At 54.1% G+C, this 67,691-nt stretch overlaps 4 protein-coding genes across 9 annotated transcripts; 1 reads left to right on the plus strand and 3 right to left on the minus strand.

The window, feature by feature from the left end:
• The first annotated feature begins 7,997 nt into the window (after positions 1-7,997).
• Positions 7,998-31,934, plus strand: Cacna1h (calcium voltage-gated channel subunit alpha1 H). Of its 3 annotated transcripts, none has more exons than XM_037201644.1 (34): positions 7,998-8,295; positions 8,376-8,509; positions 8,700-8,797; positions 10,479-10,638; positions 11,911-12,226; positions 12,374-12,466; positions 13,385-14,174; positions 14,482-14,921; positions 16,603-16,754; positions 17,364-17,549; positions 17,975-18,092; positions 18,224-18,379; positions 18,570-18,660; positions 18,983-19,191; positions 20,187-20,609; positions 21,105-21,205; positions 21,366-21,489; positions 21,570-21,638; positions 21,734-21,918; positions 22,129-22,255; positions 22,445-22,570; positions 22,674-22,763; positions 22,977-23,169; positions 23,507-23,524; positions 24,728-24,879; positions 25,358-25,467; positions 25,615-25,748; positions 25,978-26,048; positions 27,234-27,312; positions 28,258-28,379; positions 28,563-28,808; positions 28,886-29,069; positions 29,237-29,385; positions 30,080-31,934. In XM_037201644.1, exons 1-34 carry the CDS (start codon positions 8,203-8,205, stop codon positions 31,127-31,129), a joined length of 6,789 nt encoding a protein of 2,262 aa, XP_037057539.1. In that variant the 5' UTR covers positions 7,998-8,202; the 3' UTR covers positions 31,130-31,934. The 3 variants fall into 3 exon arrangements, with proteins under 3 accessions (XP_037057539.1, XP_028710427.2, XP_037057540.1); XM_028854594.2 differs by having other exon boundaries at positions 28,901-29,069; XM_037201645.1 differs by lacking the exon at positions 23,507-23,524.
• A 103-nt stretch (positions 31,935-32,037) lies between these two features.
• On the minus strand, positions 32,038-37,288 carry Tpsg1 (tryptase gamma 1). Of its 2 annotated transcripts, XM_028854664.2 has the most exons (6): positions 35,847-37,288; positions 35,192-35,218; positions 33,843-34,014; positions 32,992-33,257; positions 32,531-32,676; positions 32,038-32,432 (listed from the first exon to the last, which is right to left on the minus strand). In XM_028854664.2, the coding sequence occupies exons 1-6, from the start codon at positions 35,890-35,892 to the stop codon at positions 32,115-32,117; spliced, it is 975 nt and encodes a 324-aa protein (XP_028710497.1). In that variant the 5' UTR covers positions 35,893-37,288; the 3' UTR covers positions 32,038-32,114. The 2 variants fall into 2 exon arrangements, with proteins under 2 accessions (XP_028710497.1, XP_028710496.2); XM_028854663.2 differs by lacking the exon at positions 33,843-34,014.
• Positions 37,289-39,800: 2,512 nt separating this feature from the next.
• On the minus strand, positions 39,801-57,476 carry LOC114681232 (tryptase beta-2-like). Of its 3 annotated transcripts, XM_028854619.2 has the most exons (7): positions 57,261-57,472; positions 56,608-56,634; positions 41,229-41,289; positions 40,911-41,076; positions 40,534-40,799; positions 40,229-40,392; positions 39,801-40,154 (listed from the first exon to the last, which is right to left on the minus strand). In XM_028854619.2, exons 3-7 carry the CDS (start codon positions 41,287-41,289, stop codon positions 39,990-39,992), a joined length of 822 nt encoding a protein of 273 aa, XP_028710452.1. In that variant the 5' UTR covers positions 56,608-56,634; positions 57,261-57,472; the 3' UTR covers positions 39,801-39,989. The 3 variants fall into 3 exon arrangements, with proteins under 3 accessions (XP_028710452.1, XP_028710449.2, XP_028710451.1); XM_028854616.2 differs by lacking the exon at positions 41,229-41,289 and having other exon boundaries at positions 57,261-57,476; XM_028854618.2 differs by lacking the exons at positions 56,608-56,634; positions 57,261-57,472 and adding an exon at positions 41,510-42,714.
• Positions 57,477-61,325: 3,849 nt separating this feature from the next.
• Positions 61,326-63,113, minus strand: LOC114681248 (tryptase beta-2-like). The gene is made up of 6 exons (XM_028854666.2): positions 63,025-63,113; positions 62,744-62,804; positions 62,428-62,593; positions 62,051-62,316; positions 61,746-61,909; positions 61,326-61,671 (listed from the first exon to the last, which is right to left on the minus strand). Exons 2-6 carry the CDS (start codon positions 62,802-62,804, stop codon positions 61,507-61,509), a joined length of 822 nt encoding a protein of 273 aa, XP_028710499.1. The 5' UTR covers positions 63,025-63,113; the 3' UTR covers positions 61,326-61,506.
• Between the last annotated feature and the right edge of the window lie 4,578 nt (positions 63,114-67,691).

A 67,691-nucleotide genomic window follows, 5' to 3' on the forward strand; every position in this document is an offset into this window, starting at 1 on the left:
TGGAAGCTAGAGCTGAGTATTGAGAGTGTCTTTCCCCTCCCCACCTCCTCTTTAAGGGGCTATAGTGGGGAGAGGCTCCCACACCCTAGCTTCAGGAGGAAGTATTCTTCCACAGACAGCCTGCCCCCCTTCCCCTGGGTGACCCCGAGCGGAGCAGGCAGCTGGAGAACAAACAGCTCCATGTTTGGTCCGCTGCCCTCACTCCCCACCCCCAGCCCCAGCTCAGCCCAGCCTGCGTGAGTCACGCAGGCCTAGGCCCAGGCTCCCAGGCCATGTTCCCTGGGCCAGGCCTTGGGAGGGGGAGGGGATAGAGGTAAAAAGGGTCTCCTAGAGTAGGAGCTGAGAGCAGGAAGCAGGTTGGCGAGGCGTGGGGGTGGGGCTTAGAAAGGCTAGTGATGGGAGAACAGGGCCAACCCCAAGCCCCTGGGCTCTGGACAGAGGTGATACACTGCACCAACTCTATCCCACCCGTCTCCCTCCAACCTGTCTCTGGGGCAAACTCTGAGCCTCGTGGAGCCAGAGTCGTCTTCGGGTGGCTGTCTCCGGTGATGGCTGCTAGCATCACTGAGCCCTGGGCAGCTGGTGCCAGGGCTCAGCCCCTGGTATCCAAGCCCACGTCTCCCAGCTCTGAAGGCCTCCTGGCCTCCTGAGTTGATGGAGGGAGGACCGAGAGATCCAGACCTGGGTAACCTTCAGTAACTGCTGCACACCGCCCCTCCACGGGCAGAGGGAGGGGCCTGCGTGGGGGTAGAGCTGGTCCTGTGGTAGCTGGGACAGATCTGCATACAACATTGAACAGTCCACTTCTGGAAAGCTCTGGGTAAAACTAGCTGGCCCAGGTACAGGGGTCTGATGTGGGGATGGGGGCACACTGTGCCCCTCAAGGAGGGGCAGTTGGGAAAGGAAGCTGCCACCCATGCCAGTGTTCCTTGTTTGGGATCACTCTGATGACCCCGACAGGGCCTCCTTGTCCCTGACCCCCTCCTGCCATCCCCATCTTTCTTCCCAAATCCCAGACGTAAATATGGATCCTCGACACACCACCTCCCCTCGTAAGACCAGCAGGAATGTGACTGAGCTGGGACAGGGCTGATGGAAACCTCTTGGAAATGGAGCTGGGCTGGGGAATCCCCTCTGCTTTTGCCCTAATTGGGTCTCCGGGTTCCTCCTCACCTTGTTATCAGCTGTCGGCATGGCAACAGCCTCAGGGAATAAAGAGAAACCTCCTTCAATCAGCATACCCTGCAGAGTGAGTGTTCCCGCCCCTGAGACCTCACAGGAGACCAGGACAAATGCCCACAGAGAGCTCCCTGGGCATCGGTCTGTGAGAAGTGTTTGGGATTTCCACCACTTCCTCCTGGGGAAGAAAAAGGCAGCCTGCAGACCCAGAGGTCTGGGAGCTCTTTGTTTGCGGTCCTCATACACAGAGGTCATGGCTAGCAATGTAGGCTGGAGGACATGGCCATACTCAGATATCTATCTGCAGACTCCCCCAGGAGTAATAAGGCCCCACCTACTCTGACTTGTGAGGTAGCTAGAACATCTGGGCCAGCTTTGGGGTTCCTCGTGGGGCCACGGTTGACCATGTTTCCTCAGCTACAGCACTCTGTCCTGCCCATCTGTAGGGAGCCAATCCAAGGTGGGGGTCATGGAGGAGCATGGAAGGGTAGCAGAGCTCACTTATCTGGTATAGCTAGCATCCCTTCATGTTCTACTTGGTGGCAGCCTGCCTGCCCTTCAGAGCCTCTTCCTAGAATGTCCAGATTAGGGTGGATGCCAGAGACACCTGTGTTAAGCTTGCCAGGTGTCTAGCAAGAAGGACTCTGTGCATCAGTAGAGGTTCCAGCAGTCACTTGCTCAGGCTCCATCCATAATAACTTCCAGGGATACTGGGAGGGCCACCCTACGGGCTGGAAAGGTCATTATAGGGAGTAGCGGAGGGCTGGATCCCTGGAGCAGCCAGGGCAAGGTGGAATCCAGCGCTGCTTCCCTAGGGCTAGGCCATACAGGGCTCTGGTTTGGAATGTGTCCAGGGCACATAGCAGGATGTTGAACAGATGCCTCTATCAGTGGTTTGCTTTAGAGACAGCTCAGATGGGTTGAGGAGTGGTGTCATGACAGGAAGAAGGACAGATCTGGGACCTCTCGGAGGGAAGTCTCTGGCTCACAATGGACTGTGAGAGATGGCACTGTGGTACCCAGTTATTTGGGGCTGAGTGTGGGACCTAACGTTTTTAAGGAGTGAGCAGGGGTAGATGCTAGTCCCTGGGGATGAGGGACAGCCCAAGAAGGGTAAGGATGAAAGATGTTAGGGTCCCCAGAATTGGAGATCTCACCAGGGTGAAGGTGCATAGCGCAGTACGCATGTACAATTGTCCCGGAGTGTGTCATCATCCAGTGGGTGGCTCCTGTTTCCCTTTGGAGACTCCTAAGATTTTCAGACACCTCGCCACAGCCATGCCCACTGCCACAGAGTGATCACTAGCTAATTAACCTATTCAGTCAGCTGGCCAAGGGACCTATAGGATCACATCCATCCCGTGTGAGCTAACCACTGGGCTCTTGGGCCCTGCTGACCCCAAAGAGGATACTGGCGGGGACAGGTGGAAAAAACAGCTTCCACGGAGCACAGTCATGTCCATGGGCCTCCCACATCTGCTTCCTCCCCTGATGCATGATCTCGGCCCAAGAGACCCGTCCCAGACCCTGCCAGGCTCCCAGAGCCCCAAGACCAGAAGATCTGCCTGAGGCACAGATAGTGAGGGGCCTGGAGGTCACTCAGCATGCACCTGGAGCCCCTCACACACTCCACCCGGGTGTGGGAAGAGTCAGCTTAACTGGGCTGGCAGCCCAGGGCAGGTGTGCCTCCCCACCCTTTGCTTTGTCATCTGTTTGCACCGAGAGTTCATGGCCTGGCCCCTGGAGAGGTCCAGGTGAGGTCTCCTTGCCATCTGCCAGCCGGAGGGTGCTGTGGTGTGGCCTCCCGTTGGAGGAGCCCAGCATTCCTTGTTGAAGGTGTAACACTTCCACGAGCAGAGGTAGTTAGTACCTGGGTCCTCGGCACAGAAAGTCAGAAGATGTGATGGGGGGTTAGATGAAGGGAGCTAAAACCGAGTGGCCGCTTCTGCCATCCCTCTGGGCTCCCACTTTGTACCTTATGCATGTGCCCATGGATGAGTGAGTGATGGCCCAGCTTGGCTTTCCTTCACATGCATGTAGGGAATGGACATCCTCCAGGGCCAGTTTTGCATTGTGACGTTTTCCCTAGGTGGGGCTGTGTGCCTTCCCTAACTTCTTGTGACCCGCTCCTCTGCCCCCTCATGTCATTGTGTCCTAATTCATACAGCAGCAGCGTTTCTTTGAACAGACTACATACCACGTGCGTGCTGAGCCACGCGCACTTGCCCAGAAGCTCTGCCACATTAACTTCTTTTCAACACAGGGAGCCCACCCCCACCCCCACCCCCACCCCCGGTGCTTGGGCCAGAAGCCCTTGGGCCTCCCCGACCACGATGGCTGTGTATAGACTTCAGGGTGACTTCAGGGTGTGTTCTGATCCCATTGTCATAGAGAGAGAAGGGCCAGGAAGAAAAGAGGCTCAGGAAGGCCATGCTGGGGCAGTTGGACTGTGCTGGGTAGGTACTCACTGCCCACTGTATGCCAGGCCCCGTAGCTACCTGCCCAGGGGGGTTATTTGATGCTGGACCTGAAGCTGTTATTCTGCCGGCAGAGACGGACAGCTCCCATGAAGTGTAGGACTCATTGGCAGACTCACCTCCTCACTGGCCTGGGCTGTCTTTTTTGAGGACAGTCCTCCACTATGAATAAACATGTCCCTCTCTTCTTGAACAAATTGGAAAAGTAAGGTTGAGTGCCCCTGAGAACACGGTTTGCAGGAGGGGCCGCCGTGGTGAGTATGGTGTGTGGGGCTGCATGCTGCAGAGTAACAGAGAGGGAAGGCTCCAGACTCCAGGACAAGGAGGGCTCTACAAAACCAGGGGTCCCTGCAGAGGGAAGCCCCAGACGCCCAAGGCAGGAAGCGTGAGTGTGGTGCTGACCGCCTGTTCTCTTTTCTTATAGTGGGTCCTCCAGCCGTCTCCCCCTCCTGCCCAGCCTCTCACACGCACGCAAGCCAAGCTGTTCTGGATCTGGCCTAATGGAGCTTAGCTGGCTGTTACAGATTGCTCTGGGGGCTGGCGGGCGGGGCTGGAGCGGCTCAGAGCTAATCCTCTGATCTCATGCACCACCTAGCAGGGAGCCCTGGTTGGAATCCTGAGTCCTTGTCTTGCGTGGGGGCCGCTCTGCCAATGGAAGCCAGGCAGCAGCCACACCTGACCCCCCCCCCCCAGACAGCATTGGCCACACTGCCCAGTGGTATGAGATGTGGGACTCCGGGGCCTTACCTACCTCACTGATTTAGGTACTGCAGTCCTCACTGCTGCCACTGCCCCACTTTTCTGTGGCGGCACCCTTCTGTCCCACCTTGTGCGGGATGACACTGTGGTGGTCCTCAGAAACCCAGCCCAGGGGCTGAGCACATGTCAGGAGGACTTGAGGCCCTGCTGTAGCTGTACCAGAAGGGTCTGCATGAATCGAAGTGTTGTGACTGGTGGGGAAACTGAGGCCCAAAGAGGGGCAGTTACAGTAGAATCGGGGCAGATTTCCCACCCTCCGACTCTAGACGTGAGTCACTAGGGTGGGGTGAGGGGAATCCCAGGGACTCTCAGCCCTCAGACCTGGGGGCTGGGCCAAGCTGGGTGTTCATAAAGACTGGGATCTGGGGGTACAGGTTCACATTGGGCCGTACCATCCTGTCACACAGTTCCACTCTGAGGGACTGGCTGTATTCCATCTGGAGATCAGCTGGGCCTGTCACCCATGGGGAGCCAACAGCTCGTTAAGTTAACCAAGCAAGCGGCAAGAGACTTTTAGCTGCCGGGCCTCAGTGGTTTCATAGAAGTGACAGTGGCCACCCCAGTCGGCAGGTTAGGTGTGGCCTCATCTTCTTGCGCACATGGGCAAGGACCCTGTAAGCTTCCTCGCCTCTGCTAGGAAAGGGATCGTGACAAGTCACCACCTTTCTCAGCAGGGCCGTGTGTCGCGTTTTCCTCCTGCTTCCCTTGAGTGAGGAAGGGCAGATCCAAGGTGTGTTTCCAGAAGAACCGCTCTGTTCCAGTGAGGGACACCCCCCTCCATGGTGTGCACCCCTTCCCCAGCCCAGCCCGCCCAGTCTGATGCTCACCCTGGATGGGCCCCAGGTGGGACAGCTGTTTCAGCACCACGGACAGCAACCGCCACCCTGCCTTCCATCCAGTGTCCTCACTCAGGTTCACGTAGGGCTGCATTTGGGGGTGCATTGGAGACCGCCCAGCTGTGGGCCGAGGACCCTTCTGTGGACTCTGTCATGAGCCCGGTGTGGGTTTCCTGTACGGCTGAGGAGAGGGGGACCTTACTGTGGGGGTAGCCTTGTGTTCCACGCTCTCCCAGGGAGGCTATGTCCAAAGCAGACAGTCTGGAGAGCCTAGAGAAGGTTCCTTTGGCTAATGTTCTGAAGTCCCCATGGACGGACCTTCCCTTGGCTGGCTGCTGGCTGGAATCCTGGCCCCATGGTGTGGTACAGAATGGGAAGACATCTGCGCCCTTCCAAAGTGCAGACTCAGAGGTGGCCAGGCAGAAGTTCGGAGTGGCGGCCAACAGGGTAGCTAGGTACTATGTGTTTTATGGTCTCCAACCACAGGACCCTACCATTCGGGGGGGGGGGATCTCCTCAGACCCCTGGTTCGGCTTCTCTCTTGGCCTGTTGCTCAGACCTTTGCTCTTGCTAAGCCTCAGAGTTGAGTGGGTTCTTGCCTTTTGAGTGACATCCCCCAAGGCAGGACCACAGTAGTCCATTTGGCTGGATTCAGACCCAGGACTCTACCAGCACCACCTCCTGTTCTCATATCCATTTGGTTTTCTCTAACCCCCATGGAAATTGATTCTCATTTGTAGAAGTCAATTCAAAGCCTGCAGGAATTTTAATTAAACCCAGAAAATCTATCTGTTGTAATTAAGCCTCTGGAAGTCACCCGGCTCCACGTGATGTGACCAGTTGATGCCGCCTGTGCTTAGCCTGCCCACAGAGCATGGCCAGGGGGCAGTGTGACACGTGAGGTGTGTCCTTGCTGTTGTAGGGAGCTGAAATAGTCTCTGCTTAGGCAGGTCCGAGGTCTGCGCCTGGTCCGAACCAGCCCTGGACTCGGGACCTGATCCACTGCCCCACCAGGTCAGGGGTCTTGGTAGGCCCCATGCAAGTGTCCCCTGTCCCACAGATGCCCGGGCCTGCCTCTTGTCCAGAAGCAGCAGTCACTCAGGGAGGCCATACTCCAGCCTTGGTGTCAGTCTTGGCAGCAGCTGTGTGTGAAGGTAGTAGCTGGGGGCCTGGGGTTACACAGTAGGTGGACTCTAGGCTCTGGAGACAGTCCAGGCAAGCCAGCCTGGAGAAGAGTCCATCTTGGTCTTCCTTGATGAATGTGGACCAAGCCTGGGAGAAACCAAATGATGGGCAGAGAAGTCAAGAAGCAGGCTTCAGTCCTGGATTCTGGAGTTGAGTGGGTGGGGATAGCTAGGGTGAACTGGAAAGCCTGTCGCCCACTGATGCGGCCTCTTCTGGGAGTGGTCGGAATGTGGGGCCTAGTCTTGCCAAGGGAGGGACAGTTACCCCCTCCATTGGTGGCAGGCAGGCTCGGAAAGGCCTGGCACCTGGTAGACTCAGAATCCAGTCAGGCCTGGGAGCCTGTTAGTCTGGTCTGACCATATGTCCTACTGGTGACCTTTGCTGGCCAGTGTAACGGGGTTCCTGTCCCCCACGGCTTTGTGCTGCTTCTGCTAGCCCATTGTCTTCGACCCAGAGCGGTACCCCCTCGCCTTGGAAATTAGCCTACCACTGAGCCACATGAGGATGCCCACTGGAACCACAGGCCAGCCCGCAACGCCCGCCCTTTGTCCCCCTTGTCCGTCCAGCTGGAGAAGAGCATAGCGTGGTGTTGTGAATGAGCTTGGCAGAGCTGGGGATTGCTGGGTGAGGGGTGTGCAGAAGCCACTTGGAGCCACAGGGCAAGAAGCACCGAGGGCGAGAACTCTACAGTCTTGTGGCCTGGGAGCACCGTGTTGCCCGCCGGAGGCAGGCCGGTGCTGCGCTAGCAGGAGGCTGATTTCTGTTTTCCGCAGCCCCATTATGGCAGAGGCACTTGTTACTGCTGAACCCATTAAGTGTAATTATGACGCTCTCAGCAGGAGCGTGTAATTACATTGGTAGCTTGGCACCACAGAGCACACTGCCTGTGTGGGCTGGGGGGCCCAGCTCCGTGAGTGTGAGAGGGGTCAGGGTCAGGGTCAGGACTGCAAGAAGAGCATTCGGAGAATGGCCTAACCCTCCCCGCTCTCAGCTCCCAGGTCGCCCCCGTGGATGGGGGGTAGTACAGCCCTGCCCCTCATAAGGATGTCTCCCAGCTTATTCTGTCCCTGTATCTCTGACAGGTTGTTGCTTTAGCTGGTACTGGTTCTGTGGATTGTGGCCACAGACCACACCAACGCCAGCCTGTGTCCCCATGCTGAGCTGATGGTGCTCCTGTTTGGGGCATAGATACATGCATGCTGGTGGAGCTCCGCGCTGCCCTCTCCGTGGGCACTTCATTGATCAGCAACCCATGCAGACTTAGAGGTGCAAGACCTGCTCAAGGTCACCTTCAGGAGAGTCGGTCTCCTACCACATGTTCATCAGCTCCTGTCCCAGCTGTCATCGTCGGGCCTTTCTGGCATGCCCTGTGTATTTGACCCTCACTAAGGCTGCCAGGCTCCAGTGTGTTTGGTGTCCTCATCTGGGCCTCCTATGTGACACCACTGGCTCACTGCAGCATTTCCAGGGCTGTCTTGGGGTATGAGGCAGGGGCAGGGGGCAGTGACTGCCTTCCTGGGAGAACTTGGGTCTCTCAGAGTCATAGGAGCCAGCATGGTGCAGTGGCGCCACCTGGTGGTCATGTTCTGGCGTTATTGCCTGCACTGTTGACACGAGGCTGAACCCTGTCTCAGGCTGGGGAGAGCTGGGGCCCACTCCGCTGATTGCATGCATGTGGGAGGGAGCGCCTGGGAGGAGGCGGAGTGGGGTTGTCTGCTGCACATGGCCCTTAACGCACAGCCCGCAGGTGGTTCGAGCACGTCAGCATGCTGGTCATCATGCTGAACTGCGTGACGCTCGGCATGTTCCGGCCCTGCGAGGATGTCGAGTGCCGCTCAGAGCGTTGCAGCATCTTGGAGGTAGGCGTCGAGAACTGTGAGGAGGGCCGAGAGGGTACCACGTGTGTCCTGCTCCTTCATCGCGACCCCCTTCCCTCCAGGCCTTTGACGACTTCATCTTTGCCTTCTTTGCTGTGGAGATGGTTATCAAGATGGTGGCTCTGGGGCTCTTTGGGCAGAAGTGCTACCTGGGCGACACCTGGAACAGGCTGGACTTCTTCATTGTCATGGCGGGGTATGCAGCCTCTGCTTGGGAGTCCTAGGACTGACCTCGGGGCTGAGACCTGGGAGGGGCTAGGGTTTGACAGGCGGCCTTGCTGGGTACGATGTGCAGGTACCGTTGGCCCCTGAGGGGCGGTGGGTGACGGGCTTGGAGTCATGGGCTCCTGGGCGCTTCTCCTTCCTGAGTACCCCTGCTCCCCCAGTATGATGGAGTATTCTCTGGACGGACACAACGTGAGCCTCTCTGCCATCCGCACGGTGCGTGTGCTGCGACCCCTCCGCGCCATCAATCGGGTCCCTAGTAAGTGTCTCTCCTGTCTTGAGTAAGAGATCCGCCTGTGTGTCCTGCTGGCCCCACTGCTTGCCTAGACGCCAGCAGACTCGGCCCTTCTAGGGTAGTGCCAGCTGGGAGGTGATGGAGACTCCCAGTCCTTAGCCAGGGGAGCCGCTCTGAGCCTTGGCCTCCTCGTTTGCATAGCATCTGGGGTGAGACTGGCAAGGTAGGGTCACACTGCGTGCTCCCACGACACATGGAGGGAAAACACACAGGAAGTCACGCGACTGTGCTTGGGACGTGGCCCTGTCCAGATGCCGGCCGTCTGCCTGCGTTTAGGGATAGTTGAGGTGTTTTCTTAGTAGCTAAATTCAGGTGTTCAGCTTGAGGGTGGGAGGTGCAACACCCTTGGAGCTGTGGGGGGGGGGTGTATACATGCTTGAACAGGTGTGGTTCCAGGTCTACCTGGGCATGCACACCCCCTTTTCAGCTGCCTAATCTGAACTTTTTTACCTCCACACTGACCCTTCCACCTACCTGCCTAGCTATGACTTCTGGGATCAGATACAACTCAAATGCTGTGTGACATTGGACACATTACCAAACCTCCCTGAGCCCCAGGTTCCCTTTATACCAATGGAGTACAGAGTATATTTCCCAAGGACAGCAGAGTGTGAAGTGAGGGGACATGTGTGGTTCTGAGGGCTCGGCCTGTGTGCTCAGTGTGACTCAGCAGGGCCCACGACTCCTCTACTTGGACGACCTTTGTACCGGAGCTGAGATGAAACCCAGGTCCACTCCCATTCAAAATGCTCAGGTTAAGTGTCCAGGTAACTCTGGAATTCTTTCCTAGACAGGGCTGCCTGTTTCTCACAGCAACCCCAGAACCTTCAGAGCTGTCCGACTACCTACTTTGGCTCGACTCTGACCCCTAGATCACATGATGACCCAGGGTGGTGTGATCATATGACCTAGTTGGTTGCTGCCCCGTGAAACACTTGGTTTCCAGTTGAAATGTTAACCCTGCATCAGCTTGGACTACCCCACCCCCATCCCCATTCCCACCCACCCCCGTGACCCAAGGGCCCCCATTCCATGGCCACCCCTCTCAGGATTCCTCAAAACTGTGTTTCCATCTCTGACCTAGTTGTATGACCCGGAGCTCTGCCCACAGCCTAGGCTGGCCCTGTGCAGATTTTGAGCTGCGTTCTTTGGATGACTGAGAGGGGCAGACCCAGGATGAGGCCACTGTTGACCCACTTCCTAGACTTGTTCAAGTTCATACACCACCCAGGAAAAGGGACTTCAAGATTGCTTTGAGATCCGGCACCTGCCCATGCCTTCCCTATAACAGGGCCCTGCGGGTCTGCTCTTGCGATGGAAATAAGAACGCCCCTTTTCCCAGCACAGTCTCAGAGCCCAGTGTGCTGGGGTCCCCACAGGCACTGCACTGGCTCTCTCACTGGTCCACGAGAGGCCCTGGGGATGCTATGTGATGAGATGGAACAGGGACAGGTTCGCCCTGGCTGTCTGGGGCCGCAACCTGACTCCCCTCTGGGGGTCCATCAGGCCTTTCCTGACCCTGGCCTCGGCACACCGATAGCCTCGATAGGGATTTGTGAGCGGCGGGCAGGGCGTGAGGGGAAGCACCCCTCAGGGCCCTCTGCCAGGGCTTAGCTGTGCTGAGCACGAGCCCTGCCTCCCCCAGGCATGCGGATCCTGGTCACTCTGCTGCTGGACACACTGCCCATGCTTGGGAATGTCCTTCTGCTCTGCTTCTTCGTCTTCTTCATCTTCGGCATCGTCGGGGTCCAGCTCTGGGCTGGCCTGCTGCGGAACCGCTGCTTCCTGGACAGCGCCTTTGTCAGGTGTGGGGGCCCCGCCCACGCTGTATGGCTCCACCCACCTAGGCAGCCGTGACCCCCGAAATGTTATCTCTTGACCCATCCCTTCGGGCCTAACCCTCTTCAGGCCTTCCCCTCTGCAGGCCCCATCCCCAAAGGGATCTTCCTTCCGAGACTGTTCTTCTGCCCCACCCTGGTATGAGGCCACACCACCAAGGCGTTCCGTCCTTGAATACCCATAGAGTGAACCTGGGTCCTAATTTGTGGTGAGGTCCTAGGGCGCTCAGCTTTCCTCAGGACAGGTCATAGTAGGTGCAAGTACTATCCCCGGAGACAGGGTCAAGGCGGAGATGAAGACATAGGCTTGTTAGTTCAGGGGCAGCCTGGGTAGAGGCCACTTCCTCTTTTCTCTGTGAGTGGATGTGAGGGATTGATACCAAGTGTCTTTAGCCCCAGAGGCCTGCCTGAGGTAAGATGCTGCGCTCATCTGTCTGCCAGTTCCTGGCACAGTATCCCCAGTGGCTGCTGCCCTCTGTCCATGTTCCCTTGCATCCACCTGACTCAAGCAAGCGTTTCCTCAGTGTAGGCACCCTTGTGCCAACATGGCATTTGCTTCGTGGGAATGGGGGTGCGTCCATCCCCTTCGTCCCGGGCCCCACGCTGTAGCATTAGAGGACAGGTAACCCAAGGCTGACGACCCGCTAGGGCTTCCCTGGAAAGCGACAGTGGTGCTGGGGGGCTCTCGCTCTTCGCTAGACCCTGCTTATGAACTGTCAGCCTCTTATGAACTGTTAGATACCTGAGCACTGAGCCCCTAGGATGGATACCCCCAGGCCAAGGTCTCAGAGCTTCTGAGATGTCCATGGAGAGGAATATGGAGGCTGGGAGAGAGGAAGAGAGTGGGTCCGTGAGGAGATTCCAGGGAGCCTGCAGTTGTGGAGACACATGGCCTGTCCCATGTTGCCAGGCCCCACTCAGGAGAAGTCACTGTTGGGAAAGATGTCGTAGGCACCCTGGGAAGGGAGTGAGGGTGGGTCCAGAGGCCTTGAGATGCTTCAGGCATAGCCCGTCAGTCACTGAAGCAGCGATAATGCAGTGAGCTAGGTACCACATTGTGTACCCGGGACCTCTTCCCTCGACATCTCAAGTCTAGGGCCCAGTTGAGAGGAAGGGAGGAATTGCTATCTTGATGGGCCTATGGGATCAGCAGCTCTGAGTGAGACTGGATGAGCGGATGGGGGAGTGGTGTTCGGCCTAGGAACCCCTTAGCCCATGCCTTGACCTTCTGCAACCCAGGAACAACAACCTGACCTTCCTGCGTCCATACTACCAAACGGAGGAGGGTGAGGAGAACCCTTTCATCTGCTCCTCGCGCCGCGACAATGGCATGCAGAAATGCTCACACATCCCCAGCCGTCGCGAGCTCCGTGTGCAGTGCACGCTTGGCTGGGAGGCCTACGGGCAGCCACAGGCCGAGGATGGGGGTGCTGGCCGCAATGCCTGCATCAACTGGAACCAGTACTACAACGTGTGCCGCTCGGGGGAATTCAACCCTCACAATGGCGCCATCAACTTCGACAACATCGGCTATGCGTGGATCGCCATCTTTCAGGTACACGCTGGGATAGCCTGCGGATCCCTGGGGGGGGGGTGTGGGATGGTGACCCCTGAGAAAGGCACCCACGCTGGGGTGTGACGTGCACTGCTGCCCTCGGGAGCTGGAGACCGTGGGCCCATGTCCAGCTGCCTGCCTCCTCAGGTCATCACCCTGGAGGGCTGGGTGGACATCATGTACTACGTCATGGATGCCCACTCGTTCTACAACTTCATCTACTTCATCCTCCTCATCATTGTGAGTGTGGGCGTGATCGGCGGGTGGGCATCCTGCACTTGATGGGGGGGGGGAGAAGCCGTACCCTGCCCCTCCCCCTGTCACTCATTCTGGACCCCCTAGAGTCCCCGAGGCAGCTGCTGGGATGAGCTTTGGTAGGTGGGCAGGCAGGGACCTTCTCTGCCCAGCCTGCAGTGGAAGGAAGTAGACAGGATGGGAAAAGGCCCATGCAGCCCCTCGGTCCAAGGTGATGATGCCCGGAAGCTACACAACAGTCAGTCCCAGCCCTCCACCTTGGGTCTGGCCCTCTCACACAGCCTCCCCACAGCAAACACGATCTAGCACAGCCCTCTGTGGTGACCACGAATCTCTGGCAGTCTCTCACAGCACCCATGACCCCACACTTCTTTGGCCCATGAGCCCCCATTAACATTCACACCACACACACACAGCGCGCCCCTGAAGCATCCATGTCTCAGATTTAGTCTCCTCTTGTCCCTCAGTGTCCTGTGCTTCTCAGTTAGGACATTGTTAGTTCCTCAAACAGACATTTCCAGATGCCTGGATGCACAGGAGCTGCCTTCAGGGACCCAGCAGGGAAGGGATGTCACACCGTTGTATTCTCAGACAGCCCATATGGCAGGACATAGAGGGAGCCGATAATGGCCTGTGCTGGAGGGAACGGGCCGTAGGGGCCGGCTGGGAGGTTCCCACAGGACAGTGTGGCCACAGAGGAGAGTATGTTGAGGACAAACCTGAGCGCAGGAAGTCCTGCATGCAGGACCCCAAAGGGGGTCCCTGCCCTATTACCACACAGTTGCAGAATACCTTTTATACCACCTATTAAATACCTGGAATGTCCTTGCTTAGAGCACTGTGCTTAGGCCTCGGGGCCCAGAGCAGTCCTGACAGCTGGTGGTCACACCCCCCCTGCCACAGGTGGGCTCCTTCTTCATGATCAACCTGTGCCTGGTGGTGATCGCCACGCAGTTCTCGGAGACAAAGCAGAGGGAGAACCAGCTGATGCGTGAACAGCGGGCCCGCTATCTGTCCAACGACAGCACCCTGGCCAGCTTCTCCGAGCCCGGCAGCTGCTATGAGGAGCTCCTCAAATATGTGGGCCACATCTTCCGCAAGGTCAAGCGCCGTAGCCTGCGCCTGTATACCCGCTGGCAGAGCCGCTGGCGTAAGAAGGTGGACCCCAGCAGCACCCTGCACGGCCAAGGCCCCGGGCGGCGGCCGCGGCGGCCCGGCAGACGCACCGCGTCCGTGCACCACCTGGTCTACCATCACCACCACCACCACCACCACCACTACCACTTCAGCCACAGCGGCCCACGCAGGCCCAGCCCAGAGCCAGGTGCTGGCGATACCAGGTTGGTCCGGGCCTGTGTGCCCGCCTCGCCGCCATCCTCAGGCCATGGGCCGCCAGACTCTGAGTCTGTGCACAGTATCTACCATGCTGACTGCCATGTGGAGGGGCCACAGGAAAGAGCCCGGGTGGCACACTCCATAGCCACTGCTGCCAGTCTCAAGCTGGCCTCAGGTTTGGGCACCATGAACTATCCCACCATCCTGCCTTCAGGAACAGTCAACAGCAAAGGTGGCACCAGCCAGCGGCCCAAGGGCCTACGGGGCGCTGGAGCCGCGGGGGCTGCTGCACACAGTCCTCTGAGCCTGGGCAGCCCCAGCCCCTACGAGAAGATCCAGCATGTGGTTGGGGAACAAGGTGAGGACCCAGCCCCCCCCCCCCCCCCCCCCGTGCAAAGGAAAGTGGGAGGGACCCAGGCAAGGCAAGTCCTTGGTCCCGAGTCTTCTGGGTCCACATCTCGTTGCTCCTGCCTGGTCCCAAGAGGAACTGTGAGGCCATTTTTGTGGACTCGCCATAGCCTTAGGGTCCACAGGCTCCCCTTTTCTATACAAAGAAACTAAAATGGGGGTTGTGTAGGAGGGGAAGTGGAGATCAGAATCTTGGGGTAGCAGGGCCCTGGGTTCTGCTGCAGTAACCTAACCACACCTGTGTCTTGCCATCACAGGACTAGGCCGAGCCTCTAGCCACCTGTCTGGCCTGAGTGTGCCTTGCCCCCTGCCCAGCCCCCAGGCGGGCACGCTGACCTGTGAGCTGAAGAACTGCCCGTATTGTGCCAGCGCCCTGGAGGACCCCGAGTTTGAGTTCAGTGGCTCGGAGAGCGGAGACTCGGATGCCCACGGAGTCTATGAGTTTACCCAGGATGTGCGACATGGAGATTGCCGGGATCCTGTGCAGCAGCCCAGTGAAGTGGACACGCCAGGGCGTGGCAGTGAGAGGCGGCGGCCGCCACGGCGGACAGCCTCAGAGCCAGGAGGACTAGGCCGCCTCTGGGCTTCCTTCAGTGGCAAGCTGCGTCGCATCGTAGACAGCAAGTACTTCAACAGGGGCATTATGGCGGCCATCCTTGTCAACACTCTGAGCATGGGCGTTGAGTATCATGAGCAGGTGGGCCCCCTCCCCTGGGGCAAAGCAGGGCTGGGGTTGCAGGATGATAAGTGCCAGTTTTAGAAGCAGAAAGCAGGGCCTCTTGTCTTCCTAGAGTTCCCTAGCCTTTTCCTAGGGTTTCTGAGGATTGGCGCCAGAGCTAGGGAGCTCCCTGACCTGGGACTTTTATTCAGTCAGCAATTACGGGTCCTCTGACAGGGCTTCTGATGGGTGGTGAGCATGCCGTTTTGACTCTAGTTCAGCAGCTCCCGGCTGTGGGAGGAATAGGTGGGTTGAGATCAGGGACTGCAAGTCCCCGAGAGTGAGGGGACCCAGAAGCACTACAAGGGCCGCCACCCAGTTGCCTCATCCCAAGGAGCAAGCTCTCGCCAAGACTCCCTGGAGAGGGGCTCCCAAAACTTCCTCAGCTTCCTGGGCCATGTCTTCGGGACCTAAGAGACTAGAAGGGATCAGCAGCATGGGCTGGTCCTTTGAGGAGGATCAGAGGGTACCTGGGACTCCTCCATGCCTAGATGCTGCAAGCCCTCTTCCTTCCTCAGCCTCAGGGACGACCACACTAGGGAAAACAAGGCAAAGGCGTAGCAAGACAGGAACTCTTGGGGGCCAGGAAGCTCTGGGGGCGCAACACAACATTTAGTGAATGGAGTGATTTCCTGGGGCTTTTGCCTCTGGGCTTTTTCAGTTCCTTTTTCTTACCTTGGAGTGAGTAGAGGAAATCTACTTACTGTGGCCTTAGGCAGGCCTGGGCAAGTGGTGATAGGGTGAGGATAAATCAGCTCCATCTTGAAGAACCCCGTGCATACATGCGTATGTGCAAACACTGCAGGTATCAGGTCACTTATGCACATGTACACAAGTGTGCATGAATGCATACTACACACGTATGATTCTGTGTGCATTAAAATTACTCATATGCATGTACATTGTGCCTGCTCAAGGCTCACCTATGTGCACAGAGGCTAGTGTACATGCGTTTGCACTGTACATACAAGATTCACCTGTGAACATGGACATCGGTTCAGCTGTGGTGGGGGCAGGTGCATACCTCACACAAGTATGATATTTGGCCAAGTTTCCACATATCAGGTGTCCAGTACAGTACATTCATGTTTGTGCTCCAGTTGTGCTAGAATACACACACACACAGAGAGACCTATCCAGCATGCAGGGGTACGTGCATATGCACACATGCAGGTCGCAATGGTACAGGTATAGGCAGACATGCATGCACATGCTCTTACACAGGCAGGAGTGTCAGCACACTCATGGTTAGAGACCTGCCAGGCCTTCTGCAGAGGAAGAGGTGGGTGAGACTGTAGATACCAACGCTGCTGTTTGGAGGCTCCATAGCCCATCCTGGGCCCCAGCACCGTGTCTCCGAACTATCCTGTGTTTGCAGGGCCTGCAGAGGAAGGGGTGTCTCGGGAAACTTGGCAGCACTGTGTCTAGCTATCATTAGTGGAGGGTGAGGGTGGGGAGCCTGATAAACTGGCTGTGTATCTAGAGGAGGCATTCTCGGATCTTGGTTTCCTTTCCTGAGAAGGCAGCTCTTCCTAAGAGGCTGGGTCGCTGTTGGTCCCTTGCATTCTTGATACAGTGACTTTGCTTTGACTTCTGGGTTCCGTGCCATCAACAGGGTAGGAACTGTTGATGGGTCCTGACCACCTCTTCTGACCCACAGCCTGATGAGTTGACCAACGCACTGGAGATAAGCAACATTGTGTTTACCAGCATGTTCGCCCTGGAGATGCTGCTGAAGTTGCTGGCCTGTGGGCCGCTGGGCTACATCCGGAACCCCTACAACATCTTTGATGGCATTGTTGTTGTCATCAGGTAGGACCTATCTCCACCCAGGGCAGAGGGCCAGGGAGCCTCAGTAGACACTGCAGAGAACACAGCCTGCCGTGGCTGGAAGGCTGACGATGGAATTCACAGTGGGCAGGGTAACAGACATGAGGACCCTGCTCACTCACATGATAGATCATCAGGTCTAATCCCCACCTTGGAGACTTGTCCATGCTGTACAGTTGGTCAGCCATGTCTGGTGGGGGCTAGCTTATGGGCAGATGAATACTGGTCCTGAGGTGGGAAGCGGCATTTGCAAAAGCAAGATAAGCACAGAATGATGGAACGCTTGAGATTGGGTCCATATCCCTTCAGAGGGTAGGGTCTTGTACCTGGAAGGGATGAATTGAACATACGGATGAGCCAGGCATGAAAGGCCAGGGTAGAAGACCCTGTCAGCAGGTTCCCTGACAGCTGGGAGCCAGAGCTTCCCTGAGGCTCAGGAGCCACAGCAGATGGGGTTACTCTAGTTCCCAGGGTACCATGATGCAGCTGGACCTGCCCCACCCCCACCCCCCCTGCTATGGGGTTAAACAGAGGCTATGGTCGCTCCCAGACTGGCCATCCTGACCCTCATACTATGATCCCGGCCCACAGCGTCTGGGAGATCGTGGGCCAGGCGGACGGTGGTTTGTCCGTGCTCCGCACATTTCGGCTGCTGCGGGTGCTGAAGCTGGTGCGTTTCCTGCCGGCCCTGCGGCGGCAGCTGGTGGTGCTCATGAGGACCATGGACAACGTGGCCACCTTCTGCATGTTACTCATGCTCTTCATCTTCATCTTCAGGTGGGTGGGGCCCAAGCTCCTCCCTCAGGCAACACTGACATGAGTTAGGACACTAGGCATGGTGGGGGGTGGGGCTCTGCTCTGTGGGGTCCCGGGTGGAAGAGCTCAATTGGGCCCTGGGAATGGTGTCAGGCTTCTAGTGGGGTTTGCTTAGTGCCTTCTGTGTGCCAGTCTTGCCACTTGGGGGGGGGGAGTGGGAGAGTGAGCATCCCACAAGCTACTGAGACCGGACGTCCTTGCCACTGTCCAAAGGCATTGTGGTGGCCTTTTGCCCACCCCGTTAATGGTTAAAGCCTTCTCAGCTGTAGAAAAACTGTTGAGCCCCAGGGTTGGCCCTTACTGCGAGAGTGTGGTGTGTCTGGTAGCTAACTCAGGCAGAGGGGGTCCCGGGCCCCTCCCGCTCAGTGCCCACCCCCCACCCCCAGCATCCTGGGAATGCACCTCTTTGGCTGTAAGTTCAGCCTGAAGACAGACTCTGGAGACACCGTCCCCGACAGGAAGAACTTCGACTCCCTGCTGTGGGCCATCGTCACTGTGTTCCAGGTACAGCCAGCCCCGGGTGTCCCTAGGACAGCCAAGGGACTGTGGAGAGCCCTGGCTCTATCCCCAGGGAGGTGCCAGGGTCTCCTTGCGGGACCAGCGCCGCTTCCAGCCCTGCAAACGTGTCCCTCCAGATCCTGACACAGGAAGACTGGAATGTGGTCCTCTACAACGGCATGGCTTCTACCTCCTCCTGGGCTGCCCTTTACTTTGTGGCCCTGATGACCTTCGGGAACTACGTGCTCTTCAACCTGCTGGTAGCCATCCTGGTGGAAGGCTTCCAGGCAGAGGTGAGGGGTTGACAGGATACAGCCTGGGCGTGGAGGCAGTCTCGCCTCGGCAGACCCGCCACATGTTCGCCCTGCAACCTCTAGGCCCATACACACACCCACCTTGTGCTCCCAAGCGGATGGCTTGGGCTGGGTGCAGAGGACCCTGCTGCGGGGACCTCACACTGAACCTTGTGTTGCATGGCTTCAGGGTGACGCCACCAGGTCGGACACGGACGAGGACAAGACATCTGCCCACTTAGAGGAAGATTTCGATAAGCTCAGAGACCTTCAAAGCACAGGTGTGTGCTTAGATGGTGTAAACCGGTGATTCTCAACCTGTGGGTCGTGACCCTTTGTGGGGGGGTCACATACCAGATATCCTGCAATCATATATTTGCATTAAAATTTATAAGAGTAGCAGAATTACTGTTATGAAATAGCAACAAAAATAATTTTATGCTTGGGGGTCACCTCACCACAACATGAGGAATTGCATTAAAGGGTGATCACATCGTTAGGAATGTTGAGACCCACTGGTACAGACTGAGGCCGAGTTCTGGCAGGTAGGTTCCTACTCCTGGAACCTCCAGAGGCTGAGACAGCCCCTTCATTCACCCCTAGAGATGAAGATGTACTCGCTGGCTGTGACCCCTAATGGGCACCTAGAGGGCCGGGGCAGCCTGCCGCCGCCTCTGATCACGCACACAGCGGCCACGCCTATGCCTACTCCCAAGAGCTCCCCACACCTGGACGTGGCCCATGTTCTCCTGGACGCACAGCACAGCAGCAGTGGCTCTGTGGACCCCCAACTGGGGGACCAGAAGTCTCTGGTAGGGACCAACCCCAGCCCCTGAGATAAGGGAGGGCCCTCGTGACACCCCAGCCCTGTCTGAGACTGAGAGTCGGGGCCGTTCTGTTCCTGGAAGCCAGGGTGGTTATTCCCAGGAGACGAGCCCGGAGACCTGAGAGAGGAGTGAATGTGTGTTTTGATCGCTCCCGGTTACGGCTGTGCAGAATTACAGTAGAAGATGAAAGCTGGCCGGGCACAGGGCACACCAGAGAAACAAGGGAACTGACGAAGACATTTAAAAGTAACCTGGGGAACGGACAGGCAGGCCAGGCTGAGGGTCCATGGGTCATGGAGGACATTGGCGGCTCACGTCTGTTCACACCCGGAGTGCCTGGTGATAGGTTCCTGTGGCTTCTGAGACCCTGCGAAGGGTCAGGCCCCCCGGGTGTACAGAGGCAGCGGCTAGACCACGTGGAGGAGCTTAGGAGCAGATCTGGGGGCAGTAATCAGGGGAGAGGAGGGACATGAGACAGTTGTGTCGGGTGGAGAAAGCAGAGTCCCCGGGTTGAGTCACTTAGCACAGCCTGGCACACGTCGGTTGCCAAGGGGCCCTGAGAGACAGAGACAGGCCAGAGGAGAGCAAGGCTCAGCTCCTGTGAGACCCTGGAGGTGAGGATGAGTCTGGAGACTCCTTGAGTGGTGTGGAAAGCTAGAGGGGACCTGGGCTATGGGCCTCTGCAAATCCAGAGCCTGCTCAGAGTCACGCTTTGCCAGCCCTGGCCGATCCCGGGCTTTTGCGCTAACCATGTCCAGCTGAGTCAGGTATTACCCGAAAACAGAACATTGGTAGTGCCCTGGCAGAGTACTTGCTAGGTGGGGTAGCCATGCATGGCCAGGCATACCACAAGTGTTTCGTAGATACCCATGATGGCAGTTGACAGTCATACCTTGGGAAAGTTCCTCCTATCCCAGAAACGGGGGTGTGTGGTGAACCTCAGGCCTGCGCCAGTCTGCTCACTCCCTGCCACCCCCCAGGCCAGCCTCCGCAGCTCCCCTTGTGCCCCATGGGGCCCCAACAGCGCTGGGAGCAGCCGGCGCTCCAGCTGGAACAGCCTGGGCCGCGCACCCAGCCTCAAACGCCGCAGCCAGTGTGGGGAGCGTGAGTCTCTGCTCTCTGGTGAGGGAAAGGGCAGTACAGATGACGAGGCTGAGGACGGCAGACCCGGCACGGGAAGCCACCCGGGAGCCTCGCCTGGGCCCCGCGCCACCCCGCTGCGGCGTGCCGAGTCGTTGGACCACCGCAGCCCTCTGGACCTGTGCCCCCCACGGCCTGCCGCCCTCCTACCCACAAAGTTCCATGACTGCAACGGGCAGATGGTGGCCCTGCCCAGCGAGTTCTTCCTGCGCATCGACAGCCACAAGGAGGATGCCGCTGAGTTTGATGACGACATAGAGGATGTGAGTGGGTGAAGCAAGGTGGGGCATGGACTGCAGACTCAGAGCCATTTCCATTCTTGTCTGGGAGTGACCAAAGGCAGAGTGCTCCCTAGGCCCATCGTTATCTCAGCTCCTGTCTCAGTGTGGTTCTCAGGGGAAGGAAAGGGAGCAGGGCAGGCATCAGTCTGTCTGACCCAGGTTCGGAGCTCCCTGCCGCTGGAGGACAGGCCCCCCTCAGGGTCAGGGACTGCCTGGGGTTGAAGAAGAGAGGTGGTCACTACAAAAAGCAGCTCCTGTTGGCTGAGGATAGTTCTTCAGGAGCCAGTCAACTCTTCCGTTCCCCTGGCCTCCCGGCAGGGCCACCCTCCCTTTGCCCAGGTGGGGAGGGTGAGGCAGAGGGGGCAGAGAGCGGCAAGAAAGGCTGTCCCCGGGGTGGGAGGGTCAGGGTGGCCGGGTGCTAGGAAGCAGCAAGAGGAGACAACCGTGACGTGACGCGGACTATGTCTCTGTCCCCAGAGCTGCTGCTTCCGCCTACACAAAGTGCTAGAACCCTACGCGCCTCAGTGGTGCCGCAGCCGGGAGTCCTGGGCCCTGTACCTCTTCCCACCGCAGAACAGGTGAGCTGGCTTCAACCCAACAGCAGCCACTGAGGCTGCATCCTACCAGGAAGGTAGAGTGAGCCCAGACTAATCCACCCACGGCCAAGCACGTCACCTCGCGCAGCGTGACCAGACACCGAGTCTGTTTGGGGTCTTCTGACCTCGGCTGCCTCCTCAGGCTACGGGTCTCCTGCCAGAAAGTCATCGCACACAAGATGTTTGACCACGTGGTCCTGGTCTTCATCTTCCTCAACTGCATCACCATTGCCTTGGAGAGGCCAGACATCGACCCAGGCAGTACCGTGAGTCCCCGAACGCAGCTGGCCCTCTGGGTGGGACAGGGTCAGGAGGACTTGGACCTCCCACTGGTCTCTCCCCGCAGGAGAGGGCCTTCCTCAGTGTCTCCAACTACATCTTCACAGCCATCTTCGTGGTAGAGATGATGGTGAAGGTACCGCTGTTCCCCTCCCCCTCGGGTCCCCGTCCCACGCTGCCCTGGCCTGGGGGACCCTCTGCCAAGCCTGGACATGACTGTCCCTCCCCAAGGTGGTAGCCCTGGGACTGCTGTGGGGTGAACACGCCTACCTGCAGAGCAGCTGGAATGTGCTGGACGGGCTTCTTGTCCTGGTGTCCCTGGTGGACATCATCGTGGCCATGGCCTCGGCGGGCGGTGCCAAGATCCTCGGCGTCCTGCGTGTGCTGCGCCTGCTTCGGACCCTGCGGCCTCTGAGGTGGGGGTGTAGGGGGCGGGGGGGGAGGAGGGGGCCACCCATATACATCCAGAGAGGACCCAGAAGCCCAGCCCCACCTTGGCCCCAGCGGTATGGCTCTCCAGCCGCACAGTCACGTCCCCTTAGGGCCTTTGCGTGTGCCATTGCCTCTGCCCACTGGTTACCCTCTTAGACGCGCCCAACGGCGTTAATCCCTCTGCCTGGGCGCAGGGTCATCAGCCGAGCCCCGGGCCTCAAGCTGGTTGTAGAGACGCTGATATCATCGCTCAGGCCCATCGGGAACATCGTCCTCATCTGCTGCGCCTTCTTCATCATCTTCGGCATCCTTGGGGTGCAGGTGTGTGGCCCTGGCTTGTCCAGGGTCTGCCCCACCCTGGGCCTCCGCTCCCCACTGGCGGGGGTGGGTCTGTCCTCCCTGGTGGGTGGTCAGCACGTCTAGTATGCAATCCAAGAGGCCTGAGGTAGGCAGGTCCGTGGGCCGGGGATTGGGCCAGACCCCCCAGAGTTGACGGCTCTTTCCGGTCAGCTTTTCAAGGGCAAATTCTACTACTGCGAGGGCGCAGATACCAGGAACATCACCACCAAGGCCGAGTGCCATGCCGCCCACTACCGCTGGGTGAGGCGGAAGTATAATTTTGACAACCTGGGTCAGGTAGGTGTGGGCGGTGTGCAGTGTGGCTCTGGAGGTATCTAGGGGTGTAGGGGGACATGGCTACAGTCCTACCCTGCCGGTGACCCTTAACCCTGCTGCACAGGCGCTGATGTCCCTGTTTGTGCTGTCGTCCAAGGATGGCTGGGTGAACATCATGTACGATGGTCTTGATGCCGTGGGCATTGACCAGCAGGTGCGCAAGTCTGGGACGGCCCTCGTGGGTCACCTTGAGCCAGTCCTGCCTGCCTTTTGAGATTGGGGGCCGGTCATCTCAGAAACCTTCCCCAGAACTTCGGCCTGCCACGGTGCAGGCCGCTCTGTCTGACCCTACAGGCCAGTCCCGGGGAGGGCTTCTGGGCAGGAAGGTGGACGGATGGTCAGGGGACCCCCCTTCTTTGTGCCGCAGCCCGTGCAGAACCACAACCCCTGGATGCTGCTGTACTTCATCTCCTTCCTGCTCATCGTCAGCTTCTTCGTGCTCAACATGTTCGTGGGCGTGGTGGTGGAGAACTTCCACAAATGCCGGCAGCACCAGGAGGCCGAGGAGGCGCGGCGGCGTGAGGAGAAACGGCTGCGGCGCCTGGAGAGGAGGCGCAGGAGTAAGGCGGCCCCCAAGGTGGAGGGTCGGTACCTGGACGCATGCTGCGTGGCGCCCAGCTCTGGGCCTGCAGGCCCCCGCCCAGATGGCTCTGCACGTGGCCACCTTGCATGGGGGGCCAGGCCTTGGAAGAGGGGCCAACTGGAGTGAGCAGCTGGGGTGCCCTGCCATGACAGGATGCAGGATACCCCGTGAGGGCCCAGGAGGCAGAGGGGACGCTCTCAGACCCCTCGTGGTGAATTGGAGAGACAGGACAGTGGGCCCTAGCTTGGGAGCAAGGAGGGCTTCCCACACAGTGTCCCCACCACAACCGCTCAGACATGTCCTTGTTTTTCCAGGCACTTTCCCCAACCCAGGTACCTGCCCTGCTCTGCATGCTCAGCCTGCTGCTACTGCTGCTGTTGCTGCTGCTGCAGTGGGAAAGATGGGTGTCCTAGGCCTCCAGGGGCCACCTCAGGGTGGGCACAAGTGCCAGGGCGCTGCCAGGGGGTGGGAGGAAGGCCAGTGGCTTGCCCGCCGGTGTTCATGTTGCTGCCCCTGCCCTTGCTTGGCCCTCCTCGTGGCTAGCATGTACACACGTCTCTTTGTACCCAGGGGACAAGGTCCATCCTTGTACTCCAGGGCTCCTGGCTGCTCCTTCTGATGTCCCAGCTGGCTGTCGGCCCCCCCTGGCTGCTTGCCCGGAGCTGAGTTTGCTAATGACTGCATGTTGGGCTGAGAAGCATGTGGGTCCAGGGTGGGATGGTTGCCCATCAGACCCTGCTCTCCCAGGCCTTGGCCTTCAGCCCCTGTGTGTGGTTCTAGGCCGCGGTGGGTTCTGGGGTGCAGGGTGGTTCGAACCCTCACCAGTGGGACCCTTTAACTACACTGGGCTCCCACAAGAGGCCTGCTGCAAGCAGGCACAGCGTCTAGTGTAGATAAACCTGTGGGGATGCATGTGGGGAGGGGTACCCCAGGTGGCCTCCTGTCCTGACTTCCGCCTCGGGCTCTCTGGGGTACACATCCCAGGCTACAAGTGGTCACTGGTGGCCCCTTGGAGGCTGGGAGGAGCTAAGCCTGAAGGCCGGGGATGGCTTGTATGTCACCTCTGTCCAAGTGGAGCCTGCAGAGCCCAGACAGGGAGCTGCCTCTACTTTATCAGCAAGATGTCTAGACCCCAGTGTCAGCACGTGGTTGGCGAAGAGGACAGTCCCTCTGCTCCCCAAACTAAGCCACTGAAGAAGGGGGTCTGGGCAGGCACTCAGATAGGGAGGCTGGGGCGGCTCATCCCTCCTGGACACTGTTGGGGGTCCCAGTCCTGCTCCCTGGGTACCGCGGACTCAAAGGTACCTCTTGGCCAGAACAGGCCTTTCTAAAAAGGATCTTCCCTCCTCCAGCCTGGGACTAGTTCAGGGGCCACCCAGCCAGGTGACTGAGCCATGGAGCCTGAGCCATGTCCGTCCACACACTTAGTACTCCCAAATGAAGACAGGGCCTTTGGATGCCAAAGTGGGGTGGGAGGGGATTGCACAGGCAATCCCTTAGCACCCAGGTTGCTCAGTGGTCCCCCTTTTCCACAGAGGCCCAGCGCCGGCCCTACTACGCAGACTATTCACATACGCGCCGCTCCATCCATTCGCTGTGCACCAGCCATTACCTGGACCTCTTCATCACCTTCATCATCTGCCTCAATGTCATCACCATGTCCATGGAGCACTACAACCAGCCCAAGGTGGCCAGAGGCAGGGGGTTGGACTGGGAAGAGCCCCCCTCCCCCAACAGGGGTGGGAGGGGTGCGGAGCTTGTGTTCCTCCAACACAAGACTAGGGGCTGGAACCCACCAGGGCCCTGCCTTGCAGATGTGGCCACCAATGCAACAGGGGCTAGCCGGGGACCTCAGGCCTGAGGGCCATTGTCTTTGCTGAAGGGCTTCCCTCTGGGCACCCCTCGGGGAGCGCGGGTTCTCTACAGCAGAGTCTTTGGGTGGAAATACACTTGGCCTGTGGAACATGCCATCTATCCATCGGGGCAGGGGACAGCGAATCAATAGCCTGGTCCCTCCCTTTCCAAAAGTCCTCAGCCTGCTCACGGGGTTGTTGGGTGATGACCTCGGGCATGCCACCGGCATCACAGAGTTGGCACTCAGGGAGCAAGGAGACGGGGCAGCTAGGAGCCCCAGGGCACCTCAGCCAGCTCTCCTCTGTCCCCAGTCTCTGGACGAGGCTCTCAAGTACTGCAACTACGTCTTTACCATTGTCTTCGTCTTCGAGGCTGCCCTGAAGCTGGTGGCCTTTGGGTTCCGGAGGTTCTTCAAGGACAGGTGTGTGGTCTCGGAGGCAGGGCAGGTCGGGGCCGCAGGTGGCCTGGGACAGGCTGCAGGTGGTAGGGAGAAGGCTCTTTTCCCTGCGGGGTGAGCTGCAGCTGCTCCAAGCCATGGCCACACTAAGCTTCACTCATGGCTGGCCAGGTGGAACCAGCTGGACTTGGCCATAGTCCTCCTGTCCATCATGGGCATTGCGCTGGAGGAAATTGAGATGAATGCCGCCCTGCCCATCAACCCCACCATCATCCGCATCATGCGCGTGCTTCGCATCGCCCGTGGTAGGTGGCCTCTGTGTGCCCTGTTCGGGGTCTCTCTGGGCTGTCAGTAGGAGGCCCCAGACCCAGTAGGATGTGGGCTACAGATAGGCTCCATCTTGAGCTGACGCCTGGGACATCTGCAGCCAGAGAGAACCCTGGACTGTAGATAGGAAGGGAAGGGGACTCGTGTTCAGGGACCCCCGGGCTGTTGGGTCGGCTTGGCCCCGTTGACGTTCGGCTCCTGCCCTAGTGCTGAAGCTACTGAAGATGGCCACAGGCATGCGTGCCCTGCTGGATACTGTGGTTCAAGCTCTGCCGCAGGTAGGTTGGAGTCCAGCACCCCTGAAGGCCACCACAAGCCTTCAGGGGAACAGGCTTCAGGGAGGGCATGGCACGTGTCCCCTTGCTTGCTTGCTCTGTCCTGAGGCCAGGGTCGTGCCCAGATGTTTGGCTTGGCTGGTCTGGAAGAGGTTGGGAGAGGACATCCCACCTTGGCCTCAGGCTTTGGGCGAGAGCATTAGTGACGAGGGCCTGCCTAGCTGGTGCACACGGGAGGTAAGGGGCCGCAGTGAGGCCAGCGGGGTCCAAGGTGAGCTTGTCAATGGGCAGAGGACTCTGGTGGTGGCGTTTGAGCCCATGCAGACCAGAATCCTGAATTCGTACCTTCAGCCCTGCCCCGGTCCTTCCTATCCCGGGATTGTAGCCCAGTCTGTACCAAGCAGGAACACACTGGAAGACTTGTACACATGCTCCACAGCCCAGCCTGTGGCCTAGCGACCCCTGCACCCATGCCCATCCTCCGGTTGACAGACCACCAACTCAGCATGTTCCCATCCCCCCAGCTCCCCACTCACTTACTCAGCCCACCGCCACCTCTGGCTCATAGGATCCCTTACACCCATACACCCACTCTCCAGCCCTCTCTACCGCCCGTCTCCATCCTGCCTGACACATGCTGGCCTCAGCAGCATTTTGAGCTGTGTCTGAGTCATCTTATACCATGTTTACTGTCCACGGGGTCAGTGATGGAGACCTGGGAAATGCCTTGAATAGGGGCTGGAGCAGATGCTGGAGTTAGGGTGCTGCAGGTGTTAGGGTTGGCAGATTCTCACGGGTGGTTGTATGAGATGCCCTGCTGGCGCTCCTGTCCACCGAGCACCAACCCAGTGTTGGGACTCTGAGGTGTCCTTTCCATGTGGGAGGCACGACCCCTGGAGTGGGACCCCTCTAGGCCTTGAGGGCTAGGCGGAGGGTAGAGCAGCTCCCAGGAGGAATTGAGAGAACAAAGCAGGCATTGGGAACCATGGAGGGAACAGAGGCTAGCTTGCAGAGGGATGCTGAGCCGGGACAGAGATCCTCTGAGGATGGAGATGCCCTAGGCCCCCTGGAAGGCCACAAGGCATAGGTGGATCTGTAGCTGGGCCCTCGTCCCCGGGCGGGGAGCGGTGGGGCAGGGCAGAGCAGGCCAGCACGGGGCTGACATTGTTTCACTTCTCTCTTGTGTAGGTAGGGAACCTTGGTCTTCTTTTCATGCTCCTGTTTTTTATCTATGCTGCCCTGGGAGTGGAGCTGTTTGGGAGGCTAGGTGAGTGTGGCCACTCTGTGCCTCTCCCACCAGGTGATGCTGGTCCCCAGAGAGGTGGCTCTTGTGTCTACCCCACTGCACCTCCCCATAGGTTTATAGAGAGTACAGGGTACTGGCCTAGACCAAGTAGTCCACGAGCCTTCTGGTGTGTCCTCAGACTGCCTGGTCACCTCCACCTTGCCAGCCCACTGTTTAAAGCAGGTACACACCTGTGCACACAAGCCCACTTAGAAGCATGCTCCCAGATGTGTGATGCACATGACCACACTCAAGCCAGCCAGGCAGGGCCACATTCTGGGGTGAATGTGTGCACTGGAAGACGTGCACACACTGGCACATCCCCATGCCTCACCCTGAACATTGTCCCCAGGAAAGGTTGCCAGCGATGGGTCTTCTGTGTTATTACAGTAGACAAGTCTGAGACCTCATTCTGTCTAGGCTAGGGCATGTTGGGAACTGCTCGGCCTTTCCACTAGCTGTGGGGATCTTCTAGGGCCTTCATGTGCCCCAGTTGGACAGAGGCCATGCAGGTTGTCACAGAATGTTGTCTGCCCACCCAGAGAGCCAAGTCCAGGCACGGCTCCCACTCAGTCATCACACACGTTCACCTCAAGTGTCTACAAATCATTTCTTCCCTGCCTCCAAGTCTACCAAGACAGGTCTGGGGGCTGGGCTTGGCAGCCAGGCCACCTTGTGCCCCAGAGAACCCTATGGCTTGGTACATACCAGCCACAAGCAGAGAGGCCACGGCTAAGGCTTGGGGGTGCTTAGGAGCTCAGCTAGTGCTGTCTGCAGAGGACAAGCCCATGCAGAACAGGGGCCTGGGCCCCAGGCTCCAAACACACACGCCCCAGCCAGTCCCACATGGGACGTCGTCTGCTGACCTTGCCCCAGTCCCACCGAGGCAGGAGTGCGCTCTGAGTGGGCCGGGACTCTTCCTTGCAGAGTGCAGCGAGGACAACCCCTGTGAGGGCCTGAGCAGGCACGCTACCTTCACCAACTTCGGCATGGCCTTCCTCACGCTGTTCCGAGTGTCCACGGGGGACAACTGGAACGGGATCATGAAGGTAATGGCGGGGCTGCCCCTCCCGCCCCTCTTCCTGGCTCCCACGGGTGGGGGCCGGGGCGGGGGTGACAGGGACGGGGTGACTGGGGCGGGGTGATGGGGCTGGGGGCACTGGGGCGGGGGGGGGGACGGGGTGACGGGGCGGGGGTGACGGAGCCACGACCCTCCCTGCTGCCCGCCCCAGGACACGCTCCGGGAATGCGCCCGTGAGGACAAGCACTGCCTCAGCTACCTGCCCGCCCTCTCGCCCGTCTACTTCGTCACCTTCGTGCTGGTTGCCCAGTTTGTGCTGGTCAACGTGGTGGTGGCCGTGCTCATGAAGCACCTGGAGGAGAGTAACAAGGAGGCCCGCGAGGATGCCGAGATGGATGCCGAGATCGAGCTGGAGATGGCTCAGGGCTCCGCAGCCCAGCCCCCGTCTGGAGCGCAGGTAAGGCTTCCTGGGGGGCCGAGGGTGGTCCCGGGGCTTCGGGGCGGGGCGGGGGCCGCTGAGGGGCTGATGAGCAGCTTTCCTCGCCACAGGAAAGCCCGGGGACCCAGCCGGACACTCCAAACCTCCTGGTCGTGCGTAAAGTGTCTGTGTCCAGGATGCTCTCGCTGCCCAACGACAGCTACATGTTCCGGCCCGTGGCGCCCGCCGCGGCCCCACACCCTCACCCACTGCAGGAGGTGGAGATGGAGACCTACACCGGTAGTGTCCCTTTGGGTATGGGCGCTGGCGGGGGCAGCGGGGCAGCGGGACTGGACTGGGCGGGGAGGTTGGGCGGGTGGGCAACGGGACAGCGCGGCAGGGAGGGATGGAGGAAAGGTGGGGGCCACGTCCTCAGGCCACACAGTTCAGATGCATCCCCGCCCCAGGCCCGGTCACCTCCGCTCACTCGCCGCCCCTGGAGCCCCGTGCCTCCTTCCAGGTCCCGTCGGCTGCATCCTCTCCAGCCAGGGTCAGCGATCCCCTTCATGCCCTCTCACCCCGCTCTCTAAGCCTCTCACGGATACTCTGCAGACAGGTAAGGGGAACTCTCATCCCACACTTTGGGGCTCCCCAGGGTCCCTCTTTCCCATTCGGAGGGGTTAGCAAGGCTGCGGCCCCAGAGGACGTGTCCTGCGTGTTTCCTTGGCGTTTTCCATCTCCGCTGGGTGAGTCCTCAGCCAGGTGGCTCAGCATCACCAGGCCAGCTGTGGTAGCAGAGCCCCTCATGGGACTCCGAGTCCCTTTCTTCGGCAGAAGCCTCAGGCCCCCACGGTGGCTAATGTGCCTGTACCACCCAGCCTGGTCCATAGCCTCTGCCTGCCCTTCCCCTCAGTTCCCACTCCCTGGCACAAGATGATCCTCTTGCAATATGGAAGCTCTTGGGAACTTCCTGTTCTTGGGGTACACATTGGGCTTTGGGTATGTGGGGCTCAAGAGTGAGGAAGTGGCCTGGGCCCTGGAAAACTGTCTTGGAGCTCAGATCCCCCAGGCCTCTTCTCCATGTGCCCACAGTGTAGCAAATTCATCCTCTGAAGTCTCACAGGTCAGTGGGTAAGGCTAAAGTCAGGACAGCTCCCGGTCCCACCTAACCCTGAGTCATCAGCCTGGAGGGTGAGAGCCACCCTGGGTATTGCCAACCTTGACCTTTCCAGGGTCCCCGATGGTAAAGAAAGTGCCTGACTGCTGGGTGCCAGGCAGGGTCTTTAACTTGGCTCTCCGTGTCCTTTCAGGAAGCCATGCATACCGAGTCCCTGGAAGGGCAGGTTGATGACCCTGGAGAAGACAGCGTGCCAGACCACACAAAGCCTGCTGAAAATACCTCCACGAGGCAGGTGTCTCTGGGCTCCCTGCGGTCCCCTCCCTGCTCCCCACGACCTGCCAGTGTCCGTACTCGCAAGCACACTTTCGGGCAGCGCTGCATCTCTAACCGCCCTCCTGCCCCGGGAGGAGAAGAAGCTGAAGCAGCAGACCCGGCAGATGAGGAGGTCAGCCACATCACCAGCTCAGCCCACCCCTGGCCGGCTACAGAGCCCCCCAGCCCAGAGGCCTCCCCAACAGCCTCCCCTGCTGCCAAAGGGGCAGTGGGCAGTGGGCGGGACCCACACAGGTTCTGCAGTGTGGATGCTCAGAGCTTCCTGGACAAACCAGGCCGGGCGGATGCACAGCGGTGGCCCTCTGTGGAACTGGATAGTGGAGACGGCCACCTAGAGTCCGGGGAGGGAAGGGGCCGGGCCTCAGAGCTTGAGCCCGCTCTCGGAGCACGGAGGAAGAAGAAGATGAGCCCCCCCTGCATCTCCATTGACCCTCCCGCTGAGGATGAGGGCTCCTCCCGCCCCCCTGCGGCCGAAGGTGGCAATACTACCCTGAGACGCCGAACCCCGTCCTGCGAGGCTGCCCTCCACAGGGACTGCCCAGAGTCCACAGAGGGCCCAGGCACTGGAGGGGACCCTGTAGCCAAGGGTGAGCGCTGGGGCCAGGCTTCCTGCCGAGCAGAGCACCTGACTGTCCCCAACTTTGCCTTCGAGCCTCTGGACATGGTGGGACCTGGTGGAGACTCTTTCTTGGACAGTGACCAAAGTGTGACCCCAGAACCCAGAGTTTCCTCTTCGGGGGCTGTAGTGCCTCTTGTACACCGTGAAACTGAACCTTCTGTGCCCTCTGGTGACCCCCCAGAGAAAGGGCAAGGACTGTACCTCACTGTGCCCCAGACCCCCTTGAAGAAACCAGGGTCTCTCCCAGCCACCCCTGCCCCAGATAACAGTGGAGATGAGCCTGTGTAGATTGGGCTGCGTATACACAGGGATTTGGCATTCAGGTTGGTGGCTCCCTGCAGGGTGGTAACCCCAGTCAGGGCCATGAGTGGACCCTGGCTCAGGCCCTACTGAGGCAAAGGGACCCGGAGATGTCATCCCGGGAGAGGCAGCAGACATTCAGTCTCTGCACCATGATACAGGAGCAGCCTCGGGCCCCACGAGCCTCCCTCGTGGTGATTCAGGTTTGGGTTTTTCTGAGTTTTAACCACCACCATCTGAAGTCGTACCAGGACCAGGTCAGTTAGTCTCAAGAGGAGAGGCTATGTCCTGGGAAGGACCAGAAACTCCTCATGGGCAGGAGGGCACCACAGATCCATCCATATGACACAGATTTCCATAGGGAGCACGCGCTTGAGCCCCTTGTGCCCTGGTGGGCAGACACTTGGTCCTGTAGCCACCACATATCCCATCTCACCTTCGTTCACAGTCCTGTTCCTGTCCATCACTCGGCATTCTTCCTCTCACACTACCCTATTCCATCCTCCTAGATGGTCTAGAAACCTTTCGGTGACCCTGGGAAGGGCCACATCACCAAGGAGTACTGGCCCGTGCAATAAGACGTCACAGTCCCAACTGAGCGGGGCTTCCCATTCCATCCCAGGCCTCTGGCCCCGACATTCATCTGCCATCCGTTTGCTTTGTCATCTGTTTTACACATTCAGGTTCAACGTCGCAATAATCTGATGCAGAAAACTTGGCTTCCTAAGTCAAAGATAAGGGGAGGGGAGGGGCAAAGCAAAGCTGAATAAACACTAACTTATTTAAGAAATACGCTTGGAGCCGGGCGGTGGTGGCGCACACCTTTAATCCCAGCACTCGGAAGGCAGAGCCAGGCAGATCTCTGTGTGTTCAAGGCCAGCCTGGTGGCCAGAGCCAGAGCCAGGACAGGCACCAAAACTACACAGAGAAACTGTCTTGAAAAACAAACAACACTTGGGTTGTGACACCTGAGTCAGAGGTCTGAAGTTGGGTGGGAGGTGGAGCCTAGCCAGGATCTCCCCAGCCAGCACTTGACCAACAGGACTCCAGAGACCAGCAGCAGGAGGAGGCTGGGCAGGAAGAGGCCAGCCAGAAGGGGAATCCAGGCAGGCCCTCGTATTCCCGAACCCCCCAATTGTGGGATATGGCGGTGGATCCAGTTCACGTAGGCAGTGACTCGAGCATAGACACCGGGCCGGTCAGGGCGGCCGCAGCCCTCACCCCAGCTGACCACGCCAGCTTGCTGCCAGGTCCCAGCCACCTGGCAGACTAGTGGCCCTCCAGAGTCATCCTGCAGGCCGGGTCAGAATGAGGATGGGATACCAAGGACTTGGGGAGCCCCGCCATGCCTCAGGCTGTGCGATCCCGCCGTGCTCCCAGCCAGCTCACCTGGCAGGCGTCCCCAGGGCCCTGGGCGCACAGCATGTCCGGCTGGATGATGGTGCCGTTGGGGCTGCTGTAAGCCTGGCTGCAGACCTCTACATCCACCACAGAGACTTCTGCCTCCTGCAGGTTGTACGGAGGCTTCAGAGGCTCTGAGAGAGAAGGTTCAGGAGGAAGCTGAATAACCAGCCCTACAGTGCTGGGAGTGAGCAAGTGGCCGGCACATCCCTCCTGCAGTGACCAACCCCCGCCCCACTCCACCCCGTGCTGGCCTTGTCAACCCCAGTCTGTCGGTCAGACTTGTGGATCTTGGCAGAGACCAATATGTGATTGGCTTTTAGGAGGAACAGATGTGGCCACTAGGAGCCAGTGGTAGCACCAGTGCCTCCTGCTCCCCACCCCCCACCCCCAGGTGGCCCTTGCCATCCCTTACCCCATGGGAGCGGGTTTCGGAAAGTGCTCCTTACCTCCCTCCCGTATATGGCCCCAGCCTGTCACCCAGCACCGCATCCCTGGGTAGAAGTCGGCTGAGGCCTCTGGGAGGCACACAGGCTGGACCCAGCTGGAGAGGGCCACAGGGGTGCCCAGCTGCACCAGGGCAATGTCTCCACTGGACCCTGGTGGTCCTGGGGGGCTAGAGTACAGGATGATCTGCTTTACAGTGGAGAAGTGGGGAGACAGGGTGATCTTGAGCTCTCCCAAGTGCACCTGGTAATCAGATGAGTTCACAGACCTGGGAAGCAGGGAGAGATGTTAAGTGAACCCCTCAAACGACGACTAACCTCCCCACCACCCACCTCTGCCAATATCCAACGTCCCACTTGTCCTCAGCTCTAGGCACAGAAACAGCTACTGTGTACCCTGGGCCTGAGCCTGGCAGTGCCTCACACCTCAGAGCCCAAGGACAGCAGGCTGGGGTCCTGCCACCTCTGGCTGGAAGGTGGCCAGCAGGCTGGGGGCCAGCAACTGTCCCAAAACAGGGAACAGCAGTTCCAGAATCGTGCAAGATACGTAGAAGCGCTTTGCACTGACTAGGGTCAGGATACCTCCCAAATACACGCTGGCTAGGTGGTCAGGATCCCTCTCAAGCTCCGTGGCGGTTAAGGGCTCCTCGCCATGCACTGGCAGATGTGGGAGAGGGGACCCCCACCCCCGCTGGGGCTGCACATTGCCACTTCAGGTGGGTGGACCTCAGTGTGGTTTTCTTTATTGAAGAGGAAATCTTGGACGCAAGGATGTGAGTCACAGGCTAAGCAAGGACCTGTTGGCTGTCACTGCCCCATAAGGCCAGGCAGTCAGGCCTCCTCAGGTCACTCACCCAGAGAAGCAGTGGGCTGCTGTGAGCACCCATTCTGGGCTGAGCAGGGACCCTCCACACACATGCACCTTCTGCAGACGGAGGCTAGCTTGCCATGGCCATGTGCCAGCTGGGGCAGCATGGCCTCCCACAATTCGACTTCCTGCATGCGAAACCTGGGGCTGGCCACACCCTGATCCAAAGGAGGCATTGTTGGCTAGGGAATCCCAGAGACTGGCATTCTGCCCAATGCCTCCCCTCTAGGATCTCCATGATTCCCACTCCTTAGTATCTTGGGGACTCCCAATGTCTCTCCTCCCCACCTGCTGGTTCCCCTCCCCCCCCCAGAAGCACTGTGGGGTGCAGGAAATGACAATGCCCTAAAACAGTGGTTCTTAACCTTCCTAATGCTGCGAACCTTTACTACAGCTCCTCATGTTGTGGTGACCCCCAACCATAAAATTATTTTCATTGCTACTTCATAGCTGTAATTTTGCTACTGTTAGGAATCGCAATGTAAATATCTTATATGAAGATGGTTTTAGGCGACCCCTGTGAAAAGGTTGTATGACCCCGGAAGGAGTAAGTTAGAAGTTACTGCTCAGAAGCAGTGAGTTCGGGGATCTTGGTGTCTGAACACTGCCCCACAGGGTATAGCAGGCCTCTAGAGAGATGGTTTGGTGGACTGGGGCAAGCAGCTTACTGCCTGGAGTTGAGGCCGTGAGAAAGGCTGAGAGTCCTGGGAGGTATGAAGACCCAGGAGGATGGGGTGGGGAGGGGTGCCTCCCTGGTGAGAATGGGGTTTCTTTTTAGACTAATGTTTGGAACTAGATAGACATAATATCACAAAACACTGGAAATATGTTAAATGCCACCAGATGCTACACTGCATCGTCGCTAAATTTGATGTAAATTTCACCTTCATTTTTTGAATGAAAAGCAGAGGCCACCCCACAGGGATGGGCTTCACTCTTAGTCTGTACGACAGAGTGAAATCGGAAATTGGGTCCACGCTGATAGAAGAAATAGAAGCAGACTACATCCCTTACCCCAGAACACCAGGTAAGTCCTAAAGAAGGCTAACAAGATGCCCCGCGTCTCTCTCCCAAGAGCAACATCAGCAGAAGAAGCGGGCAGACTGCAGGGCCAGCAGGTTGTACAGGAGATGCAGAGTAGCTCTCGAAGATACAGAAGAGGTGCAGAGGTACAGCTTCCCAGGTGAGGCTGGCCTGTGCTCCATCAGCCAGGACACCAGAGCCGAGTACATGGCCTCCCCAGACCAGGCCACCCTTCCCCCACCACAGACTGTCCCTCTGTGGTCTGCCTGCCAGGACCGGTCTCTAATTCTGAAACATCTGTTGGGCACATACCTGACTGCAGAGCCTCCTGAGAGATACCTGAAGGATGGAGACAGAAGGATTAAGGGAGCTTTGCCCATGGGAGTGACTCTGGTCCCGTGGGCCTAAGCATTGTCCCCACAATGTCCCAAGGTGGCCCTAAGGTGAATGTTCCTGCCCTGAGCAGCTAAAGCTAGGATCTAGCCGGATAGGTGGGGCCTAGCCAGGTGGAAGTGGCCTGGCCAGCTGCCATCCTAATCCCAGGGTAGAGTGGGACCAGCCATGGGCCATAAACAACAGCTGGGAGGCACTGAGTACTGCCCCAGCCTTGCCCCTCACAACCTCTAGGTCCTCCTGAGGAGGGTCTCACCAGGGTCTGGGCCTATGGGTGTCCCCCACACCCACACTCCAAGCCATTGTCCCCAGCAATGATGGCCAAGCTACCCAGCTGAGGGGCCCAGGCAGAGCAGAGGCCCATCATGAAGAACTTGGTTTTTGCTCCCCCTAAGCTCAGACTCCAAAGCACCCAGATCCCTCCACGGGGCTCCCAATGCTCTCAGAGCTCCAGCTGATGGAACATAAGGTGGATCCAGGGGAAGGGCCTGGGAGGAAGCAGGCCCACTCCCACCCCAGAGCGGGATACAAATACAAATACACAAATACAAATACCCCAAGCCAGCTCACTCACCAGGAACAGCCAGAAGCAGTAGGAGGCCACGGGGCCCCAGAGCCATGGTGTCTGCCCACAGCAGAGACAGGACCACCCCCTCCCCCTGCCCGCCCAGGACCTGCCAGCATGGGGTGGGGTAGGAATGGCCTCACCCCTGCTGCAGGTCTGGAGGGAGGAGGATACAGGCTCCCCACCTGATCCTGTTGCACACCACAGGGAGGAGCTGTCAACTGCGTTTGTCTCACACAAAGGCTACACCCAGCCTTGGCAGCAAGGGCCCAGTTCAAGGACATGGAAAATAACAGGAACAGAATGGGGCCCAGCTGTCCCCACCACAGCCCGGGCGGGCTTCTCTTCCCCCAGTGTGGAGAGGAGGCCTTGCAGCCTTGGTTCTCAGAGCATGCTTCTCCCATTCTCCAGATCCTCAGCCTCCAAGGCTCCTCAGAGAGGCCCAGCCCTCTAGGGCGGCACATCCTCCTCTGTGTCCCTGTTCTCATATCCAGCCTGGAGTCTCCTGACCCCACCCCAGGTAAACAGAATCAGAACCCTGTGCAGGGCTTCTGGTCTCTCTGGAGCCTAATGGTCAGCTGACCCAGGGGTGCGGCCAGAGTCAGGAACTTCTCCCAGCTCCAAATCACAGGCCAGGGTTGGAGGGTCTCCCTGATACTTTTTAGGTAAGGAATCCCCAATTAGATGTAGAGAAACTGGTTGTAGAGGGTGGCTCATTCCTTCTTCGGGATGTGTGACATCACAGGGCAAATTGTGCCTGCTTCGTGCCCACCTGTCCTGCGGCTCAAGAGAGCATGCTCAGTGTTTGACCTAGTGTCACAGAAGCATGCTCTCAGCCCACCCCGTGTGACTGGCCTCCCTCGGGGAGCTGCATACCTCAGAGGGGACTGTTGAGAACATAGGACCTGCCTGCCAGTTCATCCCAACATATGGCAGACAGTGGAGGGAAGGGAACCACGAGTTCTTACGGGCTATCCCAACCAACCCAAGGAGCCTGGCGTCACTCAGGTTTTCACAGAATCAGATCCTGAGTCTTGACCCTCTGAACTATCCCCAGGTCCCCACAGGAGAGGACTCCAGGACCCTTACCTGTCCCACCTCCTTTTGCTTTTGGTATCTCCCCACCTGCATACAACCCTGTTCCCCGGCTCCCTCAATACTCACTCCAGGTCTGCTATCCAGACTAAAGCTCCATCCATGCAAGACAGGAGTGAGTGAGTTCTGTTTCCACCTGGCAGAAAAGCAAAGGGACAGGCAGCCTGGCCCTAGAGACACTCCACACACTCACAGAGAGAGAGAGAGAGAGAGAGAGAGAGAGAGAGAGAGAGAGAGAGAGAGAGAGAGAGAGAGAGAGCCAGCGTCTCCCGTAACTGAGCCAGAGCTGAGAGCTACATCTGTCTAAAGTAGCCTGCTCAGCTGGGTACTGGCCTCTGGCTGAGACAGAGGGTTTGGGCCCTGCCCTGAAAGCTCTCAGGCCTGACCCCTGTAGCCCATGGCGGGAGATGAAGCCAGTGATCACTTTTATCTGTCAACTGACTCCGAGCTGAGCAGAGCTGCTCTGCCAGGGTCAGATAAGGAGAAAGCCCATCAGGAGGCTAGGCTTCTCTCCCCTCCCATCCTTCCTCCTCGCCCCTTGCCTGGCCCTAGATGCTTCTCACTAGGATCCTGGTCCATGTCCGACCCTGCCTGGCCTCCACTGAAGGATGGCTAAATGCACTTATCAGACGAGTGTCATCACCTACCAGGCAGGATCCACAGTGACCCTGAGAGAGTGAGATGGGTGGCATGGAGGAACAAGGGACCGAGTTCCAGCTTTACCTTTTATTTTTGTGGTGGATGTGTATTATGTTTGACATTAAAAAATTAAAACTAAGAAGATGGTCAGAGAGATGGCTCAGCAGTTAAGAGTGTGACACACACACACACACACACACACACACACACACACACACCAGCACCACCACCAGAAGATGGTACCAAGCACTGGATGAGACAACTGACTTCATTTCCCCATCAAGGATGAGGGCTCTACCCAAGAAAGGGAACGGTCAGCCCTCAGCAGTAATTGTAAAATCGTGGATGTCACCCCACACCAGATGTTACCTCCAATACAGAAGCTGAATCAAGACAAGGGGGGCAAAGGGGCAGCATTGCTGGCATGTGATTATGAAACATAAGTGACATTCCAACAAACAGGGAATGGCTACCCCAGTGGGGCCCACTCACGAGCCAACAGCTCCCTTCAGCTGAATGTTCCAGAAACAGGCATTTGTGTGAGTAGGAATAGCCAAATCCCGAGAGCCTCAACTGAGAGCCCCTCAAAGTAAAGTCCACTGTAACAGCCAGATGTGCCACTGCATGAATTTTTTTGTTTTTGTTTTTGTTTTTCGAGACAGGGTTTCTCTGTATAGTTTTGGTATCTTACTGTCCTGGATCTCACTCTGTAGACCAGGCTGGCCTCGATTCGCCTGGCTCTGCCTCCCGAGTGCTGGGATTAAAGGCGTGTACCACACCAGGCGAAATTATTTTTGAGCTTTATTCTTTTAGGATGGGGTCTCACATATCCCAGGCTGGCCTCAAACTCAATTTGAAGACAAGGATGACCTTGAACTCTTGGTCTGCTCCCACCTCTCCAGTGCCAGGATTGCAGGGGTGTACTACCACACTTGCTTATATTGATGGTGGAGATCGAAGCCAAGGTTCCCTGCCTGCTAGTCAAATACCACCAACTGAGCTACACCCCCAGGCCCCACCACGTGGGATTCTGGGCAGCAGAGGCAGTGATGACGTGGACTCTATGCAGAGCGTGATGAGAAGGCAGGATGGCAAGGAGTTCCTATCAGGGCAGTCACCGAGCCGTCAATGAGGCAAAGGAGATGTCTTTTGCCACTGCAGGGTGAAGATGGCTGAGCAATAGCTGCAGAGGGTGGGGGTGCACTGGCCATGCTTTATCCCCTGGGCCGGCTGCAGTGAGTCTGGCTTCCCTCTATATGGGTCTTTATTTATTTTTTTTTTAAGATTTATTATGTATATACAACATGTATGACTGCAGGCCAGAAGAGGACACCAGATCTCATTACAGATGGTTGTGAGCCACCATGTGGTTGCTGGGAATTGAACTCAGGACCTTTGGAAGAGTAGTCAGTGCTCTTAACCTCTGAGCCATCTCTCCAGCCCCTACATGGGTCTTTTAAGGTGTCCATGCTGTTCTCCATGTCTTAAGGACATGATGTCTCTCACATAAAAGAAATGAGCTGTGGGCAGGCAAGGTGACGGTCAGTGGGTAAAGGTGCTGACTGTCAAAGCCTGAGGACCTGAGTTGGATGCCCAGAGTCCTCGCAAAGGTAGAAGGAGAAGGGCCGGGCGGTGGTGGCGCACGCCTTTAATCCCAGCACTCGGGAGGCAGAGGCAGGTGGATCTCTGTGAGTTCGAGGCCAGCCTGGTCTACAGAGCGAGATCCAGGACAGACACCAAAACTACACAGAGAAACCCTGTCTCAAAAAAACAGAAAAAAAAAAGTAGAAGGAGAAAACTGACTGCACAAAGTTGTCCTCTGGCCTCCACACATGCACCTTGGCATGCACATACATTAAACAAGCACATGTTTCTTTTTGTAGGTTTTTTTTAAGACAGGGTTTCTCTGTGTAACAGTCTTGGCTGTCTTGGAACTCCCTTTGTAGACTAGACTGACCTCAAACTCACAGAGATCCTCCTGCCTCTGCCTCCCGAGTGCTGGGACTAAAGGCGTGCGTCCCCACCATGCCCAGCAACAAGCGTCTGTTTGACATGTGTTTAAAATACGTTTTTAAAGTGAGCTTGTGTGGAAAGAGGTTAGTCCCAGGGACAGGGCCTGGTAAGAGGCCCAACCCCACTACTGTGACTAGGACCCCACAGCAAGGGCATCACAGCCTGGCCAAGGTACTCCATTTGCCCCCAGTGACACAATGAGGAGAGCAACCCCCATAGCTGTTTGCATGTACTTTAATGAGTACCCTGTGCAGCCACCTGGGGTGGGAAGCAGAGGGGATGGGGGTGGCCAGGGGCTCAGAGGGACAGGGGAGGCAGAAGGACAGGAAGGTGGAGGTTCCACCTGGGCAGGAAGCATCCAGTTCAAGACAATAGGGTCTGGTTCTCCTCTGACCTGGAAGTAGCTCAGGAGTTCTCAGGGAACGAACGGTGGATCCATTCCAAGTAGTACGTCACCCGGGTGTAGATGCCAGGATGGTCGGGCTCTGCACAGCCCTCACCCCAGCTGACCACACCTGCTTGCAGCCAGGCACCCTTGACTTTGCAGACCAGCGGCCCCCCTGAGTCACCCTGGGGAAGACAGGGGCTAGCACTCCATATGGAGCCTGGATGGGGTGGGGTACGGGGGAGGACACAGGACCCACCTGGCAGGAGTCCCTCCCAGGACTTCCAGCACACAGCATGTCATCACGGACAATGCGAATGTTGTCCCCTGTGTAGAGGCCAGCGTGGTACTTCCGATCACAGAGGCTGTTTTCCACAATGGGCACCTTCACTTGCTTCAGGGGATAGGGCGGCGGGAGGGGCACTGGGGTGAAAGAGGTGCAGCCTTTGGGGGAAGCTCATCAGGGACTGGCCAGCCTTGGGAACCCCTGTCCACCCTCCAATGTTGGGGCTGGGTGAGATCTAGTCCCTGCCCAACTAGCTGGCAGCCATCCCTGACACATACCAGCATTATTAATGTCACCCCAGCCTGTCACCCAGCATGATGTCCCTGAGGGGAAGGTCTCCTCGGCAGGAGGCAGGGATATGGGGTTGACATGGGTGGAGACATTCACAGCGTCCTTGAGCTCCAGCAGAGCAATGTCTGCCCCAGTCTCAGCCGAGTAGTAGTTGGGGTGCACAATGATCCGGTTCACAGGCAGGAGTTGGTCCTCGTAGTATAAATGCTGCTCACGAAGCTGCACCCGGAAGAGCTCTGGGCTTTGGATGTGCCTGGAAGAATACAGTCCTGTTTGGGAGGCTCTGAACACTGGGCACTGTGGGAGAAATCTTGACCCCCCCACCCCCACTCCGCACCCCCATGTCAGGCCCAGGCAAACTCACGGTCCCACACAGTGTGCCGCAGTGAGCACCCACTGTGGGTGGATGAGGGAGCCTCCGCAGAAATGTATCCAGTAGCTGGACTTTAATCTCAGGCTCACTTGCCAGGGCCACTTACTCCCAGATGCCTCCCGTCCTCCCACAATGCCTACTCGCTGCTCAGCTGGGCCTGCAAAAGGGAAGGGGGCAACCTCAGCATTCTGGCTTGCTCCTCCCTGTACAGGAGCAACTATCCCTGGGATCCTCCACATTCTCCCATAGCCTGTGGCCTGTGAAGGTCAGAGAGAGAGAGAGACAGGTAGGACTCAAGACACAACTCACGAGGGACGGCACGCAACAGGCTGGCCAGGAGGGACAGCACCAGCAGCAGCGGCTTCAGCATCTGGAAGAGGCGAGGAATTCAGCTTGAGTCCAGCTGGGAGACAGGGCTGGACTGGGGTTAGCAGAGAATCGAATCCAAATGGAGCCAGGGCCCGTGAAATGGAGAGTAGGTTCAGCCGGGGAGTCTGGGGTCTGGTGCTCCCGGTCACTAAGGTCACAAGCTTGGTCACTCTGCTTCAGGGTGATAAGCAGATGCCAGGGGCTCTGGGAAAGGACTTCACCTTGGCGGTCTCTGCTTCTCTCTACTCTGCCAGCTGTCCTCTGTCTGCCCTTTTATTTTCCCAGACCAGAGTTCATGAGAGGAGGGGCATACCACCCTCCAATCCAGACATGAAGGAAATGATTTAGATCAAAGGCCCCCATGTAACAATGCCCCCACCACCCAGATGACCTTCTGAGTCCCACAAGTCACAAGATTGAGCACAGAAGACCAGCGACACACGCCCCGCATGGGATCTTGGTGTTTCAGGCTATTGGAAGGCAGAGTTCTGAGATCCAACTGGTCTCTGCTCAGGGTCCACCAGGGCTGCTGTTGGTATTGGAGATTCCAGGGGGTCCCACCATGGACAGAGCACTGCACACTGAGGGTCCCTCTCAGCTGAGTGCCCTACATCACTGAGATGACACTCCTTCCAACTGTTGAGATGAGGACCCTGTCCCTTGCCCAAGGATTCAGAGGAGGTCTCAAAAAAGCTCCTAGCTCAGTGTCACCTATAATGACAAGTTGACATACTCTAACACATTTCCCAAGAGGGATATGAACAGGAGATAGTAGTGTCTGTGAGCGACCCCAAAAGGAGTAAGGATAACAGTGCCATTCATCTGAAGTCCCCCGAGTCCTCAGGCTCTGGCTCAGCTTTCCTGGACTGTTTTAGGGAGAGGGTCACATGAGGGACCTTGTCAGAATAGGAATCAGCCTAGTTAGGGAACAGGACCAAGTGTCCCTGCCCAAGGGGCCCTACTCCCCCATCAGACCCAGCTCTACAGATAAATCCTGCAGTGTGTCCTGGGCCTTATCTGCCCAGCTCTCCTTATATGGAAGGCTGTTTATCGGGCATCTGATAAGCTGAGCATTTCATCAAGCATTTCATCAGTAAGGGGCAACACTAGCAGAGGAGGAAAACCTAAGAAGAGGCTACCAGCCTCCTTCCAGAAGACACTCCACCCTAGCCAGCCCTGTACCCCTCCAGGACCAGGATGACCACTGTCCTGCCTGCCCATCCACCCCGCCACCTGGCTCCTCTGGCCTGCAGGTCAGGGGTTACAGCCTTCTTCTCACCTTGAGCTCTAGTCCATCACCAGCTTGGTCCCCACGGCCGCCTCCTGGGTTTCTCTGAGGACTGCCCGGCCCTATTCTCTGCACACCCCAGAGGTATATTCAACTTGGACATATTCCTTGGACAGCACAGGGCAGGCAGGCTCCCTCTCTAACAAGATGTCCCAGCGCTCTCAAACAGGATGCTGTCAAGATGGAACACCAGGAATCCAGAGGTGTCGAGGGAGGGTATCCTAGGACACACAGGAGGCTCCAAGCCTGGAGGGCCAAGAGGGGTTAGGCCTGCCAGCACCATTGAATCAGGGGCTGTGGATCTGGGTACTCCAAGGAATTATGATTGGTTCAGGCCCAAGAGATTAACCAGTTAGGAGCTCATGTAAGGAGGGGAGCGTGGTGGCCCACACAGGTGTAATCCCAGGAGGATGGTTGAGATCTGGATTACACAGCAAGATCCTGGCTCGAAACAAAGATCAAAGAGCAAGGCTTAGCCAGGCGATGGTGCCGCACACCTTCAATCCCAGCTCTTGGGAGGCAGAGGCAGGCGAATCTCTGTGAGTTTGAAGCCAGCCAGATCTACAAATGAGTCCACAACAGTCAGGGCTACACAGAAAAACCCTGTCTCAAAAAAAACAAAAAACAAACAGAAAAAAAAAAAAAAGCAGGGCTTTCTCGATTTCTCAGCCTCGCAGATGCCGAGAGAATGTGTTGCTAGTATCTCTCTACCCTGGAATCTGAAGAGAAATTTCCCCCTCAAAAAGAGGATGATAGATAACATGATCTAGATCTGCATCAAGGATGTTCTAGAATCAGAAAGCTCTTTAAATGTGAACTTTCCAAATGTAACTGAAAATGATGGATGTGTTAAAGTAACCACAGAACAAGACAGCTGGTGTTAGCAAATAGTGTTGACTTCCGGGTTTATTTTCCAATTGCGGAACCCTGAGGCTTTCCTATGCCACTACCATCTGGAGTTACCGGCAAAGCCTGGTTTGTGCCTCGTGCCACACTTGTCAGTGTCTCCAGAAGAGGGCATACCAGACCAGGGAGGAGACTGTGGCCACCCACTGGGCCTCCTGCCCAGGTGCCAGACTAACTGGGGCTCCCCTAAGCCACCCGACTCTTATGTGGTGACATGGAGGCTATGCAGGGACCTCACGGGCTTGTAATAGAACCCCCCAGAGTGAGCAAGCATAAATGGGTGAACCAGGATGGGCAGACCCTCTACATGAGACCGTGGCAGGTAATTACACTCTAAGCCTCAGTTTCCCCCATGGAAAGAAAGGGCAGGACTACCCAGATTCTGAGCTGGAGGCAGAACCAGGCCGGCTGGCGCTCTAAACTTACCCAGTGCGTGACCTGTGACCTTTGCCCTCCTCTTTGCCTGGAGGAGGGGCAGGAGGGTGATGTAGAACCAGCAGTCCAAGATGGGAAGGAAGTAAACCTGGGGACCCTTTAGGGGAGAATTGTGACCAAGAGCTTACAGTTTCCATTGTAGCTATAGAAACATGGATATGAGGCGTGAGTGCGTGAGCGTGGATGTTGTGCACATCCACGTGTGTGTTGTAGAGCGATGACCTGCCAGCCTGATGCCAGCATCTTCATCAGAACAGCTGTAACTGATTACAAGAGCCTCCGAGATCAGGCTTGACTGTTGATTCCTCTATAGAAGGAGGGATAGGGAGGGTCATTGGTCTCTCTGGCCATTGATTTGTATGCAGTTGTACCCCAACTGCACATAGCCCCATGGGTTGTGGAGGTACTACTATATATAGAATATGGCAGGTTGACTGGGGGAGGGGCAATGTTGAGGCGACAATGTTAGATGGTACAACTGCTTTGGGGTCACGTCCCCTCCCATAAGTAATCCTTTATCTACATTCTGTACCCAAGTTCAAGAAACACACTGGCTCCCCAAGTCTGACTTTGGAATTATACTTTGGTTCGTCGTTAGTGCACTTATGAGGAGGGGGTTGGAGTTTGTTTAAATCTCCCCAGAGAAAGAGCCCACTTGACAGTATGTGTGCCCGTGTGCACCGCATCAGCACATGTATGTGTCTGTGCGTTGTGTGAGCACACACATGTGTATTTCCTAACTTTGTCCCCTGAGAAGGGACAAAAGTGCAGACACCTCAAGAGCTCCATATAGCACCCATCTCCAGGGTCAGCCTGGGGTACAGGGTGAGTTCCCTGCTGGGACTGGGTTGTCGGATGGCGTCTCAGATAAACAAGATGCAGTGTTGGCCTCCACACCAGCCCCTGGTGGCCCTCAGCCTCTACTCATAAGGCTGTGTTCCATGTGTGACAGTGCTGTGCCACTGCTCACGCCTCAGCTACACACTTGACAAGCAGGGCCCTCCCTCTCTTGGAGAGTCTCTCATTAGGAGGATGTGCCTCAGGGAGCATGGAATCTGCCTCAGTCAGGAGAGCGCAGCTGTCCAAAAGCCCTGGCTACCCCTACCTGGGAACCAGAAATCTGATGTCATGGGGTGGGGGTCAAGGACTCATAGAAATTGGTTATTCTGTGGGTGCCATGGGAGGAGGAGGTCCTCACCTGTCTCAGCAGTTTTCCTCCAGCACTGGGGACCCTGTCTCCTCATTGTCATCCTACCAGATGGAGAGCAGCAGAAGAGTGGCCCTGAAGAGATGCATCTGCCCTCCACCATGGACAAGGCTGGCCAATGTCTCCAACAGAGTCCCATGATAACAGGTGCCCCTGATGGGATGATGCCAGGGTATTTCTCCTCTGTGGGGTTGCCCCCAGATCTACAATTGCCATCTAATCACAAAGAGCCTTTGGACAAATGCGGTACATTCACAATAGCATCTGGCTCTGGCCAGCAGTCTTGGAGAGTCTGAAGACAAGGGAATACCAAAGGAGAAAATACGAGCATTTGGAAAACCCCATTACAACTCTGCTGTTGACCAGGTATTTAAACCAGGTGTAGGGAGACAAAAGTAATCCAATGACTTACGGCAACCTGGACTGGGCATTGGAAGACAAGATGTAACTTGTCATCATGGATTCTGGTGTAATGTCATCTCATGGAGGTCTGAGAGATGTCACATTAGACATGCCTTCCAGACCCCAAACTTGCTATCCTGACGTATGTGTGGGAACATGTTACTCCACTCCCTACCCTCTTCCCCGCCTTGCTTTGGAATTTCAGTCTCTCCTGTGGTGGTTTATCCCTTCCTTATGTGAGTGCAGAGTTCGGCTTCTGGCCTCTGGGGCTCTGTCTGAGTTCTTGGTGCTCTGTGTGAGCTTGTGGAGCTTTGTTTCCTCTCACCGTGCTTTGTCAGCACCCCACATGTTTCGATGTCTTGGTGTTTTCATTTCGCGTATCTCTCTGTCTTTCTAGCTTTACCTGTGATTTCTTCTTTGGCCCACTGATTAAGACTGTCTGTAATGGCTGGGCAGTGGTGGCACACGTCTTTGATCTCAGCACTCAGGAGGCAGAGGCAGGTGAATCTCTGTGATTTCAAGGCCAGCCTGGTCTATAAAACAGGACAGCTAAAGCTACATAGTGTGGTGGTAATCTAATTGTACTGAAATATTATTTTGATTGTATGTTAATAAATAAAGTTGTCTGGGGGTCAGAGCTATTAGAGCCATAGCAAGAGTGTGGCGGTGGTGGCACACGCCTTTAATCCCATAAGATCTCTGTGTGTTCAGGGATACAGTCAGCATTGGAGACATATACCTTTAAGACCTAGGGGGCTGTACATTCAGACAGTGACGAGGCAGTCATGTGTTTGGGTTTACAACCAATGAGAAGGCAGAACAACATACTATAAAAAAACGAAGCGACAGGAAGTAGGTCTCTTTTCGCGAAGCTGGGACAGCAGGAGGAAGGGTGAGATTTTAGCTCTGAGCTCTGACCTCTCGGCTTTCTCTTTTATATTGTTTCTGTGTTTCTTATTTAATAAAACGGTTGGTTACATCTACATCTGGCGCCCAACGTGACAAGAATCCATTAAAAACTGCTTGGCTTGGCGGCAGGTCCGCTTTCCCGCAAGGGCGGCAGGCGGGTGGCGGCGGCGGCGGCGGCACGTGGCGGCCGGCGGTGGCACGCGGCGGCCGGTGGCGATTGGCTTCTTAGTCAGAGCAGCGGCTTCTTAGCCTGGGTCTGGTTCTGCTTGACCTCAGGCTGGACTATCGGTGAGCTGCTTGCTTAAATCCTGCTTGCTTAAAGCCGGTGCTACAAACAACTCAGACCTGCCCTGCCGAACAGGGCCCTGCCTGTAAAGCCAACGCACGTGGTCGGAGCTTAAGGAAGTCAGACCCAAGCCTTGACTCGGCACAAGAGGGAACACGTGGCTGCATTTAAACTTTAGCCAGCTACGCTTTCTTGTTCTCTCTCTCTCTCTCTCTCTCTCTCTTTGGATTTACACCTGGGACACTAGGTGGCTGTTTTGAAAATCCCCTCGGATTTCTACTGTTCTATGCAGATTTGGTAAGTCATAATATATCAGATATTTTAAAGGAAACTATCTAAAAGAGAATTTTTTTCCACATTTAAAAAAAATGGGTTTTATGTGTACATTGGAAGAAAATTGGTTTTTGTTCGAAATTTTAGGCAGTCTGGCAATGGAACAACTATATAATATTAGTATTGGTGGAATTATGCACCTTATCACTACAATAATCCACATTTTAATATTTAAAAAGATAGTCAATTTAAGTGCCAGGATAACAGCTTTAGAAGAACTTGTTAAACCTGTAAAAATTCAGACAGAAGAAATTAACAGTGAAGTTGTTTCAAGTCGGGATCATAAGGTTGCAGAAAGAAAGCCTGTTTTCACACAGTCACCCTTAATTTATCCTGTAACCGTACAGCAGATGCCTGATCAAATGGCTACACAAAATACTTGGGCTCCAATTGAAATGTTGGATTTAAAAAGGTTTAAGTAGGCAATAGTATCTTATGGCATGCATTCCCCATATGTAAAACAAATGTTAAACTCTTGGTCAACATATAATAGGATAGTACCACGGGACTGGCGGGACCTTGCACAAGGTGTTCTGGAACCCAGCCAGAGACTTCAATTTCTGACTTGGTTTAAGGAGGAGGCTAAAAACATAGAAAAACAATGGAGGGATAAAGGAATACAAGTTTGCCAGGATCAGCTTATGGGCGAAGGCCAATATGCTTCAGCACAAACACAATGTTTATATGATGTCCAAACCCTAATTTTATGTCGAACGGCAGCCTTGAATGCATGGGACAAAGTTGAGGAACCAGGAAAAAAATCTGAGTCATTTACAAAGGTGAAGCAAGGCCCAAAAGAGTCTTTTACAGATTTTTTACAAAGACTGGCTTCAGCAGTAAAGAGAATGGTCTCGGATTCAGAAGATAGTAAGGCAATAATTGAATCCTTGGCCTTTGAGAATGCGAATGCAGCATGCAAAAGAATAATCAGGCCATTAAGGGCAAGATCTGCACCTATGGAAGATTGGATTAGAGAAACAATTAATGTTGAAGCTGATGAGCATGATGATACATGGGTAGGAGAAGTAATTTCAAAAGGTTTGAGGAGTGTTAGATGTTTTGGATGTGGAAAGCAAGGACATTTGAAAAGGGACTGTAGACAGGTCATTCCCAGAAACAATGTTTCTTCAAGGAACAATGGCAACAGAATGCCCCTTCCTTCTGGAGTATGCAGAAGGTGTGGTAAGGGAAAACACTGGACCAATGAATGTAGATCAACAAAGGACAGACAGGGTAATCCTTTGCCTCAGTCTTCGGGAAACTCCCAGAGGGGCCTGAGGCAGGCCCCCAGTGCAAATCCAGTTCAAACCTTTCCTGCAGCCATAGAGGAAATGCCTGCTCTGGAGAGCGATTAAATAACCAAATGCTTATTGGAATAAATCATGCTGGTCAGGATGATGAAACAGAGAGAATAGAAAATTCAGGAGAAAACATAAAGAAAATTTTTTGGCAAACTTCTATTAATGAACAAAGACCAAAATTAACAATAAAAATAAATGGTGTCTTGTTGTCTGGTCTGGTAGACACAGGTGCGGACGTTACCATAATTGCACCAGAATTTTGGCATCCAACTTGGCCTCTTCAGAAGGTAAACGTTCAACTGTTAGGAATTGGGACATTATCTCAGGTGAAACAGAGTGCAAGATGGCTGGAATGTATAGGTCCAGAAGGACAGAGAGGAAAATTAAAACCATATGTGGCTAACATAACTATGAACCTGTGGGGTCGAGACTTGTTGCAACAATGGAATACTCAGATTAACATCCCTCCAATCTCAGAAACAAATCATAAACTAGCACATGTTACTGAGAGAAATATTAGAAGATATTGTTCTAATGAGTGGTCACCAGCCATCCATATTATACAAGAACAGGGCACAATAACTGATGATCTTCCAAAGACACCAACAGCTCTACCTTTAAAATGGTTAACAGACAAGCCTGTATGGGTCCAGCAATGGCCTTTAACAACAGAGAAACTCCAGGCTTTAGAAGAGCTGGTAGAAGAACAGTTAAATGCTCAGCATATTGAAGAATCAACCAGCCCTTGGAATTCTCCTGTATTTGTTATTAAAAAGAAATCTGGTAAATGGAGAATGGTAACAGACCTTAGAGCAATTAACAAAGTAATTCAGCCAATGGGCTCTCTACAATCTGGGATGCCTTTGCCTACTCTGTTACCAAAAGGATGGCCTCTCATAGTTATTGATTTAAAAGACTGTTTCTTTTCAATACCCTTACAAGAAAAAGACAAAGAAAGATTTGCTTTTACAGTGCCTACTTATAATAATTCTCAACTGGTTAAAAGATTTCAATGGAGGGTCCTCCCACAGGGAATGTTGAATAGCCCAACTCTGTGCCAATATTTTGTACAACAGCCATTGGAAGTGATACGTAAAAAATTTCCTAAATCTATAATTTATCATTATATGGACGATATTTTACTAGCTGACTCAAATGCAGATACTTTAGAAATAATGTTTGAAGAAGTAAAGAAAATTTTGCCTTGCTGGGGATTACAAATTGCTCCTGAAAAGATACAAAGAGGAGATTCTATTAATTATTTAGGATATAAAATAGAGCTACAAAAAATTAGACCCCAAAAGGTGCAAATTCGGAGAGATAGACTACAGACTCTTAACGACTTTCAAAGATTATTTGGAGATATTTCTCATCTACGAACTATTGTTGGGGTAAAAAATGATGAACTGACTAATTTGTTCAAAACCTTAGAAGGTGACAAGGACTTAAATAGTCCAAGAGAATTATCACCTGAAGCTGAGAAAGAATTAGCCTTGGTAGAAAAGAAAGTGCATGAAGGACACGTGAATCGTATTGATCCAAAGCTGGATTGCATTTTGGTTATCTTACCTTCTAGGCGTTCTCCTACTGGAATATTAATGCAGAGGGAAGATATTATATTGGAATGGATATTTTTACCAAATAAACCAAATAAAAAATTAAAAACTTATGTGGAAAAATCTCTGACTTGATTTACAAAGGAAAATTGAGACTTCGTCAATTAGCAGGCATAGACCCAGCAGAAATTGTCGTACCATTAACTAAGGAGGACATTGAAAAATTATGGACAGAAAGTGAACCTTGGCAAAGAGCTTGCAGTAATTTTTGGGAGAAATTAACAGCAAATATCCCAAAAGCAATAGAATTGATCTTATAAAGAGAGCTGAATGGATCTTGCCTCAAATTGTACGGCAAAAACCCATATCTGGAGTTCGTACATTTTATACAGATGCCAACAAAGAAGGAAAGGCAGGTTACAAATCAGAAAATTTAAGTAAAGTGGTTCAAAGTCCGTATAATTCAGTTCAAAAATCAGAATTGTATGCTATTATGTTGGTATTAATGGATTTTTCAGAACCTCTCAACATAGTAACTGACTCTCAGTATGCTGAAAGAGTGGTGTTACATATTGAGACTGCAGAATTTATCCCTGATGCTTCAGAATTAACTTCACTATTTATTCAATTACAAGATACAATCAGGAAAAGGAATCATCCTTTATATATAACTCACATTCGATCCCATACTGGTCTGCCAGGCCCTCTAGCACAAGGCAATGATGAGATTGATAAATTATTGATAGGAAATGTGCTGGAGGCCTCAGAATTTCATAAAAAACATCACCTTAATAGTAAAGGTTTAAAAAAGGATTTTTCCATAACCTGGCAACAAGCCAAAGAAATAGTAAAGAAATGTCCTACTTGTTCCTTCTACAATCAAACGCCATTACCAGCAGGATGTAACCCAAAGGGTACTCAGAGAAATGAAATCTGGCAGATGGACGTTTTTCACTTTGCAGAATTTGGAAAACTGAAATACGTACACCACACCATTGATACTTTTTCAGGATTTCAATGGCCAACTGCTTTGAGTTCTGAAAAGGCTGATTCTGCAATCACTCATTTACTAGAAGTTATGGCCATCATGGGTATACCTGCACAAATCAAAACTGACAATGCTCCATCATATGTCTCTGTTAAAATGAAACAGTTTTTTGCTTATTACAATATAAAGCATATTACAGGCATACCACATAATCCTACAGGTCAAGCAGTTATAGAAAGATCAAACAGAACTCTAAAGGATATGCTAAATAAACAGAAATGGGTAACAAAAACCCCCAGAAATAGACTGCATAATGCTCTTCTAACTTTGAATTTTCTGAATGCCAATGAGAAAGGAACAACAGCTGCAGAGAGACATTGGATAATAGAAAAAACTACAGAATTAAATCAGCCTATATACTTTAAGGATGTGCTGACCTCAGAATGGAAACCAGGGTATGTATTACATTGGGGACGTGGTTTTGCTTTTGTTTCTACAGGAGAAGATAAGCTGTGGGTACCATCAAAATTGATAAAGGTTCTATTTGAATAAGAGAGACCTCTTAATTGAGGAGGTGATAGTTCATCAACCAGCATGAACATCCAATTTAAACTAACTTGTATCAATAACACATGCCTTTTCATTTAATCAGATAACTTGTCAAAAGGAAACATCCCCAAAATTAGTCTTGGGGAAAGGTTTTTGTTTTTGTCTTTTAGGAGAATGAAGGTTAAGGAATCTGAAGAACACTGGACAAATGAGACAACTGAAGAAAAGTGACAAATCATCTATCCCAAGAAACAGAGTGAAACGGTGTATGGGTATATATTATCTAAAAAATTTTTTTGTCTTCCTAAATGTTTGTTTCTGCTTTTCTCTAAAGATTTAACACTATTGGTTTTCTAATAGTCCCAGTTCAATTAAAATTTAAAGCTGACTTTGGAGTTGGAGAATGGCTCTCTCCTTCTTTAAAATCAAGCATGTTGTTAAAAGGAAAATGCAAACTCCCTGTATCATGCCAGAATAAGAGCCATCTTCTGCTATGGTACAGGACAAAAGCAAAATTAATTAAGGGACTATTCTATTACTAATCTCAACTCTTTGATTCTATTCTGGTTCTTTAAACTTTTCTCAAAGTATAAATTTTATATCAAAATTTACAAGATTAATATATATATATACATTTTAAACTTTGTTAAGATATGAATGGTCACATAGAGTACTAACTAATTCTAGAAAAAAGGCTAGCTGCATATATATGTTTTTGTGTTCGAGTCTCTTATCAGTTTTCTGCAGGAAATCATGGCCAGGCCTAACATCAACTGAAGTCTCCAGAAAGAAGATGGGGCCCCACAACAACAACAATTACACGTGGACAATAATAATATCATTAAGCTGACAAACATCATCCATAGATCAGCTTTGAACTACAAGGTGCTCAGAGCAAATTTGAGATGACTAGCTGAGATGATCCAGTCTCAAAGACTACTTGAATAAGGACTTGAGATAAACCCTGAACTTTGGCATTATACACAGACTGGATAATGAAGGATATAGTTACCTCTCCTAGAATTTGACAATTAACCTAAAATTTTTCTTTCAGGATAAAGAAAACTTCGCCCATACCCAGCAGGAAGCAATTTTAAGAATACGATGCCCACATTCCCAAAGAGGTGGTGTGGGGCGGGTGGTTTTTTGGTCTTTTTAATGGGTTTTGGGTCTGGGATAATTTTCAGTATTTAGGGGGGTTGGTTACAAGTTATTGTCAAGGGTTAGGAAAAAGGCTAAGCAAAGGAGATTATATTTAAGGTTCTTCTTTAAAAAAAAAAGAAAAGAAAAAGAAAGAAAGAAAAGAAAAAGACAATTACTAATTTTAAATACTTTACATTGGATTGGATTGTTTTATATTGTATACAAATTTGAAATTGATATTGTTAGAAAATGCTATATATATGTTTCTAATTATATTTATTCCATCCATTTAACAATGTAATGCAAATTTCTGATCCTTGAATGTTATTATTATCAACTATTAGGATATAAAGAAATGAAAGCTAGTAGTTAGACATTATCATAGAACTTGTAGTCATATTAGATATGTTTTAAAAATTGAGCAGAGATGTTTTAGACAGGTCATCTTCAAACCCTTCAGAGATCTACAGAATATGGCATTTAAAATGTTTTAATAACTTAGAAAATTTTTCTTTTTTGAGACATGTCGGCTCCTGGCAGTACCAATCTACTTTAGAGAAAATATGGGCATTGAAGAAACTGCATATGGAGTCAACTTTCATTCTGGCAAAAGTTAGCCACTGGACAACAAAGTATCCTCGAATCAACAGGACAAAATGGACAGACAGATCACGAAACAAGGGACTACTGATTCTTGCCAAAACAAGTGTGGTTATGGCTTTATCAAAAGGCATCTTCTGAGGCCAGGACAATATGGCCCCATCCCTGAAGTGGCCTTCGCATCCGGAAAAGGTACAGTGCCCTTTTCTTTGAAGGCAGCTTAACAGGCAGAGGGCCGATGGATTCTGTTGTACAATGGAACAGCAGCTGAAAGCTCATGCCTCTCAAAAGTAGACTGGCATTTAATAGAGGGATGTGGAGAAGAAGGGGATGCTGAGATGAAGCCATATATACACAGCCAAGAAGAATGGACAGCTGAATTAAAAAACTGTCAACAATTTCCAGAATTTAAAATCCTGAATCATGACAGGACACTAGTGGAATTCAGGTGTTTCTGGTACGTGGACTGCTCTCACCCAATGTGAGGTTGAACTGTTGACCTTGTGTACATCCTACTTCACAAATGAGTCTGTCAGATACACTAAGCCTATAGGCTGAAGATGATGCCCCAACACTGCGGAGAAACCTCAGGTGACTGCCCAGGCAGCTGGCTGTTTCTGTCAACTCACAAAATTTTTTGGAAATTGCTTGCATGCACTTCCTGTTTTTATTTTAGTTAGCTAATATTATTCCCTTCTTGGGTCTCTGAGGGAGTTGAAGATTAGTTAGTTATGGTTGAAGATTAGTTAGTTATAGTTGAAAATTAATTAGGATAGAAAGTGCATTAGATACATCTTGGATTTACCAAAATAGGATAGATAATGGAATTGTTTTCTCTGGTTTGTCAAATACCTGTTTAGGTATTTATTACTTGTATATATTGTATATAGTTATTGTACTTTTGTATATAGTTTTTCTTTTGTTAGATATAACCTTTTGCTTTTTTTCTTTTTATTAAAATAGAAAAGGGGAAATGTGGTGGTAATCTAATTGTACTGAAATATTATTTTGATTGTATGTTAATAAATAAAGTTGTCTGGGGGTCAGAGCTATTAGAGCCATAGCAAGAGTGTGGCGGTGGTGGCACACGCCTTTAATCCCATAAGATCTCTGTGTGTTCAGGGATACAGTCAGCATTGGAGACATATACCTTTAAGACCTAGGGGGCTGTGCATTCAGACAGTGACGAGGCAGTCATGTGTTTGGGTTTACAACCAATGAGAAGGCAGAACAACATACTATAAAAAAACGAAGCGACAGGAAGTAGGTCTCTTTTCGCGAAGCTGGGACAGCAGGAGGAAGGGTGAGATTTTAGCTCTGAGCTCTGACCTCTCGGCTTTCTCTTTTATATTGTTTCTTTGTTTCTTATTTAATAAAACGGTTGGTTACATCTACAACATAGAGAGACCCTGTCACCAAAATAAATAAATAAAATAAAATAAAATAAAATAAAGGTCATAGACCTTTTTTTTTCTTTTTGGTTTTTTGAGACAGATTTTCTCTGTGTAGCCCTGGCTGTGTTGCTCTGTAAACCAGGCTGACCTCAAATACATAGAGATCTTCCTGACTCTGCCTCCCAAGTGCTGGGATTAAAGGTGTGGGTCACCATATCTGATTTAATTAATGCCCCAAATCTTAATCCCCTTGCACACACAGTGGTCCTTATTCATTTCTAGCATCATCTCAGTGTGCCCAAAGAGGATGCACAGGGTTAGCTGAGCCCACCCCAGCCCCCTGGGACCCTGCCCACCACGACGATCTTTCTTTCACCCACAGTAAGACTGCCACTGCCATTTCCCTAAAGAAGGTGCAAGTTCCCATTGTGGAGACCACCTTTGTGATTTGAAGTGTCACAAAGGTCTCAACACAGGGGACAATGTTCATATTGTCCATGACCGCATGCTGTGTGCTGGGAAAGAAAAACACGACTCCTGGGAGATGATCCCCTGTCCCCTCATGATCCTGCCACCTCTACCAAGCCTTAACAAGAGTACTGACCCCTGTTCTCTCTAGGGTGACTCCAGAGGACTTTGGTCTGCAGATAAAAGATACCTAGCTGTAGGTAGATGTGATCAGCTGGACTGATGGCTGTGCACAGTCAACAGACCTGGCGTCTACACTCAGGTCACACATTACTTGGACCTGGACCCACCACTATGTCCCCCAAGGCTCCTGAATCACTTCCAGGGTCAGGAAAGAACCAGATGCCTGCTGTTTCTAACACACTGCTGGCCACACCCTGATCCAAAGGAGGCATTGTTGGCTAGGGAATCCCAGAGACTGGCATTCTGCCCAATGCCTCCCCTCTAGGACCTCCATGATTCCCACTCCTTAGTATCTTGGGGAATCCCAATGTCTCTCCTCCCCACCTGCTGGTTCCCCTCCCCCCCCCAGAAGCACTGTGGGTGCAGGAAATGACAATGCCCTAAAACAGTGGTTCTCACCTTCCTAATGCTGCGACCCTTTACTACAGCTCCTCATGTTGTGGTGACCCCCAACCATAAAATTATTTTCATTGCTACTTCATAGCTGTAATTTTGCTACTGTTAGGAACCCCAATGTAAATATCTTATATGAAGATGGTTTTAGGCGACCCCTGTGAAAAGGTTGTATGACCCCGGAAGGAGTAAGTTAGAAGTTACTGCTCAGAAGCAGTGAGTTCGTGGATCTTGGTGTCTGAACACTGCCCCACAGGGTATAGCAGGCCTCTAGAGAGATGGTTTGGTGGACTGGGGCAAGCAGCTTACTGCCTGGAGTTGAGGCCATGAGAAAGGCTGAGAGTCCTGGGAGGTATGAAGACCCGGGAGGATGGGGTGGGGGAGGGGCGCCTCCCTGGTGAGAATGGGGTTTCTTTTTAGACTAATGTTTGGAACTAGATAGACATAATATCACAAAACACTGGAAATGTGTTAAATGCCACCAGATGCTACACTGCATCGTGGCTAAATTTGATGTAAATTTCACCTTCATTTTTTGAATGAAAAGTAGAGGCCACCCCACAGGGAAGGACTTCACTCTCAGTCTGTACAACAGAGTGAAATCGGAAATTGGGTCCATGCTGATAGAAGAAATAGAAGCAGACTACATCCCTTACCCCAGAACACCAGGTAAGAAGGCTAACAAGATGCCCCGCGTCTCTCTCCCAAGAGCAGCATCAGCAGAAGAAGCAGGCAGACTGCAGGGCCAGCAGGTTGCACAAGAGATGCAGAGTAGCTCTCGAAGATACAGAGGAGGTGCAGAGGTACAGCTTCCCAGGTGAGGCTGGCCTGTGCTCCATCAGCCAGGACACCAGAGATGCCTGTGCCAAGTACATGGCCTCCCCAGACCAGGCCACCCTTCCCCCACCACAGACTGTCCCTCTGTGGTCTGCGTGCCAGGACCGGTCTCTAATTCTGAAACATCTGTTGGGCACATACCTGACTGCAGAGCCTCCTGAGAGATACCTGAAGGATGGAGACAGAAGGATTAGGGGAGCTGCCCATGGGAGTGACTCTGGTTCCATGGGCCTAAGCATTGTCCCCACAATGTCCCAGGGTGGCCCTAAGGTGAATGTTCCTGCCCTGAGCAGCTAAAGCTAGGATCTAGCCGGATAGGTGGGGCCTAGCCAGGTGGAAGTGGCCTGGCCAGCTGCCATCCTAAGCCCAGGGTAGAGTAGGACCAGCCATGGGCCGTAAACAACAGCTGGGAGGCACTGAGTACTGCCCCAGCCTTGCCCCTCACAACCTCTAGGTCCTCCTGAGGAGGGTCTCACTAGGGTCTGGGCCTATGGGTGTCCCCCACACCCACACTCCAAGCCACTGTCCCCAACAATGATGGCCAAGCTACCCAGCTGAGGGGCCCAGGCAGAGCAGAGGCCCATCATGAAGAACTTGGTTTTTGCTCCCCCTAAGCTCAGACTCCAAAGCACCCGGATCCCTCCACAGGGCTCCCAACGCTCTCAGAGCTCCAGCTGATGGAACATAAGGTGGATCCAGGGGAAGGGCCTGAGAGGAAGCAGGCCCACTCCCACCCCAGAGCGGGATACAAATACAAGTATACAAATACAAATACCCCAAGCCAGCTCACTCACCAGGAACAGCCAGAAGCAGTAGGAGGCCACGGGGCCCCAGAGCCATGGTGTCTGCCCACAGCAGAGACAGGACCACCCCCTCCCCGCCCATGACCTGCCAGCATGGGGTGGGGTAGGAATGGCCTCACCCCTGCTGCAGGCCTGGAGGGAGGAGGATACAGGCTCCCCACCTGATCCTGTTCCACACCACAGGGAGGAGCTGTCAACTGCGTTTGTCTCACACAAAGGCTACACCCAGCCTTGGCAGCAAGGGCCCAGTTCAAGGACATGGAAAATAACAGGAACAGAATGGGGCCCAGCTGTCCCCACCACAGCCCGGGCTTCTCTTCCCCCAGTGTGGAGAGGAGGCCTTGCAGCCTTGGTTCTCAGAGCATGCTTCTCCCATTCTCCAGATCCTCAGCCTCCAAGGCTCCTCAGAGAGGCCCAGCCCTCTAGGGCGGCACATCCTCCTCTGTGTCCCTGTTCTCATATCCAGCCTGGAGTCTCCTAACCCCACCCCAGATAAACAGAATCAGAACCCTGTGCAGGGCTTCTGGTCTATCTGGAGCCTAATGGTCAGCTGACCCAGGGGTGCGGCCAGAGTCAGGAACTTCTCCCAGCTCCAAATCACAGGTCAGGGTTGGAGGGTCTCCCTGATACTTTTTAGGTAAGGAATCCCCAATTAGATGTAGAGAAACTGGCTGTAGAGGGTGGCTCATTCCTTCTTCGGGGTGTGTGACATCACAGGGCAAATTGTGCCTGCTTCGTGCCCACCTGTCCTGCGGCTCAAGAGAGCATGCTCAGTGTTTGACCTAGTCTCACAGAAGCATGCTCTCAGCCCACCCCGTGTGACTGGCCTCCCTCGGGGAGCTGCATAACTCAGAGGGGAATGTTGAGAACATAGGACCTGCTCGCCAGTTCATCCCAACATATGGCAGACAGTGGAGGGAAGGGAACCACGAGTTCTTATGGGCTATTCCAGCCAACCCAAGGAGCCTGGCGTCACTCAGGTTTTCACAGAATCAGATCCTGAGTCTTGACCCTCTGAACTATCCCCAGGTCCCCACAGGAGAGGACTCCAGGACCCTTACCTGTCCCACCTCCTTTTGCTTTTGGTATCTCCCCACCTGCATACAACCCTGTTCCCCGGCTCCCTCAATACTCACTCCAGGTCTGCTATCCAGACTAAAGCTCCATCCATGCAAGACAGGAGTGAGTGAGTTCTGTTTCCACCTGGCAGAAAAGCAAAGGGACAGGCAGCCTGGCCCTAGAGACACTCCACACACTCACACACACACACACACACACACACACACAGAGAGAGAGAGAGAGAGAGAGAGAGAGAGAGAGAGAGAGAGAGAGAGACAGAGAGAGAGAGACAGAGAGAGACAGAGAGAGACAGAGAGAGCCAGCGTCTCCCGTAACTGAGCCAGAGCTGAGAGCTACATCTGTCTAAAGTAGCCTGCTCAGCTGGGTACTGGCCTCTGGCTGAGACAGAGGGTTTGGGCCCTGCCCTGAAAGCTCTCAGGCCTGACCCCTGTAGCCCATGGCGGGAGATGAAGCCAGTGATCACTTTTATCTGTCAACTGACTCCGAGCTGAGCAGAGCTGCTCTGCCGGGGTCAGATAAGGAGAAAGCCCATCAGGAGGCTAGGCTGCTCTCCCCTCCCATCCTTCCTCCTCGCCCCTTGCCTGGCCCTAGATGCTTCTCACTAGGATCTCGGTCCATGTCCGACCCTGCCTGGCCTCCACTGAAGGATGGCTAAATGCACTTATCAGACAGGGTGTCATCACCTACCAGGCAGGATCCACAGTGACCCTGAGAGTGAGATGGGTGGCATGGAGGAACAAGGGACCGAGTTCCAGCTTTACCTTTTATTTTTGTGGTGGATGTGTATTATGTTTGACATTAAAAAATTAAAACTAAGAAGATGGCCAGAGAGATGGCTCAGCAGTTAAGAGTGTGACACACACACACACACACACACACACACACACACACACACACACCCAGCACCACCACCAAAAGATGGTACCAAACATTGGATGAGAAAACTGACTTCATTTCCCCATCAAGGATGAGGGCTCTACCCAAGAAAGGGAACGGTCAGCCCTCAGCAGTAATTGTAAAATCGTGGATGTCACCCCACACCAGATGTTACCTCCAATACAGAAGCTGAATCAAGACAAGGGGGGGCAAAGGGGCAGCATTGATGGCATGTGATTATGAAACATAAGTGACATTCCAAAAAACAGGGAATGGCTACCCCATTGGGGCCCACTCACGAGCCAATAGCTCCTTTCAGCTGAATGTTCCAGAAACAGGCATTTGTGTGAGTAGGAATAGCCATGAACACCCAAATCCCGAGAGCCTCAACTGAGAGCCCCTCAAAGTAAAGTCCACTGTAACAGCCAGATGTGCCACTGCATGAATTTTTTTGTTTTTGTTTTTGTTTTTCGAGACAGGGTTTCTCTGTATAGTTTTGGTATCTTACTGTCCTGGATCTCACTCTGTAGACCAGGCTGGCCTCGATTCGCCTGGCTCTGCCTCCCGAGTGCTGGGATTAAAGACGTGCGCCACACCAGGTGAAATTATTTTTGAGCTTTTTTCTTTTAGGATGGGGTCTCACATATCCCAGGCTGGCCTCAAACTCAATTTGAAGACAAGGATGACCTTGAACTCTTGGTCTGCTCCCACCTCTCCAGTGCCAGGATTGCAGGGGTGTACTACCACACTTGCTTATATTGATGGTGGAGATCGAAGCCAAGGTTCCCTGCCTGCTAGTCAAATACCACCAACTGAGCTACACCCCCAGGCCCCATCACGTGGGATTCTGGGCAGCAGAGGCAGTAATGATGTGGACTCTATGCAGAGCGTGATGAGAAGGCAGGATGGCAAGGAGTTCCTATCAGGGCAGTCACGGAGCCGTCAATGATGCAAAGGAGATGTCTTTTGCCACTGCAGGGTGAAGATGGCTGAGCAATACCTGCAGAGGGTGGGGGTGCACTGGCCATGCTTTATCCCCTGGGCCGGCTGCAGTGAGACTGGCTTCCCTCTATATGGGTCTTTATTTGTTTTTTTTTAAGATTTATTATGTATACAACATGTATGACTGCAGGCCAGAAGAGGACACCAGATCTCATTACAGATGGTTGTGAGCCACCATGTGGTTGCTGGGAATTGAACTCAGGACCTTTGGAAGAGTAGTCGGTGCTCTTAACCTCTGAGCCATCTCTCCAGCCCCTACATGGGTCTTTTAAGGTGTCCATGCTGTTCTCCATGTCTTAAGGACATGATGTCTCTCACATAAAAGAAATGAGCTGTGGGCAGGCAAGGTGACGGTCAGTGGGTAAAGGTGCTGACTGTCAAAGCCTGAGGACCTGAGTTGGATGCCCAGAGTCCTCGCAAAGGTAGAAGGAGAAGGGCCGGGCGGCGGCGGCGCTGGCGGCGGCGGCGGCGGCGGCGGCGCACGCCTTTAATCCCAGCACTCGGGAGGCAGAGGCAGGTGGATCTCTGTGAGTTCGAGGCCAGCCTGGTCTACAGAGCGAGATCCAGGACAGGCACCAAAACTACACAGAGAAACCCTGTCTCAAAAAACCAGAAAAAAAAAAAAAGTAGAAGGAGAAAACTGACTGGACAAAGTTGTCCTCTGGCCTCCACACATGCACCTTGGCATGCACATATATTAAACAAGCACATGTTTGTTTTTGTGGGTTTTTTTTTTTAAGACAGGGTTTCTCTGTGTAACAGCCTTGGCTGTCCTGGAACTCCCTTTGTAGACTAGACTGACCTCAAACTCACAGAGATCCTCCTGCCTCTGCCTCCCGAGTGCTGGGACTAAAGGCGTGCCCCACTACTACGCCCAGCAACAAGCGTCTGTTTGACATGTGTTTAAAATACGTTTTTAAAGTGAGCTTGTGTGGAAAGAGGTTAGTCCCGGGACAGGGCCTGGTAAGAGGCCCAACCCCACTACGGTATGCCAGTCCCGTGACTAGGACCCCACAGCAAGGGCATCACAGCCTGGCCAAGGTACTCCATTTGCCCCCAGTGACACCCACAATGAGGAGAGCAACCCCCATAGCTGTTTGCATGTACTTTAATGAGTACCCTGTGCAGCCACCTGGAGTGGGAAGCAGAGGGGATGGGGGTGGCCAGGGGCTCAGAGGGACAGGGGAGGCAGAAGGACAGGAAGGTGGAGGTTCCACCTGGGCAGGAAGCATCCAGTTCAAGACAATAGAGCCTGGTTCTCCTCTGACCTGGAAGTAGCTCAGGAGTTCTTAGGGACGTAGCGGTGGATCCATCCCAAGTAGTACGTCACCCGGGTGTAGATGCCAGGATGGTTGGGCTCTCCACAGCCCTTACCCCAGCTGACCACACCTGCTTGCAGCCAGGCACCCTTGACTTGGCAGACCAGCGGCCCCCCTGAGTCACCCTGGGGAAGACAGGGGCTAGCACTCCATATGGAGCCTGGATGGGGTGGGGTACGGGGGAGGACACAGGACCCACCTGGCAGGAGTCCTTCCCAGGACTTCCAGCACACAGCATGTCATCACGGACAATGCGAATGTTGTCCCCTGTGGAGAGGCCAGCGTGGTACTTCCGATCACAGAGGCTGTTTTCCACAATGGGCACCATCACTTCCTTCAGGGGATAGGGCGGCGGGAGGGGCACTGGGGTGAAAGAGATGCAGCCTTTGGGGGAGGCTCATCAGGGACTGGCCAGCCTTGGGAACCCCTGTCCACCCTCCAATGTTGGGGCTGGGTGAGATCTAGTCCCTGCCCAACTAGCTGGCAGCCATCCCTGACACATACCAGAATTTTTAATGTAACCCCAGCCTGTCACCCAGCATGATGTCCCTTTGGGAAAGGTCTCCGCGGCAGGAGGCAGGGATATGGGGTGGACATGGGTGGAGACATTCACAGCGTCCTTGAGCTTCAGCAGAGCAATGTCTGCCCCAGTCTTAGCCAAGTAGTAGTTGGGGTGCACAATGATCCGGTTCACAGGCAGGAGTCGGTCCTTGTAGTATAAATGCTGCTCACGAAGCTGCACCCGGAAGGACTCTGGGCTTCGGGTGCGCCTGGAAGAATACAGCCCTGTTTGGGAGGCTCTGAACACTGGGGACTGTGGGAGAAATCTTGACCCCCCCATCCCCACGCCGCACCCCCGTGTCAGGCCCAGGCAAACTCACGGTCCCACACAGTGTGCCGCAGTGAGCACCCACTGTGGGTGGATGAGGGAGCCTCCGCAGAAATGTTTCCAGTAGCTGGACTTTGATCTCAGGCTCACTTGCCAGGGCCACTTGCTCCTAGACGCCTCCTGTCCTCCCACAATGCCTACTCGCTGCTCAGCTGGACCTGCAAAAGGGAAGGGGGCAACCTCAGCATCCTGGCTTGCTCCTTCCTGTACAGGAGCAACTATCCCTGGGATCCTCCACATTCTCCCATAGCCTGTGGCCTGTGAAGGTCAGAGAGAGAGAGACAGGGAGGGCTCAAGACACAACTCACGAGGGACGGCATGCAACAGGCTGGCCAGGAGGGACAGCGCCAGCAGCAGCGGCTTCAGCATCTGGAAGAGGCGAGGAATTCAGCTTGAGTCCAGCTGGGAGACAGGGCTGGACTGGGGTTAGCAGAGAATCGAATCCAAATGGAGCCAGGGCCCGTGAAATGGAGAGGAGGTTCAGCCAGGGAGTCTGGGGTCTGGTGCTCCAGGTCACTAAGGTCACAAGCTTGGTCACTCTGCTTCAGGGTGATGAGCAGATGCCAGGGGCTCTGGGAAAGAACTTTACCTTGGTGGTCTCTGCTGCTCTCTACTCTGCCTGCTGTCCTCTGTCTGCCCTTTTATTTTCCCAGACCAGAGTTCATGAGAGGAGGGGCATACCGCCCTCCAATCCAGACATGAAGGAAATGATTTAGATCAAAGGCCCTCATGTAACAATGCCCCCACCACCCAGATGACCTTCTGAGTCCCACAAGTCACAGATTGATCGCAGAAGACCAGCAACAAACACCCCGCATGGGGTTTTGGTGTTTCAGGCTATTGGAAGGCAGAGTTCTGAGATCCAACTGGTCTCTGCTCAGGGTCCACCAGGGCTGCTGTTGGTATTGGAGATTCCAGGGGGTCCCACCATGGACAGAGCACTGCACACTGAGGGTCCCTCTCAGCTGAGTGCCCTACATCACTGAGATGACACTCCTTCCAACTGTTGAGATGAGGACCCTGTCCCTTGCCCAAGGATTCAGAGGAGGTCTCAAAAAAGCTCCTAGCTCAGTGTCACCTATAATGACTAGTTGACACACTCTAACACATTTCCCAAGAGGGATATAGAACAGGAGATAGTGTCTGTGAGCGACCCCAAAAGGAGTAAGGATAACAGTGCCATTCATCTGAAGTCCCCCGAGTCCTCAGGCTCAGGCTCAGCTTTCCTGGACAGTTTTAGAGAGAGGGTCACATGAGGGACCTTGTCAGAATAGGAATCAGCCTTGCCAGGGAACAGGACCGAGTGTCCCTGCCCAAGGGACCCTGCTCCCCCATCAGACCCAGCTCTACAGATAAATCCTGCAGTGTGTCCTGGGCCTTATCTGCCCAGCTCTCCTGATATGGAAGACTGTTTATCGGGCATCTGATAAGCTGAGCATTTCATCAGTAAGGGGCAACACTAGCAGAGGAGGAAAACCTAAGAAGAGGCTACCAGCCTCCTCCCAGAAGACACTCCACCCTAGCCAGCCCTGTACCCCTCCAGGACCAGGATGACCACTGTCCTGCCTGCCCATCCACCCCGCCACCTGGCTCCTCTGGCTTGCAGGTCAGGGGTTACAGCCTTCTCCTCACCTTGAGCTCTAGTCCATCACCAGCTTGGTCCCCACTGCCGCCGCCTGGGTTTCTCTGAGGACTGCCCGGCCCTATTCTCTGCACACCCCAGAGGTATATTCAACTTGGACATATTCCTTGGACAGCACAGGGCAGGCAGGCTCCCTCTCTAACAAGATGTCCCCAGCGCTCTCAAACAGGATGCTGTCAAGATGGAACCACAGGAATCCAGAGGTGTCGAGGGAGAGGGTGTCCTAGGGACACACAGGAGGCTCCAAGCCTGGAGGGCCAAGAGGGGTTAGGCCTGCCAGCACCATTGAATCAGGGGCTGTGGATCTGGGTACTCCAAGGAATTATGATTGGTTCAGGCCCAAGAGATTAACCAGTTAGGAGCTCATGTAAGGAGGTGAGCGTGGTGGCCCACACAGGTGTAATCCCAGGAGGATGGTTGAGATCTGGATTACACAGCAAGATCCTGGCTCGAAACAAAAATCAAAGAGCAAGGCTTAGCCAGGCGGTGGTGGCGCACACCTTCAATCCCAGCTCTTGGGAGGCAGAGGCAGGCGAATCTCTGTGAGTTTGAAGCCAGCCAGATCTACAAATGAGTCCACAACAGTCAGGGCTACACAGAAAAACCCTGTCTCAAAAAAAAACAAAAAAACAAACAGAAAAAAAAAAAGCAGGGCTTTCTCGATTTCTCAGCCTCGCAGATGCCGAGAGAATGTGTTGCTAGTATCTCTCTACCCTGGAGTCTGAAGAGAAATTTCCCCCTCAAAAAGAGGATGATAGATAACATGATCTAGATCTGCATCAAGGATGTTCTAGAATCAGAAAGCTCTTTAAATGTGAACTTTCCAAATGTAACTGAAAATAATGGATGTGTTAAAGTAAGCACAGAACAAGACAGCTACTGTTAGCAAATAGTATTGGCTTCCGAGTTTATTTTCCAGTTGTGGAACCCTGAGGCTTGCCTATGCCACTACCAGGGTCAGGGAAGAACCAGATGCCTGCTGTTCCCAACACACTGCTTCCTGCCCAGGTGGCATCCCTGCCTTCCTGTCCTATCACCTTCCCTGTCCCTCTGCTCCCCATCGCCATCCCTGACCACTCCTGCCCCTGCCACCCAGGCACCTACAGTGTGCAGTCAGCCACCCTCTATGGCTCATTAAAGCACGTGAAAGCAGTCATGGATTTTGCTGTACTCCTACTCGAGGTTCTCAAGTGACTGCTGTTACTGGGCACTTAGGTGTACTGTGTCTGGAACCCACTGGCAGGGGATGTGGCTGGGATCTTGGGGTGCTGGATCTCCATTTGTCTAGACAACAGAAAACTACCCCCTGGGGAAATGTCTCTTCACCTCTCTTCAACAGTCAGAAAAGTGACAAGTGCTTGTCCTTGCTGTTGCTGATAATGACTGTCCCTCGTCATTTCTGTGTGTGTGTGTGCTCTCCGTGCGTTAGAAGTCAACCTCGGGCTTTCTTTCTTTCTTTCTTTCTTTCTTTCTTTCTTTCTTTCTTTCTTTCTTTCTTTCTTTCTTTCTTTCTTTCTTTCTCTCTCTCTCTCTCTCTCTCTCTCTCTCTTTCCCTTCCTTCCTTCCTTCCTTCCTTCCTTCCTTCCTTCCTTCCTTCCTTTCTTTTTGTGTTGTTGTTTTTGTTTTCGAGACAGGATTTCTCTGTTTAGTTTTGATGCCTGTCCTGGAACTCACTCTGTAGACCAGGCTGTCACCGGTTGTTGAGGGAATGCACGGATGCACAGATGGAATTTCTTCCTCCACAGCAGACCTGGAATCCGGAGTGTCAAGAACTTTGTGGGAAACTAAGTGACAGAGTGAAGAGGAGACCAGGTCCCTAATATTAGAGGCAAACGGAAGTAGGACAGGAGAGGGCCCTAAAGGGGACCTGTGATGGCTCTGGGGTTCAGGATTTGGGGATATGTTACATGAAGGCTATGTCCCTAAAACTAGGTGACATCAGGTTCCTGGACCAGTTGGGATGGCCTATGGTGACACATCTGTACTGGGATGAGCGACAGCGCCTACCTCCCCAAATAGCCCCTCCTTAGATCTGCTCCTGAGGGAGACAATGCTCTGTCTTCCAGAGTGGGCTCATGCATCACTAGATCAAACACTTAGTGTGCATTCTTTTTTTTAAGATGTATTGTATTTTTAATGATGTGGGCAGAGCCTTATATGTGCTCATGAGTGCAGATGCTCACAGAGGCCAGAAGAGAGCATCAGATGCCCTGGAGCTGGAATTACAGCCGTTGTAAACCACCCATACTTGGGTTGTCTACAAAATCAGTACATACTCTTAACTGCTGAGTCAGCCCTCCAGCACCTACTGTGCCATCCTGAGCCTTGGCTGTGGGACAGGCAGGCCCGAAACAGCCACATCCTGCCCTACGACGTCATGTACAGGAGGAGGACCGAACACCTGTCCCCAGCCTCAGTTCCCCCACACCTAGAGGGGATCTCTGATCTAGAGGGTGCCAGTGGAACCCTCCAACTCTGACCTGAGATTTGGAACTGAGGAAGGTCCTATACTCCGCATTCTGGCCACACCCTTGGTCTTTAGGCCCCAGCCAGACAGGAAGTCCTGCTCAGGCAGCTAGAGACTTGACCCCTCTGACCTGAGGTGGAGTAGGAAGACCCAGGGCTGGATGTGGGAATAGGGACAGTGAGGAAGGTGTTTTTAGAACTTTCTGAGGAGCCCCTGAAGCTGGACTCCCAGATGTGGGGGAGTGTGTCTTGCAGGAACCAGGAAGGCTGCCTGGAGGGGGCATTGCCCCCTTCCCACACTGGGGAAAAGAAAGTCAGGTTTCAGTGAAGACCACTCCGTCCAGCCTATCTATCTCAATGTGTTCTGCCTCTGAGCTGGTCCCTGGCACTCTGGGCTGCAGACTCCATACGAAGACAAATGGAGGTAAGAGCTCTTCCCCGCCATATGCAGCAGGACTGGGGGGAGATGTGAGTGGACCTCACCTGTCCTTCCTCCCAGCTTACAGCAGATACAAGGCCCAGGGCTGGCCGGGTGGTCTTGTCCCCACAACAGAGTCCACGGCTCTCTGGTCCAAACTGAGAAATGACTAGACCCTTCAGAACTTTCAGATCCCTTCTACTCCTGTCCCTTGTCCTCTATCCTCCCCATTCTGTACAACGAAAATAGCTCTCCATAGAACGTTTAAATGTTTAGAAGACTTTGATTTGAGACACATATTATGTAGAACTTAGGAAGCAATTAAAAAACAAAATAAAAAACATTTGCACATTCACCAAAAAGGATATGCAAATAGGAAATATGGACATGTGGTGAAATGTACACTGCTAGCCCTGACAAAAAATGCTAATTAGGAACGGGGAGAGCAGAGCTGGGGTGTGGCGCAGTTAGTAGAGTCCCTGTCTAATGCGAGGGAGGCGCTGGGTCGGACTCCCCAGGCCAGAATAAACTGAATGTGATAGTGTTGATTTCCAACTTGACAGAATCAGCTGAGAGAAAGGCCTCTGGGCATTCCAGGAGGGATTATCGTGTTGGTTTAGGTGGGAAGACCTACGGACTGTAGGAGGCACCATTCTCTGACCGGGCTCCTGAACTGTACAAAGAGAGCTGGGCAGCATGCATTCGTTGCTCTGCTCCTGAACTGTGACTA

This window comes from Peromyscus leucopus, chromosome 8b (assembly GCF_004664715.2).
Source record: "Peromyscus leucopus breed LL Stock chromosome 8b, UCI_PerLeu_2.1, whole genome shotgun sequence".
Taxonomy (NCBI): Eukaryota; Metazoa; Chordata; class Mammalia; order Rodentia; family Cricetidae; genus Peromyscus; species Peromyscus leucopus.

What these genes read in the sequence shown, in the direction of transcription:
- Cacna1h (XM_037201644.1), top strand. Translation starts at nt 8,203, where the DNA reads ATGCTGGTCATCATGCTGAACTGCGTGACGCTCGGCATGTTCCGGCCC. An exon ending in TGGGGGACCAGAAGTCTCTG is followed by an intron (nt 19,192 to 20,186) that starts GTAGGGACCAAC and finishes GCCACCCCCCAG; the next exon opens with GCCAGCCTCCGCAGCTCCCC. An exon ending in GGAGATGGAGACCTACACCG is followed by an intron (nt 29,070 to 29,236) that starts GTAGTGTCCCTT and finishes TCCCCGCCCCAG; the next exon opens with GCCCGGTCACCTCCGCTCAC.
- Tpsg1 (XM_028854663.2), bottom strand. Translation starts at nt 36,325, where the DNA reads ATGAGAACAGGGACACAGAGGAGGATGTGCCGCCCTAGAGGGCTGGGC. An exon ending in ACTGCTTCTGGCTGTTCCTG is followed by an intron (nt 35,219 to 35,846) that starts GTGAGTGAGCTG and finishes TCCATCCTTCAG; the next exon opens with GTATCTCTCAGGAGGCTCTG. An exon ending in GGGCCATATACGGGAGGGAG is followed by an intron (nt 32,677 to 32,991) that starts GTAAGGAGCACT and finishes CTTCTCTCTCAG; the next exon opens with AGCCTCTGAAGCCTCCGTAC.
- LOC114681232 (XM_028854616.2), bottom strand. Translation starts at nt 57,351, where the DNA reads ATGGGCGGGGAGGGGGTGGTCCTGTCTCTGCTGTGGGCAGACACCATG. An exon ending in TCAGGAGGCTCTGCAGTCAG is followed by an intron (nt 41,077 to 56,607) that starts GTATGTGCCCAA and finishes TCCCTTTTGCAG; the next exon opens with GCCCAGCTGAGCAGCGAGTA. An exon ending in GCGGCACACTGTGTGGGACC is followed by an intron (nt 40,800 to 40,910) that starts GTGAGTTTGCCT and finishes GTATTCTTCCAG; the next exon opens with GCACATCCAAAGCCCAGAGC.
- LOC114681248 (XM_028854666.2), bottom strand. Translation starts at nt 62,804, where the DNA reads ATGCTGAAGCCGCTGCTGCTGGCGCTGTCCCTCCTGGCCAGCCTGTTG. An exon ending in GCGGCACACTGTGTGGGACC is followed by an intron (nt 62,317 to 62,427) that starts GTGAGTTTGCCT and finishes GTATTCTTCCAG; the next exon opens with GCGCACCCGAAGCCCAGAGT. An exon ending in CTGGGAAGGACTCCTGCCAG is followed by an intron (nt 61,672 to 61,745) that starts GTGGGTCCTGTG and finishes TGTCTTCCCCAG; the next exon opens with GGTGACTCAGGGGGGCCGCT.